Here is a 69070-nt window from a genome sequence, read left to right on the forward strand (position 1 = left end):
TTCTCCTTAGCCTCTTCCTACCTGCCCCACCTCATTCAGCTTATTATTTTTTATACAGATCATTAATTACAGCTGATAACCTTTACTCTAAGAAATAAACCTTTTAAGATCATGAATAGGGAACCTGGTGGGAGGAAATGGGACCAACTGCCTTTACAAATCAGCAATTTGAATAAGAGTCAAGAGTCAGAAAAATTGGTAGTAATTTTTATTAAAATATTAAGGTGATCACACCATGTAGGGGCAGAGCCTGAGAACTTGAAGAACACAAAGACAGGGCTAAAGAGTTTTCTTAGACAGGCCTGGACCCCTGGGCTATAATAAAAGTAATGAGTGATTTAGGTGTTCATAAGGACTTCAGGTAGGTCCTATATTTTTCTAGAAAAGGGGCAGACAGAGTAATCAGCTCTTGCCGAAATTCCTTTAGAGCTTTGTCCTGCTCTTGCTGCTCCCCAGTCAGATGCTTCTTGTAATAGTTAATATAAAAGTTCACCCAGTCATCTACTACAGTCACCATGGCTTCTTCAGGGATAGGAGGATCAGAAAATACCTAAAGGGAGATGAAGGGAAGGAAAGGTAATAGGCAATGTGATGCAAGAATAACTCACAACTTAACTCTTACTTAACTTGTATTATCTCAATTGTTTCAATTAAAGCCGCTTCTCAGTTCCTAACTATTCTCTCTTCTCTTCCCTCACCCACCTGCCAACACTTTGACTATACATTGAAGGAGTGCTAAGACTTACCTGCTGATCCAGCAGATTATTAAATTCTTTTACTCCTTTGGAAATGACTTCCTTGTTGTCCTGAAGAGTCATCTTCCTGGTGAGAGGAGATAGAATTAAGGTCTACTTTACCCTTATTCCTGAATAGTTCCTCTCAATTCTCCCTTACTCCCCTTACAGATCTACAATGTCCTATAGGGCATCTCGCCTCCAAAGCTTTCAAATTCTGCCTTCTCCGAAGGGCATATTTCTTCAAGATTGGCTTACCTTTAAATGTAACAGTGCTATGAATTTCTCACTCACAGTTTTCAGAGTATGTATGCCACTCTGTGCCAAGCTAGATATAAACAAGTAGTCAAGTGTCAGCTTAAGAGTAAAACACCCAGTCTTGGACTTGAAGGAGGATGATAGGTCAAAAAGGGGAGGGAAAGGAGGGTGAGGCTTCTCTGAAGTCAAAAGATAACAAGGGCTAAGAAAAACAGATAAACCATAAACCAGGAGGCTTAGAAAGCCAAACCAAGGATATATAATTATCCCCTGCCTGTCACAGAATCCTGGCTTCAAATCCTAACCAAACTTCCTTTAACTGGGCCTTTGTTATATAACAGATAAATCATCACAATCATGTATTGGCAAATATTTTCCTGGCTCATAGATAATGTTGTTGCAGTTAACTTTGAAGTGGAGATTGAAAAAGAAAACCTCATGAAAACACCACTCTACTCAACCCATCTTGTTCACCCAAGGAAATGCCTGGTGGGTTAATACACAGACTTTTCCAGAGTATAAAAGAGCAGAGACTTTGGGGAGGTTATATATAATTTCTCCATATTGTCTTGGCATAGGTTTCTCTGCATCCAGTTAACCTGGTTGTTGACAAAGGGAAAAAAAACCTAGACTCATTCTTATCCCAACCTTCTCAGTTTCTCTATCTCCAAAGCTCTCAGTATTTGTGTCTCAAGGGGATGTGGTGAATTTCTCAGGCCTTTGAGGTACTTTAAGGATAGGCAATTTCTTCATAGTTTTATTATTTCCCAAAATACTTACCAGCCTGACTGCAACAATTTTAATAATAGCTTATACTAAATTTATTGTTTCTATTAAGGACATTTTAAATATTAAGGGATTTATCCTTTTTAAAAATATTCTTAGGCAAGGGTTAATATAGCCATAGTTTGCAAGTGAGCCTGTCCTCCACAAGAATGAAAACTCATTTGTCTTGCTCTCTTCAATATTATTAGATCTTCAACAAAGCAGAAATGCTCTTTTCTTCTTTTAAAAGTATGTTCCTGTTTTCCATTTTTAGTATATATTTTAAATTTAAAAACCACTAACCTAAACAAGTGAAGCAATGCAAACATATACAAAAAAAGTTTATCAGTTTTGCTCCTTCCCTAAACAAAGTAGCCAGCATAAATGAAATTATCCTGTCATAACCTATCTCCATTCAAAACCCAACATTTGAAGCTGAAAAGATAGTACAATGGGCAAGGCACTGTGGGTTCTATCTTGGTCACCACATATGGCCAAGATTACTCCTACAATGATACTGCATTAAGAGCCAGGAGTAAGCCCTCAGCACCAATGGGTGTAGCCCAAAAACCTAACAAATAAATAAAGCGAAAAATAACAAGCAAACATTCATCTTACATTCATAGAGGTTTGATGATTTTACTTTTTGTTTATAGCATTATCTTAATAAACTTTTAGGGGTATACAATTTACAAATTTTAACACTTAGATTCACAGAATAATCTGGCTATAAAACATTTTCATCACCCAAAATATTCTTTAGCTCTAACCCTTTACAATCAGATCCTGCCAAACAATCTGCTTGCTACCGATATAGACCAGTATTTTTGAGAACCTGTCCTATAATAGAATAATCATATGGAACCTTTGAGACTGATTGCTCCCACTCAGAATTATGCATTTATGGTTCATTCAAGTTGTTATAAGTGTTTCATTTCATTTCATCTCATTTCTAAGGCACTATAGTTTCACCCACTGATGGACATTCAAATTTTAGTCTGTTCCAAGTATGACTAGAAATACTAGAAAATTCTTGTACATATATTTATACAGATATGTTTTCATTTATAGGGACTGGTGTTTAGAACTAAAAATATAATATTTGACCATCTCATCTCCACCCACTAAATGTATCACAATTCATAAAAAGATTTCATAGCTCAATAATAAGACACTATTTCTTTTTTCAATTTGCGAGACCATACCCAATGGTGCTCAGGGATTACTCCTAGCTCTGGCCTCAGGAATTACTCCTAGCAGTGTTCCAGACACCACCTAGGGTACCATTAAAGGAGTCCATGTCAGCCTTGTTCAAGGCAAGCACTCTATCTACTGTACTATCCCTCCAGCTCAACCCAAATTTTTAATGTTCAAAATATCATAACAGTATATCTTCACAAGATGAAAGGTAAAAAGATGATCAGGACTAGAGAGATAATTAAGTCAGGAAAGGGGCGTGTCTTAGCACCTGGCTGACCCAGGTTTGATCCCCAATATTCCATGTGGTCCCCAAGCACACTAGAAGTAATTCCTGAGTGCAGAGCAAGGAGTTACCCCTGAGCATCACTGGATGTGACCAAAAACTAATATGTACATATATATGTGTGTGTATTATTACTCATCAGGGAAATACAAATAAAAGCTATGATTCTACAAACATAATCATGACTAAAAGTTTAAAAGACTAAGCATGTGTAAGGATACAGGGCAACTAGAATGCTATATATATATTGTTAGCAGAAGTATGATATAGTAGAACCACTTTGGAAAATAATTTGTCAGTTTCTTATAAACAGATATACTTACCACATGTACTAGTGCTTCAATTTATAGATAGTATTCATTATAGATGAGCATATGGCATGTCAAGGAGTGATAATCCAATGGGTAGAGCACTTACCTTACATGTTGCTGACCGAGATGTAATCCCCACCACCAAACAAGGTCCCCTAAGCATCTCTAGAAGTGATCTGTAAATTCAGAGCCAGGATTAAGTCCTGATCTCTGGGTGTGAGCCAAAAACGTTTCCAGCAAGAATCAAATTCTGAAGGTTCATGAAAACCACCCTAAAGAAGCAGGGTATTTTATGTTCTAATGAGAGAAGAAAACTTATGGAAAATTTCTACTTTGGGGTCATGGGGGAAAGAGTGGGCAAAAATGGTGAGCTGGAATGGATGGACTGACTTCCCCAACCCGACCATGTTCTTACTTCTTCCTCTGTAGGCATACAAAAGTTCTTGCCTATTCTAAAGTTTCCTGTAGTAGTTCATTAATTTTTCTTATGCTGTAATTCTTAGGAATATCTCAGAAAGAATACTCTTTCAGTCTTGGAATAGAGAATTTCTAGTGCCCAAAAACAAAAAATAGAATGTAGGTCTCTAGGATCATCTGCTCCAATGTCATTTTATTCATTCAATATCCCTGTACTCTGTACAAGGGATTAAATACAAAAATTCAATCCCTGGCCCATGACAAAGCAGCCAAGATCCAGAGAGTGACACTGACTTGCCCAAGTTACAGCTAAAAATATTTTACAGCTAAAAATTCTGTGGCCACACAGGGTCTCAACACATTGATTCCCTAGGAATATCCTCTTTCTCCCCTAAAAGTTTGAGTGGCTCCTCCAGACTTAGTGAACTATTAGGATTACTGCTGTTAGTGAGCCATCGTGAGTCATTAGTGAGCCACTGCACTTCATGAGCCATGGGGGTCACCTGTATACATTCTAGGGCCACATTCTAGGGCCCATGGGTCCTCAAACATTTTAAACAGGGGCCAGATCACTGTCCTTCAGACCGTTGGAAGGCCGGACTATCACTTAAAAAAAATTGGGGCCAGAGAAATAACATGGAGGTAGGGCGTTGCCTTGCATGCAGAAGGACAGTGATTCGAATCCCAGCATCCCATATGATCCCCCAAACCTGCTGGGGCAGGGGTGGTTTCTGAGTAGCCCCTGAGCGCTGCCAGGTGTGACCCAAAAACCCCCAAAAACAATCTATGAACAATAGAGGTCCATGGGCCATAGTTTGTTTTGTTTTGGTTTTTTAATTAATAATTTTTTATTTGACCAAAGTGGATTACAAATTATTCACAGTAGTATTTTAGGTACATAGAGTGACATTGAATCAGGGGCATTTCCACAATGTTGTCCTCCCTCCACCCATGTTCCCAGCATGCATCCCATATCGTCCCTCCTTTGCACCCCAACCCAGGCTGCTAGTATAAGTGGTCCCTTCTGTGTCTAGCTTGTTGTAGATTAGGTATCGATTCTGTTGTAGTTGGCTTTGGATTTGGTGTTTAAGTCTGATCATTTTTTATTTCTACTCAATGTTTATATGACTGTTTGGTCTTGGTGCCCTCCATTATGTCCCCTTCAATTTGTGAGGCAGAACAAGATGGTTCAAGTTTGAAGATAAGAAAAAGAAAAAAGAAAGGGGGGAGGGCAAAAATTCAAACAAGCAAAAAAAATGGGGTTTGATTTTTTTTTTTTAATATTACTTTTATGTTTTCCTTCCTTTTTCCATGGGCCATAGTTTTGAGGACGCCTGGTAGGTCCAAGGCTGCAGTGCAAGCAGGAGGCCGCAGAAACTGGCGAGCCGTCTTCGGCAAGATTGTCCCTCTGAGCCGCCGTAGCCGAGACGGAAGTAAAGTTTTATTTGTAGGTTTCTAATTTTGGAGATCCGGGATGGCGGACGACTCGTGTCCAGAAGCCGAGCTGTGCTCGGAACAGTTCGGCTCAGGGGCATCTCGGGGTTGCCGCGCCGCCGCCGATGGGGGCCTGCAGTGGGAGGCCTGGCGGGGACGCTGGTGGGGGGCTTCCCGGGCCCGAGGCCCGCCTGGGTGCAGAAGCGGGGGGTCGGGGGGCGCCTGGGCCTTGCTCTCGGGACTGCTGGCAGTGTTCCTGCCGCAGGGCTTCCCTGACAGCGTCAGCCCGGACTACCTGCCCTACCAACTCTGGGATTCCGTGCAGGTGGGATGGAGGGGGCGGCTCTTAGCTAAGGGGGTTGGGACAGTGCTTCTCAAATAGTGGGGCGCGTTTGACCGGGGCAAACACTGTCATAACATAACAAGCTACGCCCCATGTTGATGTCTCTGTATGTCTCTGGAGCTGTGAGTCGCTGTGTCCTACTTCAAACCCCGCTTCGAAAAGCTATGCATTGGGCCGGAGAGATAGCATGGAGATAAGGCGTTTGCCTTACATGCAGAAGGACGGTGGTTCGAATCTGGCATCCCATATGGTCCCCTGAGCCTGCCAGGAGCGATTTCTGGGCATGGACCCAGGAGTAAACCCTGAACGCTGCCGGGTGTGACCCCACCCCCACCCCCCAAAAAAGAAAAGCTATGCATTGCAAAACGTGCTCATTGTAGCCATTCATCCAGACATAACCTCTGATTAAAAAATCAGCTCAAATTATTTTATATGTGTTTTTTTTTTGCAGGTTAAAGTTTTTTTTTTAATAAAGATACTATTTACAGTCACATGGGGAGGTGCGAAAAATGTTTTCTTATTCCTACGGGGGCATGACAGAAAATAATTGAGAAGCACTGGGTTAGGAGAACGGGAAGACACCTGGACCTGGTGTAGGAGGAGATGAGTCAGGAGAGCACCTGGGATCCCCTATCTGGGCGAGCTGGGATCTGTTTCTATCTCCCCCGCTCAAGGGGCCAATCTTCACTCTCGTTTTTTTCCCCAGGCTTTTGCTTCCAGCCTCTCGGGAACCCTGGCTACCCACGCGGTCCTGACTGGCATAGGGGTAGGAAACGCAAAAGCCTCGGTTTCTGCTGCCACCGCTACCTGGCTCATTAAAGGTGAGCGGGGTGGGCTCTTGGGGCCTCACTCTGGGGTCATCGCCGACCAGCCCTTTCCTATTTAGCCTCCTTCCTCTTTGCTGTAAAGCCTAAATAAACCCCCGTCTATGCCGGCTTCCCTACAACTCCCTTCTCCGCCCCCACCAGCCAGTGTTCTGGCCTTTGACTAGACCCTATGGTTTGTGATGCAGATATTGTAGATATGTGCCATCGCGGACCTGCTCCCCAAAGCTTAGAGTGGTGCCTTGTGTCTGTTAAAAGGGAAATTAAACTTGAGACAAGTTTAAGAAAATATGGTATAATTTTATATTCACTGATTCATAAATCTGACCCATTACTTGAGGCAGATGGAAGAGGGAGCTTTGAGAAACTATTCAAAATGAAAAGGTTTTCTGCGCAGAGGGAGCAATAATAAACACCTTTTACCAGACAGAAAAGTCCATTGGTTTGGTTATTTTCTTCAGTTGGTGGCCAAGGTCTATCGTGTAGATTACCTAATTAGCACTGATCAAGCAGTGATATTCCTGATTATTATTCCATTTCCGAAACAGTTAAAAAAAAAAAAAACTACGTTAGATCTCCATTTGATAGTGTAGGGCGCAGTACAAACAGTACCATTTGTGTCTGTTGTCCTTTCAGCAGTCCCAACTTTACCACCCCTGAAAAATATTTTCACCCTGACCACTAGCTTTGCAGCAGCACTTTTTTCTCCATACATAATGGCTAATTATACCTAGGGCATTTCCTATGTCAATTGTTCCCTGGGTTCCTATTCTCTTTTTTCTTTTTTGTTTGTTGCTGGACCACTACTGATATGAGCGCTCCGGGCTTGCTCTTGGCTCTGCACTCAGGGATCACTACCAACAAACATTGGGGACTATATGAGATGCCAGGGATCGAGCCCAGGTCATCCACATGCAGAGAAAAATGCCTTACTCAGCCCCTCTTTTTCTCTTATTCACTGGAGGACTTAAGAAAATACAGTTCTTGGGGCCTGAGCAATAGCACAGTGGTAAGGCATTTGCCTTGCATGCGGCTGACCCAGGGCGTATCTGGGTTCTATCCCTGGCATCCCATATGGTCTCCCAAGCCAGGAACGATTTCTGAGTTCAGAGCCAGAAGTAAACCCTGAGCATCACCGGGTGTGGCCCACAAACAAACAAACAAACAAACAAAAAGCCATACAATTATAGTTGTATTGGGGATATTGGTTCTAGAAAAAAAAATTGTTGTTGGTCCTGAGTAGAAGAAAGGGAGTTCTGGAGAAGATAAAAGACATCCTAAATCCCGTATGACACTAGATGATACTCTAAATCAGCATTTGAAGAACTACTAATTGCAACAGAAAAAGATATTAAAGCAAAGATGAGAAACTGGTTCTTTTCCCACACATCAGGATGACCCATGCTCTCCACTATTTCATAAAAGAATTATTCGTGTTTAAAATTTTAGTTTAGGGGGGCCGGAGAGATAGCATGGAGGTAAGGTGTTTCCCTTGCATGCAGAAGGTCATTAGTTTGAATCCTGACATCCCATATGGTCCCCTGAGCCTGTCAGGAGCAATTTCTGAACATAGAGCAAGGAGTAACCCCTGAGCACTGCCAGGTGTGACCCCCCCCCCAAAATTTTTTTTTGTTTTAGGGAGTTGGAGAGATATTATAGTGTATAGGGTCCCTGTCTTGCATGCAGCCGACCCTGCTTCAATCCCTGTCATTTTATATTGTCCCTGAGCACCACCAGGAGGAATTCTTGGGTACAGAGTCTAGAGAGTGTAACCACTGAGCATCATCCGGTGTGACCCACACACAAAAAAAATAGTTTAGCACCATGGTTTACAAACTTAATGGTAGGGCTTCTGGTCTTCACTGCCCTTTACACTATGATTCCCAGTAGGCTATAAATCAGACTGACACTCTTAAACACTGCATCTCAGATGAATGTTTCTGAATCTTTGGTCATTGAGAAACCTTCCCCTTCTACTTTTGCCTTGAAGATTGAGCAAACTGGCCAGATGGGATTCATCTGACAAGGAGTTCCTTCTCAGTTAGTGGAGATATGATAGTGATCTGTGGCATTTTGTTCTAGCTATCTCCTTTAAAAATAGTTCATACTGTCAGTACTTACTGTGTTCCAGTCTTGAAGAAATGTGACTCAATTCTCACTGTAGACCTGAAATAGATATTTTCATCCCATTTTAGAGATAAGGAAATTGAGGCACAAAAGAATTCATTGTGTTACAGTCAATAAATATTAGGGCTTGGGTTTGAACCCAGGAATTCAGTTCCAGTATACATATTCATAGCATCACACTGTGCTTAATTTGTATCTTTTCCATTTTACCCCATAGAAGTTAAATGTTTGGGATGTACTAAAAGTATTATAGTGAATAGTTTGTGTATCATTATCTCTTTTAGACCAGAATGGAGTTGGAGGACTCCCAGACAGTACTAAGGGACCCTATTGGTAATTTTCAGCCAGCTGGGCCATCAATTCTATGTAAGGACATGAAGATGCAATGTTACTCAAGCCTTATGGTATTGAAGATTCCCCAGGTCACCACAGATGGGGGGGGGGGGCTCTAGGGCTGCACCTGACAGTGATTAGAAGGCCATGTGATACCAAGAATTGAACTTAAGCATATGCTAAGCATGCACTCTAAGTACTGTACTATTACCATGCCTCTGTTTCTGTGTAATTTCTAAGCACTACTGTCTTACACAAGTTATTTACATCTCACCTCAGGCATATTTTTTTATTTTATTTTCTCATAGTGTCACCATGAAATTAAAGTTATTCCTGATTGGGTTTTTAGGCATACAATTTTTCAACACCAAGCTCTTCACCAGACCACTGTCTTCCACTAGTGACCTTAACCATCCCATTTGTCTCCCACTAGTGTGCTTCTACAAGAGGCCTTTTTTAAAAAAAAAAAAAAAGTAATTTTTTGTGCTTTGGTTCACAATACTGTTGCTAGTAAGTGGTTTATTGATACGTAACACTTTTCAGCACTACCTTTTTCTCCTGGTTGAATGCTTTTCTTTAAGGAAAATATAATACCAGTTTAAGATTTGAAAAGATTACTGAAAGAAGTCCTCTATCTTTTTTTTTATTTTTTTAAGGAGAGATAGCTGATTTATTCTGCTTCTACATAGTACAGGGTAAATAAATAGTTAGCATTTGTTAGGAGAATGAAGATCTAGCTAGAGGCCTCTTTGACTGTCCCTATCTTAGACTTTTTTTTTCTTCTGCCAAGTACCTCAGTGTAAATTACTGCCAGGTCTAAAAACTGGAACATCAATGATAATACACTGGGTTTTTAACACTATTTTGGCATGTGTGTGTACATATATGTATCTATATACAGAACTTTCACTAGTGTCTAATATGCCAGTGAATGAATATGACAGAATATGCATTCTCCTGTTCATAAACATTTGTATTCACTGTTTTGTTTTTATTTCTGGTATAAATTGTGCTGCAGAGAATATTTCTGTTTCAGGGGCTGGAGAAATAGCACAACAGCCAATGCACTTGCCTTATGGCCAGCCAGGGTTCAATTCCCAGTATCTCATGTGGTCTTCCAAACACTGCCACAAGTAATTCCTAAGCACAAAGCCAGAAGTAACCCCTGAGCATAACCTGGCATGGTCAAAAAATCAGACCTTCTCTGATTCTTATCTGTTATTCTTATCTCTTGGCTTGCCTGTGTACATATTTTTCTTGGGTATGTATTGAGTACGATATATCTAGTTACTTCTAAATAGGAAGCTTTTGTTTTTCCTAGCCAGCTGCTGCAGGCAGTTTTATTTTATCTGTCCCCATAAACTCTCAACATTTCTGCAGTTTTTGGACTTTTTGTGCCATTGGGGAAGTTTGAAGTTTTCCAAGGCCTTAAGTTCTGCTTCAAACCTTGAGCTCACAGGAGATTAAGATGCAAAGGGACAAGATCTGCACATGTGGTAGAACGGTGTGTGTGTGTGTGTGTGTGTGTGTGTGTGTGTGTGTGTGTGTGTGTGTGTGTGTGTGTGTGTGAAAAACTTAAAAGTTCTTAAAAAGATAGTCCTTATCAGCCTAATAGGAATATAGATATTAATATTATCTTAGCACACTTATAAGCTCTAAATTAACAGGAAATTTATAGGAATACTTTGATAAGTGATATGAAGGCCTAATTTTCCTGTTTTAAAAAGAATGAGACATTTAATCCTATACTACGTTCCTCTCCTCCTGAGGAGTTTCTCTTCTACTTTCCAATAAACCTTTCTATTTTTTTTTTAATTCTGAGTCTGAGTGTCTTTATTACTCAATATTTCCATTCCTGAAATATTGAAGAATCTGGGAACCGTGGAGGAACACAATTCTGCAGCCACCACATCTGCATCACTTTTTTTTAAGTATTCTGTTCTGGGGGCCAGAACAGCGATGGCACAGTGGTAGGGCGTTTGCCATGCACATGGCTGACGCAGGTTGGACCACGGTTCGATCCCTGGCATCCCATATAGTCCCTCAAGCCAAGAGACAGTTCTGAGCACATACCAGAATTAATCCCTGAGTATCAATGAGTGGCCTAAAAATTTAAAAAAAAAAATTCTGTTCCTAATTGCCTTGGATTTCTTGGTTATGTGGCAGACAGCTTAGGCAAGAATTTCAAAGTGGGCACATGTGTTCTCCTGGGCACAAGTGGCCACATATCCCCTCAAAAAAATAAAAATGTTTTGGGGGCTATACTTAGAAATACTCAGCGGTTACTCCTAGCAAGCTCAGGGAATCATATGAGATGCCGGGAATCAAGGCAAGCACCCTACCAGCTAAAATATACTCCAGCCCCTCTTGCATCGCTCTGACATTCATGCAGTTTTGTCTCTCTAAAGCTGTCTTCCTTGATTCAGCTCCAAAAGACAGTGACCCAAGATATATGAGCTATTTTAGTGCCAAGATCTATTATATATAAAAGATCTACTATATATATTTGCATATATATATACTCACCCCACCCTGTAGTCTCCACCATTCCCTTGTTCCTTACCAGTGCTTTTCTTTCCCCAGATGCAAGTGGCATGCTTGGCCGCATCATCTTTGCCTGGTGGAAGGGGTGAGTTTGCTTTGTGGTCAGCAGACTTCTGGCTACACTGCAGTGTTTATCTTTAATCTTTATGATTTTAGTCCTATTTCCTAACTAGTTTTCAGTAGAAAGAGGATTTACTAATCCTCACAGCATCAGAGCGAAGGAGTATTTAGTCACCTAACAATGAAGCCATGGCTGTTTCTTTTAGATGTTTCCAGAAACACTGATTTTTTTTTTTCACTCTGTAGGTTTTCTTTTTCCCTAAGTGAGCCATGGATTAGTAAGGGAACACCTGAATTAGGCTCATGCTGTCTGCAAAAGTGACTGCAAAGTGACAGTATTGGGACAGAGATGTGTAGATTTTCTTTTGTTTTTGTTTTGGGGCCACACTCAGTGATGCTCATGGGTTACTCCTGGCACAGTGTTTGAGCGACTATATGGAATGCTAAGGGTCGAACCCAGGTCAGCTGTGTGCAAGGCAAGTGCACTGCACTCACTCAGGCCTGAGATATAGATTTTCTCGATCCTTCATAGAATACTTAAGCTTCGCATAACAAATTCTCTCCGTAACCTAATTCCAGATACACTGAGTTTAGGAGTTTGGGGGAATAGTGATAGGGAGGTTTGTTTGTTTTTTATTTTGTTTGGGGCCACCCCCAGCAATGCTCAGGTTACTCCTGCTCTGTACTCAGGGATCACTCCTGGCAGACACACTACCATATGGTTGCCCAGGATGGCAACATGCACAGCAAGAGCCTTACTTAACTGTCACTCTAGCCCCCAGATGGACTGTTTTCTTCCTTTAATCACAGTTTTATATATATATATATATTTATATATAAATCTATAATTTATCATTTATAATCTATAATCTATATTTGTCTATAAAGCACCTCAGAGAAGACTGGTAAATGGGAGGCAGGAGAAGTGGTGGCATGGGTGGAGGGAAGTGGATTAGTATTGAAGGGATTGGTATTGAAGTACTGTAACTTTGTAATTTTGTAGTGACATAATTTACATGTTTTAGGCGCCATGATATAGAGTATTGATAATGGCAAGATTTTATGCAAATAAAATAAAAACATTCCAACACTCCACCCCTACACCATTGTCAGCTTCCCTCCATATCCCTTCTCATCCCATTTTCTTCCCTCACATACAACAATATCCTTCCTATTGATGAATTATCAGTTTCTGTTGCCTTTTGAGTAGTTGTTATTTCTTTACTGTTACTTTATAAATATTTTCAGAAATTAAAGTAACAAATCAATCTCTCTCAACAGGAGCAAACTGGACTGTAATGCCAAACAGTGGAGGTGAGAAGGGGCTGGGTCAGAAGAGGGTAGATCCTCTGTTATAGAGGCCTTTGGCCTCTTATCTCTGATTCTTCTCCCCAGGCTTTTTGCTGACATCCTCAATGATGCCGCCATGTTCCTTGAGATTATGGCTCCTATATATCCCATGTGTTTCACCTTGATTGTCTGCATCAGCAATCTGGCCAAGGTATACACTTTTGGACACAGGTATCTAAAAATGTCTGTCTTGTGCTATAGGGGGGATGAGAAGTGTAGGTACTACAGAGGATTGATTTGGCAGGGGTTCTGCCTGGTTGTCATGCAGGGAGGCCTCTTGTGTAGCCTGACTAAAGAATGAATTTAAACTAGGAAGAGAAAACAGTGTAAATTAGAGTCCAGTAGCAAGACAGCATAGACCCAACAGAAAATGGAGAAGCAAGTTTGAGTTCTTTTTTGTCAAGAAGACAGGCTGTTCATCCTCATATTGCTTCATGTGGCCTTATTAAGATGAAGATATTGAGATCTAGTAAGGTATAGTGGAAAGCTTACCTGTCTTCCTCCCAGGATTAAGTAGCTGATAGAGTAGACTTTGGAATTATATAAGAGCATCTCTATCCATCTGTCTGTTTCAGAATCACTTTAGGTATTTCTTCATGGCAAAACTGATATTTCAAATCTAAGTTCTTTGTGATAGAAGACATTTAACTTTCCTGGCTCCAGCACTAAATGCTGTGAGTACCCCTTTACTGTGCACTTATTGTAGGAATCCTCAGAGGATTCACTGCTACAACTGAACCAAGGGTTGTTACCTCATTTTGTCTGTTTCAAATTCTACACTAAATGTCACCTCTTGGATATCAAATAAAGGAATATAACAAACAGCTCACCACTCCCCAGAGTTTTACTCTGTAATCTCATCCATGCCTTCATTGTTCTCTCCACTTAATATTAACTAAACCTCTTCACAATCCTATTACTTTCCTTCTAGCATCCTTCTAATTGAGTCACTCCTCTTAACTCTTTGTCACCAGGAAAAAAAGCATAAGCACTTTCCCAGGGAGTCCCTGCTTCTATTCTTGTCCCTTTATAGTCCTCAGAGCAACTCAATAGTTCTTTAAAGTTTGGAAATCAATTCAGATCAGTTATCTGCCCCATTCATCATCTTTGAGTCTTGACAAAGTTTGCAAGGAGACTGGCAAGACAGTATAGCTGATAAGGTGCTTGCCTTATATATGCCAACTCGATTCAATCCCCAGAACCTTGTATGGTGTCCTTAGCAATGTTAGGTATGCACCCTGAGCACAAAGACAGAAGTTAAATTCTAGCACAGCTGGACAGACCTCCCACCCCCTAAAAAAGGAAAGTATTTGCAATGGTTTCATGTAATCAGTTCCTTGTTATTCACTCAGTCTTTTATATTTTTAATTATTTTAAACATAGTTGCAAAGTTGTTCATAATACAGTTGAGATATTTTGTTTTTGTTTTGTTTTTCACAATTGCATAATTGTTCATAATTGAGTTTCAGTCATACAATGTACTACAATAATCTTCACCAATGCACATTTCTCATCACCAATGTCCCCAGTTTCCCTTCCACCCACCCTCTCCTGTCTCTGGGGCAGGCATTTAACTTCTCTCTCTTTCTTTCTCTCTCTCTCTCTCCTCTCTCTCTTTCTCTCTCTTGTCTTCTCTCTCTTTCTCTCACTCTTTTCTCTCTCTCTCACACACACACACACACGCGCGCACACACACACACACACACACACACACACACACACACACACTTCCCTTTCTGTCTCACTCTTTCTCACACATACTTTGTAGTTTGTATTACTGATGATGAAGGGGTACCATGCCTATTACTTTATCTCCTTTTAGTGCCCAGTTCTTGTCAAAGTGATCATTTCCAACTATCATTGTTTTATTGGTCCCTTTGCTGCCCTAACTGCACTCCTCCACTATTTGTGGCAAGCTTCCTACCATGGACTGGTCCTCTTGGCCCTCATCTCTATTGTCTCTGGATATTAATGTGATACTTTTATTATTTTGTATCCTACAAATGAGTGCAATCATTCTATTTCTGTTCCTCTCCCTCATACTCATTTCACTCAAAATAATACTCTATATCCATGTATAAGCAGAATTTTATTTTTTCCTAACAGCTGCATAGTATTCCATTGTGTAGATATACCACAGTTTCTTTATCTATTCATCAATTGTTGGGTACTTAGGTTGTTTCCAGATTCTGGCTGCAATGAACATAGAAATGCAGAACGTTTTTCTGCATTGTATTTTTGGGCTTCTAGAGTATATTCCTAGGTATTTATAATGCTGAAACCTATGGAAGATCAATTTCTAGTTTTTTTGATGAATATCCATATTGTTTTCCAAAAAGACTAGACAGTAGACATTCCCACCAGCAGTGAATGACTACCTTTTCCCCTGCATACTCTCCAGTATTGATTATTCTTGTTCTTTGTGATGTATGCCAATCTCTGTGATGAGTGATACCTTGTTTTGATTTTTTATCTTCCTGATGATTAGTGATTTGGAGCATTTTTTCATGTGCCTTTTGGCCATCTGTATTTCTTCTTTGAGGAAATGTATGTTCATTTTTTCCTGCTATTTTTGGATAGGGTTAAATGTTCTTTTTTCTTGCTAAGCTTTCCCAGAACCTTTATATTATTAACCCCTTATCAGATGGGTATTAGGTAAGTAGTTTCTCCCATTCTGTGGGTTGCCTTTAGTATCACTATTTTCTTTGAGGTGAAAAACATTTTAATTTTATGTAGTGACCTCTGTTTATATTTGCTTCCACTCTTTGGTCAGTGTTATTTTATCCCTGAAGCTGTCTTTAGTTTCAGTGTTATGGAGTGTTTTGCTTACATTTTCCTCTATGTACCTTATGGTTTTATTTCTGATATTGAGGTCTTCAATCCATTTTGAGGGGCTATTTTGATTTAACTTTTTTGCACAGCATTAGAGAGGTTTGAGTTCACTTTTTTGCATGTAGCTGACCACTTTCCCCACTTGTTGAAGAGGCTTTTCATATTCTTTTTGTATTTCTTATCGCTTTATCAAAGATTAATTGCTTATATACATTAGGGTCAGTCTCAGAATATTCAAGTCTGTTCCACTAAGCTGAGGGTATGTCTTTATTTCATTATCATGCTGGTTTTTGGTTTTGTTTTGTTTTTTTTTTTGGTTTGTTTTTGGGGCCACACCCATTTGATGCTCAGGAGTTACTCCTGGCTACGCGCTCAGAAATTGTCCCTGGCTTGGGGGGACCAAATGGGACACCGAGGGATCGAACCACGGTCCTTCCTTAGCTAGCGCTTGCAAGGCAGACACCTTACCTCTAGCCCCACCTCACCAGCCCCTTGGTTTTGGTTTTTTTGTTTGTTTGTTTTGGGGCCACACCTGGTGATGCTCAGGGGTTACTCCTGAGTATGCCCTCAGAAATCACTCCTGGCTTGGGGGACCATCAGGGCCACCGGGGATCAAACCGAGGTCCGTCCTGGGTCAGCTGCATGCAGGGCAAACACCCTACCACTGTGCTATCACTCTGGCTCCCATTATCATGCTGTTTTAATAACTACTGCTTTGTAGTACCGTTTAAAGTTGCGAAAGAGATGCCTCCCTTCATTTTTCCCAAGAATTGCTTTAGTTGTTCATGGAGGTGTATTGTTCCATCACTCAGTTTTATTTTGAAGTATTTTTCTCTTTGAATGATTTCCTGTGCTTTAATGTACTGCTTTCTTTATTATTAATGAGTTTACAAGTTTCATGATGTACCTGGGTTGTATCACAGCCCCTAAAACTCTCTGACTTCTCAAAGATATAAACATGAGATGAATGAAGATGATTAGTGATATTCATCAATGAGCTTTACCATCCTACATCTCAGAGGGAGAAAACCAGTTCACATGGGAGGTCAGCAGAGGAAATTTGGAAAGGCTGGATAGGCCTTGACTGGGCCAATAAGACAGTAAAGATGGTCACAAGTAGCTAGAGTAGAGCCATATAATTGGGAACCAGCCTGAGCCTGGCATCTTAGCAAGGGGGATGGAGTAGCCAACATAAAAAAGGGAAGGTCCAAACTAAAAATGGCCTTTGAACTTCCATCTAAGAGAAGGAAATTGAGTGTCCTTAGGCCAGGCCCACAGAGTACATATTTTCTCTTGGAACAAGATAGGAGAGGTTGGCTTACAGGACATGTAGTGAGAACTAAATTCAGTTTTATGTATTAACCTAAGGCTTAAGAGTCTTTTCATGCTCAGTTCCCCTTGGATGTACCTATGTTGCCAGTGCATTTGACTATTCTAATCTTTACACTAATCTTTCCATTGCCGCCCAGTGCATTGTAGGTGTGGCTGGTGGGGCCACTCGAGCTGCCCTGACCATGCACCAGGCCCAGAGAAACAACATGGCTGATGTATCTGCCAAGGATGGCAGCCAGGTAAGCAGCCAACATTGGAGGGATCAGATAAGGGGGTACGTTCCTCAATAGTCATATCAGAGTAGAGTGGCTCTGGTTCTTGGGATAGGTAGTCAGATATAAGTTCACAAGCCTGGGCATATTATCTGAACTCATTATCTGAATTTATTGTCCATGTTTAGGAGAATGAGTGTTTGCTCTTGATTTCTTGGCTACATCCCCCTTTTGGAATATTGATATTTGAGTTGTATGAGACCTACTATTTTAAAACACCACTTGGCAAGTCATAAAGTTCTCAGTCTGTGATATAGTTGGGGTCACTGGCACAAGGTGTCCACTCAATAGGCTCTACTAGGCCAGCTCTTTAACCAAAGGACCAGGTACAGACTCTATATCTCAATCCTATAGACCCTATAGTTAATGTATCCCCCACCTTATCCTTCCTAAACCTTCATGCTGGCTGCTTGCATTGCATTACCTACTTTCTACCAGACCTATAAGATGGACACTTTATTTGTTTGGGGACTACACCTAGAAGAGATCAGACCTTGGGTTACATCCCTGGCTCTGTACTCAGGGATCACTCCTTGAAAGCTCAGGGGATTATATGGGGTACCAGGAATTGAACCTGTTTCATCCACATGCAAAATAAGGCCCAACCCACATAATATTTCTCTAGCACATAGACACTTACTGTCTCTGTTTTATGGATAAGGAGAATGAGGCTGAGAAAACTCAGAGTGAGACATGGTTTTCTTTGACACTGAAACAATTTTTTTTTTTTTTGGTTTTTCGGGCCACACCCATTTGATGCTCAGGGGTTACTCCTGGCTAAGCACTCAGAAATTGCCCTTGGTTTGGGGGGACCATAGGGGACGCCGGGGGATCGAACCACGGTCCTTCCTTGGCTAGCGCTTGCAAGGCAGACACCTTACCTCTAGCGCCACCTCGCCGGCCCCGATAGTGAAACAATTTAACATCTGTTTTATCCAATTCTACATTTTTTGTCTCCTATTTTTCATTAGTTTCACAATAGAACTTCATTTTTAAAATATGACTGACTAAAAAGAAAAAAATCAACTCACATGTCTCATATGGTATTTAAAGAAACAAATGGATTATTCCTAAATGGGCTTGGGGAATTATAAGTATTCCCAACCAGTTTGGCTCTCTGTGCCCTCTATGACACTAACTTTTCTTTCCACAGCCCACCCTCTTACCAGGTGCTCCTTTACCCAAGGCACCTACCTAGACCTGTTCTAGCTCCAGGCTCCATTTATGCTAAAATCTACCCTCCCTCGGTCTCAATCCAAATACTTATTTCATGATAAGTTGAGGATAAGCAGCAGGTCTTTCCCCCTAGATTGAGGCCAAGTCAATCCATTGATTCTTAAAGGAAGAGGTTTAAATTTTTGTCCTTTCTTCCTAGCTTATTCCTTGAGACTTTTACAGATGTAGCTACCAGTTATTATATACCAAGGGATTTGGGAAAATCAGCCTTTTTAAAACTGCCAAATAAAAAGTAGTCCCCTATGGACATTTATTTGCCTAAATATAGGACTGAAATGATTCATGTTTCAAGTGTATACTATCTACCTGGGTAGAGAAGTGACCGTTTTCTTAAATGACAGTTTGATAGTTCGCTCACTAACAGTGCTACAAACTTAACTCATTAGTGTAGGAAATCCTAGAGAGTCAAGAGGAAATACATGAAAGGCTCTCAAGAATATTTATTCTGGGATCTGAAGAGATAATACATGATATAAGGCACTTTCTTGCATGCAATTGACCTAAGGTCCATCCTTAGTACCACACTAGTCCTGAACCCTGCCAAGATAGATCCCTGAATACAGTATGTCCCAATAAAACAAACGAAAAAGAATGTTCAGACTTACTCTTCAAGTCCATGTTTTCCCTTGAACCTGCATCTTGCTTACTTGTCTCATATTTCTTTGCTTGCTTATTTCTACTCTGAAGAAGCCTGTGTTCTCTCTTGACTGTATACTTCTTTCTTCCCTCACATTCTTTCTAAATAAATTTTAATAAAACTACCTTGCTTCACAAAAATAAAAATATATAATATATACACATATATTTGTATATATACTTTTTAGTATTTATGGATCTATGGACATATTCAGTCTGGCTTCATTTTTCCAGGAGACACTCGTAAATCTGGCAGGACTCCTGGTCAGCCTCTTGATGCTTCCCCTGGTTTCTGATTCCCCAAGGTAAGCCAGGATGAAGGGTGAGGAGATATACAGCTGGGTCTCTGTCCCTATTAATTATCTTACCCTCTTTCCCAGCTTCAGCCTCGGATGTTTCTTCCTACTCACTGCCCTCCACATCTATGCCAACTATCGGGCAGTTCGAGCCCTTGTCATGGAGACCCTGAATGAAAGCCGACTCTGGCTAGTCTTGAATCATTTCCTTATGAAAGGAGAAGTACTTGACCCCACTTCAGCCAATCGGATGGAGCCCCTGTGGACAGGTGACCCAGCCTCTAGTCTCTCAAATCTTCCCCTGTGGTCCCCAGTATCTTACCCTATCTGGGCACCCTAACTTTAGCTTTCCACAGGTTTCTGGCCATCTCTGTCTCTATCCCTGGGTGTACCCCTCCACTGCTTAGTATCCAGGTGAGTGATCTATTAATGCTGACAGCCAGAATAATCTGGCTATGCATTTGCCTCTTCTAACTGACACTCCCCTGCCCTGTTCTGTTTCCACTGAAAAAACTATGGGATCTGAGAGCAGCAAGGTGTGTAATATAGAGTTAGATATAAGATGAAGGATGTATGGGAAAATGGGATGAAATTGTTTTTGTGTTTTAGGATTTTTATTTGTTGGTTTGTTTGAGATTTGTTTTTGCTTTTAGACCAAACAAGCAGTGCTTAGGGGTTACTCCTGGCTTCACACTCAGGAATTACTACTGGCAGTGATCCATGGACCATATGGGATGCCAGGGATTGAACCCACTCTAGCCACTAAACTAGCACCCTACCTTCTGTACTATCATCCAACCCCCAGCAGGATTACTCTGTAGGAAGAAAGATAGGAAAGATGTAGGGCATGGTTAGTGACTGAAGAATAGATGAGAAGAAGACAAGGATGCATGAACTGTGAGAAGTAATGGTTGAAAGTTCAGTGGAGGTATTATTCCTTTCCTTTATTTTTTGTATTGTTTTATTTTGAGGCCACACCCAGTGGTACTTGGGGGTTGTTCCTGACTCTGTGCTCAGGAATGACTCTTTGCAGGCTCAGGACCCATTGGAATGCCATGGATCAAAGCTGGGCTGACTACATGAAAGCAAGCACCATATTCACAGTTTTACCACTTCAGCCCACTCTATTCTTTTTTCTTCAGTGTATTTGAGCTGAAGCAGCTAGTTATGGGACACCAAGAATCCTACCTCCTTCATTGGAACCAGTCACAAAGTAAGTATACTACGTTCTTCCAGACTTCAGCTCCTCTCCTGAAGTCAGTCTTTTATTTCTCCAGCTCCAGGACCCCACAGCATTGACAAACCCTAGACATTTTGGAGGCTACCTGGTATCCTTAAGGAAGTTCTTGACTAAGACTTGATGCATTCAGACTTGTGTGTCCCCGAGAGATTCATTTTAATACTCAGTAAAGTGAAGTTAGCAATAGCTACTTTATTAAATGCAGTGTTTTTATGATGATTCCAAAGCATTTTTCTAGGAGAAATAAGAAAAAAATTGAATACATGGAGCTTGTTTGTGCACCCACTACTCCTATTGATTCAGAGAAAAGGTCTCTAGATTGGACATTATGGCCGAGTGATAGCACAGCAGTAGGGCATTTGCCTTGCACATGGCTGACCCAGGACGGGTCCAGGTTTGATCCCCAGCATCCTCTATGATGCCCCAAGCTTACCAGGAATGATTTCTGAGTCCAAAGCAAGCAACCCCTGAGGGCCTGCAGGATGTGACCCAAAAACAAAAACAAAAACAAAAAAATAGATTGAACACTAGATGTGTCCAATTCCCAACCAATTCATATACTTATCATTGTTATTAAATTATACACAGAAGTAAAACATTTTTATAAATATAATTCTTTATAGGTACTAGTGTACCAGTCAAAAAAAGTAAACATGGGTCAGGCAGATGGCTTAATGAGTTGAAGCAAATGTTTTGCATGTTGGAGTTCTGTACGGTCACCCAAACACTCTAGGTGTGACCAAAAAAAAAAAAAAATATATATATATATGTATATATTTGAGTATATATACTTGAGTATATGTGTATATATACTCATATGTATATTTATGTATATATATATATATTCATACTCAAGATTGTGACCTTTGGTTATCCCTGAGAACCACTTTTTCCCATATCTGGGGTTATTTCTTGAGGAAACAAATTATAGAAATTATAGGTGTGCTGGTCTGATTTTGTGTGTGTGTGTGTGTGTGTGTGTGTGTGTGTGTGTGTGTGTGTGTGTATGTGTGTGTGTGTGTGTGCGTGTGTGTGTTTGGGCCATACCTGGTGTTGCTCACTCCTGGCTCTGCTCTCAGAAATCGTTCCTAGCAGGCTCGGGGGACCATATAGGATGCCAGGGATTGAGCCCGGGTCTGTCTCGAGTCATCCGCATACAAGGCAAAAATGCCCTACCGCTGCACTATCACTCCAGCCCCAAGGATGTGCTGGTCTGATTTTAAAAGAAACTATATATGCAGGGGTTGGAACAATCAAAATCTCAAAGAACTGAACAAACACTTTGCATGAGGGATGCCCAGGTTTCATCCGCACCACTGTACAGTCCTCTGAATCCTACTATGAACCAGTAGTATTGGGCACAGTAGCCCCCAAAGCACTGCCAGGTATGGCCTCAAACCAACTATTTCTCCCACATACATGCATACTCCCAGCCCATAAAAAAAGATATGTATGCAAATTGAACATACCTCAGCAAGTTGAAATTGTTTTGGGGAGTTGGGCATTTCAGTTAAGTTAGAGCATTTGAAAGTAGCAGGAGCTGATTTTGAGAAGAAAGGGTAAAGATGGCCTTTGATGCCAAGACTATAGATATGAATGATATGGGGAAATAGTGTTGGTGGTATTTAGGGAAGTGACTCTTTCGTGGGTCTCTCCAGACCAGGTCCAGGTAGTTCTGAGCCACAATGCAGGCCCTGAGACTGTCCTAAAAGCTGCAACACATGGACTGGTGCTCAGAGCCCTGTGTGGACCTGGGCCCCTTCCAGAAGAGCTGGAGAAACTATGGAATCGAGAACAGTCAGGTAAGAACTTTACAGTCTGGTCTGCAGGTCTAGAGTCTTGAGGAATGGTACAGAAAAAGAAAGGACTCTATTGATCTTGAGAATCTAGAACTTTTTATTCTATGCCCCACTCCAGGTCCCAAGAAAGATGCCTTGGTCATCGTCAGGGAGACACACCATGTATTGGATCAGCTATTCCCAAAGTTTCTAAAAGGTACATCCTTCAGGCTTGTTTGCCTCTGAGACTATCTCAGAGGCCCTGCCTTCCCATTACCATCCTTGTACCTGGGGAGAAGGTAGGTAGAAGACCTGAGATCTCTGTCATCTAAAGTCTGAGCCTCAATCCCTTTGTAGGATGGATAAGTTAGGATTCTCTAAGGCTATGCCATTGTTGATATTGTAATCCTAGTTGACACTAAAGAATGGGGTAGGGAGAAAATCTTTTTTTTTTTTTTTTTTTTTTGGTTTTTGGTTTTTGGGCCACACCTGGCAGTGCTCAGGGGTTACTCCTGACTGTCTGCTCAGAAATAGCTCCTGGCAGGCACGGGGGACCATATGGGACACCGGGATTCGAACCAACCCCCTTTGGTCCTGGATCAGCTGCTTGCAAGGCAAACACCGCTGTGCTATCTCTCCGGGCCCGAGGATCTTTTTTTAGCACCTGTTGTATTCCAGCCTTTTTTCATAGATTATTGCAGTGAATTCTGACTGTATTCAGGTGAGAGATCATCTAGCAGAGCAAGAAGAGCCTAAGCAGCGCAAAGAATGTATACCAGGTCTGTGCTCCTCCTTGGTCAGACCCAAGGAATTTCCTCAATAATCCTGGTAACACCTTCATGACTTCTCCACAGGTCTGCAGGATGCAGGGTGGAAGACTGAGAAGCACCAGCTTGAGGTGGATGAGTGGAGAGCCACATGGCCCCTCTCTTCAGAAAAGAAGATCTTATGAGCAGCCTAACAGAGGCCTCTGTCAATACAGAATCCCAGAACAAGGACACTTGGACCACAACAGCACATGGGAAAGGCAGCTTTATTTTTGCTTAGAGAAACTGCTATGGCAGATTGACCAGGCCCCATGGAAAGTGACTGCCAGTCAAATAGACTGAGCCCTCAAGTGAGGACAAAGCGGAGAACAGAGGATCTTGGGCCTTCTCCACTTGTAGGCTCTCCACCCCACTCACTGTGAAGCTGAACTCTATCCTGTCTGTGGTTCATGGTGCCCAGAAAAGTTGACTTCAAGCATAAAATCCCCAGAGGAAGGTGGCCACAGCCATCATGAGCAAGGCATTGAGATTGACCACACGGGCCCACTTAGGGTTCTCACTGATGTCCTCCAGCTGCCTGGCTGCTTCAGCCACCTCCTCCTCTGTAGGGGGTGGGGGGCTGCCTGCCCCACCCCTGCTCATTCCACAGAACCAGAACAGGCACTGGCGGAACAAGCCTGGTGCTGGGGACTGGGGCTCTGAAAAATTGAGATCTTACAGTTAGTATGCAGAATCTTGTCTCCGCTCAGCTCCCTAGTCCTACTTTCTCGGGCTGCGTCTTACCCTCAATCTCTACTGCATGCTCTAGGCATCCATTTTGTACAGGGGGTGAGGTTGGACCTCTCAACTCATCAACATCCAGGTCTTCCCGTTCCTCCTTGCTGTGCCGGAGACTAAAAACCAGGCGGTGGAGCTGGAAAAAGGGGAGCAGAGATTAGGTGGGGACCCTGTTCTTTTATCCCAAACTTTATGGTCACCTATTTCCTCCCCGCCAACATCCATCCCATACTCTGACATTTCTTCATCCAGCCTGCACACCTGTTCCAATTTAAGTTTACTCAAACCCCTTTAACCACTGCTGCTATGTATCTTCTGTCCAAGTCAACCCTCCTCAGCTAGATTTTGAAAACTTTTGTCCCTGCTTAAGAGCCTTGCTTTAACACTCTGGGTGACCTGTTTAAAGTCAAAATTTTACTTTAGACTTTACTGCTATGGTTCTTCATGTGAGTATTTCTGCTCATGAATTTCTCCCACTGCCTTTCCCCCAACCCCTTCTCCATATCTAGAGTCTGTTTATCCTTCCAAACCCAGCCCTTTTGTCTTTACCTTTAACCCTACCCTGCTGCAGCATCAGATCCAAACCTTTCATGGCCTTTCAAGATACTGATACTTTCCTTTTGGTTACCAATCTTATTCCATATTTTAAATCTTAGGACCATGCCAAAGACTGGGCACCACCCCCAATCTTATTTTAACCACCTCAAATAAATGACATTTAAATTAAAACATGCTTGCTTTGCAAATGTACCTCCTTGAAGGCAGACTAAATTTGCCAGAGGCATGCACTGCCTACTTGGTACATATCTGAGCGTGGCACTTACATGCTTTTGGGGAATGGGTTCTGTGCACAGTGAGATTAGGAGGATGAGGATGCCGGAACACAGGAACAGCACGATGGCAAAATAGAGATAATGTACCCCACAGATAAGTGTTGGGCAGGACGAAGGGTGCACGCAGCTACCAGAGCCAAAGGAGAACTCAGGAATAAGGCGAGCCAGACCCATCAGCAGGCCACCAATCAGTCCCCAAAAGGCACCCTGGGGAGATGGGATAATGAGAGGGTCAGCCACCAAGGCCTATTCACATTCATGTTGCAGAACAGATACACCGTACATACCTTCTCATTGACTCTGGGCACAAAGAGTGCGAGCACGAAAACAGCTGACACAGGAGGCGCCAGGTAGCTGGAGATAGCTTGGATATAATCAAAGAGCTGGCCCCCCTGCGCCGCCTGCACTACGGGGAGCCAGGCCACAGACACAGCCACAATGAACACCACCCAGAGCCTATGGGAGCCACCATCAAGACATTTGACTCAAGACCCTCATCCCCCCCCAACCCTCCACTTGCCCTTAGTCCCCACCCAAAGATGGAGGTCACAGGAGGGGAGAAAACTGAGGTCGAACCGTCCTACTAGCAGGAGCTCCCTATCGCCGGCACGGGGTCTTAGACGGGTGTAGATGTCCATGGTGAAAAGTGTGCTGCTGCTGTTAAAGATGGAGGCCAATGAGGACATGAGTGCAGCCAGCATGACAGCCAGCATGAGTCCGCGCAGACCTGTGGGCACATAGAGTTGTGAGACCCAGGCCACCAGGGAGTCCTTGGGAATGTGCAGGCTTAGGAGTGACTCCCCAAGGCAGCCTGCCCAGTACCAGTCCTCACCATTGGGCATGAGCTTCACCACCAACCGCGGGTAAGCAATGTTGGAGCAGCCCACCTCGGTGCCACACACGCGCTTACACACCTCAGGAACCACACATGCCACCTCATCTGTAGAAAAAGAGGTCTAGGAAAAATCACCCTGCTTGTACTCAGTGGGTGCAAACAGTGGGTGTGGGTGACTGATTCCTTCGTAAGACTAAGGAGCTGCTGGTAACCCAAAAAAAGAAACAGACAAAAGACTCCTTGTATAAGGCAAGAATGCAGACATTACCCGGGTAAAGAATGCGACTGATCATGCCTGGCATGACCATGAGGAACATGGGCATGAGCTTCAAGTAGCCACAGAGGATGCAGCCCGCTTTGATGTGAGTCAGGTTCTTCCCGGCCAGACAGCGCTGCACTATGACCTGCGATGAGAAGTATTTGATGGCTTATATTGGGGCTCTCTAAGCAGTTATATTCAGGCTTTGATAAGTGCCTCTTCACAGCCCCCAAACACAGACCCAGCCCCTGAGAAAATGCTCCCCGTCTTGACCCAGCCTCTGCCCACCACTTCTCTGGCTCCAGCATCTCAGCAGCTCTATCTACCCTATGCAGTATCTCCACAGTGGGTGCCGCACCTGATCGCTGCACCAATACCAGCCTGAAACGATGGTGAGCCCCACAAGCAGTGCAGGCCAGGGCAGGTCTCCAGTCACAGGATCCCGCAGCAGATGGTAAGAGTCCGGCCGGGGACTGTAACAGGTGCTGGAAATGTTACCCACAGCTGGATCCTCAGACACTGTCAACGACGTCATTGCCCCCAGGTATTTGTCAAACAGTCCTGAGTAGCCGCCCACCTCATGGAAAGCTGTAAGGCAGTCAGAGGAACCAGCGTTCCGGCCAAGGTGCTTTCTAGAATACATGTGCTAGAAATGTCCCAGTTTGCAGATTTTGGGTTTGACAGACCCAAGACCTCCATACCCCTTGCCCATTGGCTGAGCCCCTTACCATAACCCATGAGGATGAAGGCACCCCCAAGTATGACAAAGGTCTGCACAGTATCCGTGTACATCAATGCTGCCAACCCTCCTGCAACATGACCAGTATAATGTAAATAACTTAGTGTCCAGTGTCCCTTCCTGAATAAGCAAATTTCAAAATGATAGTCCAAACACCATGTGCAGGTAGCAGGGCTCAGCGCAGCCTGACATTCTCTGCACCTCATGCGGGGTGTGATGTTAACCTCTGCTGATGCCTGTTGGACCACTACAGGCTCCATTCCCCATCCTATCCCATTGTTGAGGTCCCTTTGCCACCCCTGGCACTGGGCCTGCCTTTTTTGGTCCTACACTGAGATCGTGGAAACTGCGCTTGATGCTAAAGATTGGCTATGTCCCTTCCTCACCTCCCTGCTCAAGAAAGGAGCTGCTAAACCTGCCCTTTGCCAGGTACAGTATTGGCTGGGTGACTTGGCTTTCTCCTTTAAATCCAAGTGGGACAGTAGGGGGGGCATGCATTAACCAATAATTTAGGTCTTTTTTCTTCTGAAGGAGGGAGTAGAGCAATACCCCATGATATAGTCAGAGATTTCTCCTGGCAATTACACTCAGGAATTATTCCTGATGGTGGGTACATAGAGAACCATATGGGGTGCTGAGGATCAACCCAGATCAGCTGTGACTACCTACTTCCTGTACCCGGCCCCAAGGTCTTTTTCCTTCCTGGACACATCACTTCAGGAATTCTTCACTCCCACCTTTTCTTTCTTGACCCTTCCACCCCCAAACTCCAGAACATCTCCTGAACAAGATTTTTCCTAACCCATGCCACTGTCACCTGTCACTGTGTAGATCATGGTGATGGCCAAGAGTGCAATGACAGAGGCATAGATGTTCCAGCCTAGAGCCTGTTGAATGAAGACTGCCCCGGAAAACATGTCCACCTTTGGGAAGTGAGCAAGAGGGCAGATCAGGACCCAGGAGCCCAGACTGGGACTCAGAGCCATCTCCAGCTCAGACCTGCCCCATGTGGTCACCACTCTAAAGTTCCCTCATCTGTCCATTCCTCCATAATGTCAGGGCCCCAGAAATCTATTCCTTCCAGGACCTGTATCCCTGAAGAGATGCTACTTAGAATAATTTCTCTTTAGTCCTGTCCCTTCAAGGCCCTTCTAAAGACCTTCACCCAGAACACCCACCCTTCCAGGATTCCACCATACTATGCCCTCACACCGAAATCTTGGTGAAGATGTATAGAAACAGCGAGAGCACAGACAAGTAGAGACGTATGCGATGGCCACCGAAGCGCTTGCGCAGATACTGTGGCATGGTAATGACACCCGCTGTCAGGTACACAGGTGCAAAGAGCCAGCCAAGGAGCAGCACCACAAACAGCGCCTAAGAGTACAGCAGGACAGCTCAGGGTGAGTGATTGAGATCCTTACAGCAAAGTGCTCCCTGAAGTCACCCAGAGTATGCAATGGTGAATGATGACCTTAGGCAGTAAGGGATAAGCTCTTGGACTTGCCCTTAATTTATCCTTCTGCCCTCAGACCCTGACCAAGGTTGTTCCCCACTCCATACCCTGAGTCAAATTTAAGATCCCTCCACTTTGACTAGGCAGGACTGCCTTCCCTCCCCTCTCCTCACATACCACTTTCTGTCTCCAGGCTTGGCTCATAGCCATCCTCTACCAGAAAGTCCTAAGCTCAAAACTTGGATTTTCCCAGTTCTCTATATGGGAATCAATTCTAGAGCTTTGTTTTCTTCCTGCTTTGCAAGGACTTTAATTGATCCAGTGATCCTCAGAGCACAGCTTCAGAAAACATGGTCAGTGCTAACTTGGAGGATGTTCATCCTCACAATTTCATGGAGACTAGGGCTGTCACCCAGCCTTCTGTAGGAATGCCAGGGGCAGAACCTATTTCTGTTCAGAAAGTGGCCCTCTCTTTTATGCCCCTACCATCAAACTGGACACGAAACTGGTAACCCAGCCCCTACCAAGTGAGAACTTCTACACATCCTGCCTGCAGCCTCCCCAGAAATGACCCTTTTAGGATTCCTATGGAGGGAGAAAGTTTTGGGCCAAAAAAGGAACCTCACATTCCACTCAAATCCAGCCACAGCCAAGCCACTTGCAGCTCCAGTCCCTGCTAGGCCCACAAAGTGGCCACTGCCGATGTTGCTGGCAAAGAGAGAAGCACCCACCTGGGGGTTGGGGGTGGAGATCAGTCAGAGTGAGGATGAGTCACACTGCTTCTCACAGCCCCCTCCCACACTGCAGGTCAAACCTCACTCACCGGCCACCATACCATGCTTCGTCCTGCCAAGAAGTAGCCACCAACAGTGCCTCTGTTGGTTCTGCACATGGACTGGAGGACATAAGGGGAGACCTTGATTAGGGGCACATCTTAGGACATCATTAGGTTCCTAAACACATTCCAGAGCCTTGTTTCAGGCTAAAGATTAACCATTGCTCAGCTCTCCTGAGGGTTCACACACTCCTCCACCTCCAACCTCCTCTTCCAGAAACCCAGAGCAAGCCAAGCCCTAACCTTGTATCCAGCTACCCAAAGCTTGAGTACGGCTGGCTTCAGCCTGATTTTTTTAGTTGCCTTGGATATGAGTTTCTGGATAATGTAGACAGAAAAACAGAAGCCTCATTTAGAAAGCTATCCCTGGGGCCGGAGAGATAGCATGGAGGTAAGGCCTTTGCCTTGCATGCAGAAGGATGGTGGTTCGAATCCCGGCATCCCATATGGTCCCCCGAGCCTGCCAGAAGCGATTTCTGAGCGTAGGGCCAGGAGGAACCCCTGAGAAAAAAAAATAAAGCTATCCCTGATGAAAATCTGTCAGCACAATCAACAAGCCCAAGAAATGAGTATTTATTGGCTGAGCTTCCCTGAAGCTGCTTAAAGACTAGCTCACTCTTCCATTCAGGTTTCTCCCTTAGAATACAGAAGCCCTGTCCTTATTGGCTATGGGAAGAATCTTCCCAAGATTATTCCTCCCCAAGCCCCAGAGTATGACCCCCAATAGTCTTCCCTTGATGTCTCACCCATAATCCAACACCAATGACAAGTAGAAAATAAGCAGCAATGACGAGAATGTCAGCAGGGTTGTCAATAAGCACACTTTGGTCTTGCACCCCAGATGCTGAGCCTGCATCTGTCTGTTCCTCCATTCTGTTCAGAATCTGCTCCTCAAAGGACTAGCCTCTAGATTTCCCCAGTAAAGTGATTAATGGTTACCTCAGAGGCAGTGAGCTGGCAAGTCCCCCAAGGTTTTGTCCCCCACACCGCTATGTTTAGCTGAATCAGGTCAAATCAAGACCAAAGGATGATTCTGGGAGCTGAACCCTTTTGGTTTCAGGAGAACTATTTCTTGTGCCTTAGATCCCATCCCTTCCCAGAGCCTCAGGCTTAAAATAATTTCTATCAAGCTCCAGAAGGATCATTTTCAAATCCTGTTTTAACAATCATTTTCATGCACAGGATCCTCTCATAGGTACTAATCATCAGGAGGAATTAAAGATCCTTGACCTAATGTTGAGGGCCTGCCAAGACCCTACATACCCTTCCCTTTACTCTCTTACCAAACCAGCCCCCAAATTGCATGAAATGTAATATGCTTCTGTCCTTAGTAACCAACCCATGTTACCATTCTCTTATGAAGAATGGCTTTCCTGGTAGAGTTAGGAGCTCTTTGTGTAGTCTTGATGAGACCTGGTTTCCCTCAACCAACTTAAAGATTCCACAAGATCAAGCATTACCTGATTTATCCGTAAAGTTCCATTGCTCGGCACAGGACTAGATTCAAAAAGTGGAGGAGATTGATGACTATCTGTATATCTCATTGTAAAGGCAGAAAAAGTGCCTTGGCTTGGCTTCTTAGAATTGACCTGACTTGGGTGTCTGATAATGGCAGTTAGCTTCATGCGAGAGATGGTTAACAGGAAACTGTATTTTCAGGTAATACCTTATTTTGGGTCCTTTTAAAAGCAGACTCTAAGAGAAGAATTTGGGTACAAGAATTTTACAAGATATAAACCCAATAAGGATTGTGAAGAGTGAAGAAATAAAAAAAAAGGTTGGCAGGATCTAATAAAGGGTGTATTGTTAGATGGGTTACCCTTGTGAAGTGAAGGAAGACACTTTGAGCACTGTGGAGAATATCCCTCAGAACTGACCCCAAGGGGCCAGGATGCTATGAAGTTTCTTACCTATTGGGGTTTAACTGGTTGGGGACAACTTCACCCACTTCAGGTCTGCCAGATACAGGACTACACTCCTTTATCCAGAGGCTACCCTCAGAAAGGTACTTAGGAAGCAGGCAGGGAGATGATATCTGAGAACTAGCTGCATGTAACTTCCATGCTTATGGGCCAAGTGAATATGAGAGAGCACCTATGATGTCTGTTTGAGGGGCTGGAGAATTTGAAGTACCAGAGACAAATTCAGAGTAAAGCATCAGAGGACATACTGGAGTTACTTGTCCTTAAAATCTATTATCTACCTTGATAATATGAGATTAATACCCAAAGGTAATAGAAATAATGTGAGGTGAGTGCAGTTAAGAGAGAAAATGGACCCATATGACAATGCTAGTTGGAAATGATCACACTGGACAAGAACTGGGTGTTGACAGGAAGTGATATGATTGATACCCCTTCAATAACAGTATTGCAAACTATTGTACCTAAAAAAAAAAGGTGTATAAAAGAGATAGAGAAATGGAGAGAGAAAAGTCTGCCATACTTAGAGGCAACCTGGGATTGAAGGTGGGGAGAATGGGAGGCTGCATAAATTGCAAATTGGTGGTGGGAAATGAACACTAGTGAAAGGATGAGTGTTGGAGCATTGTATGAGTGAAACTCGATTATCAACAACTTTAGCTATCTCGTGGTGATTTAATTCAAATAAATAAATAAAATTACTTCAAAACAGTCTAACCTTTTCACTATGGCCTACAAATAACCTTCATGATGGGTATCTGCTTTCTCTTTCACCTCCTTTGTAACACTCCCCCTGCTGGTTCAAATCCAGTAAAACTGGGCTTCATTTTTTTTTTTTTTAAATGCCAGGCTCTTTCCTACCTTCTGGCCTTTGCACCTGCTAATTTCTGTCTGGAATGTTCTCAGTCTCTTTGCTGACTAGCTCTTTCTCAATCTTCAAACCTCAACTAGGACATTACATTTTCAGAGGCTCGCTTTCTTTCTTCTCTTTCTTTTCTTCTTTCCCTTTCTTTTTCTTTCTTTCCTCTTTCTTTTCTTCCTTCCTGTTGGTTTTGTTTTGTTTTGTTTTGTTTTGGCCATATCCAGCAGTGCTCAGAGGTTACTCCTGGATCTGCACTCAGAAATTACCCCTGGTAGGATGTGGGTACCATATGGGATGCCATGGACCAAACCCAAGTCAGCCGCATACAAGGCAAACACCCTCAGAGACTTTTCTATCTTATTAAAATAAAATACTTTCCTCAAATTCTTGATCTTAGTTCTCTATTTTTTTTCTTTCTCACCTTCTCTCCTTCTTCCCTGCTTCCTTCACTAACAAACATTTGTTGAGTTAGACTCCATTCTAGATACCAAATAGATAATGGTCAGCAAATCACATATGTTCATCTAATAAAGAAGCTCTCATTACAATAGTAGACATAAAGGAGCAATGAACACTTATTAAAATCATGCTAAGAAGAGAGTAGGGAAGTACTGTGGATGGAAATGAGGGTAACAGCCAATTTAAGTAGTCATGGAAGTTCTTATTATTCATTACACTGATCATGATCATGTTTGGCTACTAGACTTCACCTATATTGAAGGCAAGGAACAGCCTGCGTGGTTCTGTGCACCATCCCAAAGGTGGCATGTACCCAATTCACATATAATGAATGAATGAATGAACAAATGGCTAAGTGGACCATCTTCAAGATAGGGAGATTGTTACAAACCAGGAGGAAGACAGCATTGCCCAGGAAGCATACATAGAATGGTGGGAAACAGGAAGCTGAAGAAATAGTATAGTCATTGCACAGCTTTGCATGCAGCCAACTCTGGTTCACTCCTTGGTACCACGTATAGCTCCTAAACACAATGAGGAGTGGTCTTTGAGTACAGAGCGAGGAATAAGCCGAGGACTGTTGGATATCACCCCAAAATAAAACAAAATAAACAAGAAAACAGCATATGAGAGATCTTTCCCAATCAAGGTCAGAGAACACCTGCTTTTGTCATACCCATACAGGCTAATCCCAGCCACTTAATCTCTCCTGGAGCTATGAGAACCTATCAGAATTCATCATTTCCAGCTTCAAAGGACCCTGTAATTTGGACCCACAAGTCTAAGTCAAAGGTCTTGGAAAATGCTGGGGCTAAATTGAGGCTCAAATAGGCCTCTGCAGCTTGGAGAAAAAAATTTAAATTTTTCTATATCTAAGATCTCTGCTGGGACTTAGCTGGGATTTAGCTCCCAACTTCTTTGGGAGACTTCCTTGCCCACCCCCAATGTGAGTTCATTCTGACTTCTGCAGCCCCAGTATACCCCCATTGTCACTGACCTGACGACACTCCTTTTGGATATTCTGTCTAGGATGTTATGTCAAATAGTAGTATGTTGGTGCCCAAATTAAAAGCATAAAAGACATGTCAGAATGAAGCCCCTCTGAGGACCCTTTTTGAGGAGGGGTCAAGAGTCTGGAAAACAGACCAAATGGTTTGGTAGGGGATATATGGGATACAAGGAGAGGTAGAATCCACTTTAGCTCTGGTTCTGGCTCTGTCATTATCTATATCATCCCAGACCTGTCCTTGTCATTGATCTCCACCCTTAACAGCTGTAGGTTCGTATGATATGTGAGACAGACTACAAGGATGGAGGTTGCAAACCAATTAGAACCAGTCTGGAATGAAATCAGCACAAGACAAGAAGGTCCTGCCCAAAGACACCATACCAGGAGTGACTAGAAGTGTGTTTTTATATAGTAGAAAAAAAAGTGCACATAGTAGTGAGGGAACTGGAGCTAGAAGGCCCCTGGCAGTCTCTGATGAGCTGGCAGCCTCAGAGAATGGGAAAATGATGTGAAGGGCCCCAGGGACCCTCAGAATTACACTTCCTGCTTTGGTGGGTGAGGCCTTGCCTCGCCCCTTGGGGGGGCCTTTTCTGAAATTGACCATGGGAGAACGGACAGTACCTTAGGGTGGGGTCTCTCCAGTAGATAGGGCACCACAGAGTTGGGGAGTGAAAGGGTAGGGATTGGCAAGGGCCACAATTGATAGAGCAAGAAGATCTAGTTGGTCTGGAGAACCCAAACTCTGAGAAGGACTTGACTTTGCCATCCTCCAGGAGGGACCAATCAGAAGAGCCATGGTCAACCAAAGAGCTTGAGGAAGCAGGGCTGGCAGTAGGGCTTGCCGGCTCGCTCCTGAAAAGAGCCCTTGGTGAGCGGGCGCAGGCAGAAGGTACAGGTGAAGTGGTCAGGGTGGAAACGGCGGCCCAGTGCTGACACGCAGCGACCCGTCACTGGGAGGCCGCATGTGGCGCAGAGAGAGCCACGCCGCGCGTGGAAGTGGCTCTCGCACAGTGGGCGGCCTTCGTGCTCGAAAAAGCTGCCTCCTGAGAAGGGCGCGAAGCATTCCTGTGGAAGGACACGGGGAGAAGGGTCACCCCCCACCAGATACTGCCCCAGCGTCTCCAGTCCAGCCTCCAGTAGCTCTTCCTGAACATCAAACATCCCCCCAACTAACCCACCACACCCCTGGTTGGGGACCCACCCCTCCCAGATGCTGCCCCCCCATAGCAGCTCACTCTGCAGACAAAGCAGTCAGGATGCCAGAGTGCCCCGAGCGCAGAGATGTAGTTATCCAGAATGGGGCCTTGGCAGCCCTGGCAACGCGGGGCGAACAGCTGCAGAAAGTCCCGGCGGCAGTAGGGGCGGCCCTCGCGCTCGTGGAAACCTGGGACAGGAACCGTGGGGATCGAAAGGAGCCAATGTGCACCCACTCTGGTGTCCTTCACCATCTCAGACCAGAGACCAGAGGGTGGGCAGGCAGAGGGTGATGGTGCACAACCAAGAGGGGACTGGAGGGGACGGCCCTGTGGGGATGAGCAGGTGGGGAGGAGGGCAGAAGGGTCCTGGGAAGTTCCCCAAGAGGAGCTGTCTGGGACAAAGGGCCAGACTTGGAATCTTCAAAGTCCATGGGCTTCTGATGCAGAAACCGAGCTCTTACCTTCATCTCCAAAAGGTTCCCCACAACTGACGCAGCAGAAGTGCTCCGGGTGCCAGTGGGTGCCCAAGGCAGTGACCATCTTCTGTAGGGGAAGAAAGGGTGACACAAGGGTGTCCTACATCCTCTCCCGCCCAGTTTATTTCAGTGATTGGGTTGAAAAGAAATCTGAGAGTGGAACACTAACAAGAAGCCTGAAAGTCAGAGAGAGGGAGAACTGCAAGAGGGTCTAGGAGGAGGCTGGGAGCAGGGCTGAGGTGGGGCTTAGGTCTGGGAAGAACTATGGCCTGGGTGAGACTTGAGGCGGGCAAGTGGGTTGCTCAAGGCTCACGTGTCTGATGGGTTGATTGCAGAGACCACAGCGTGGGGAGAAGCGCTCAAAGTAGCACTCGGGGCAGAATGGGGATCCTTCCTTCTCGAAGAAACTGCTGCCTCCCAAGGTTGTAGAACAGCCACCGCAAAGGAAGTGTTCAGGGTGCCAAGCGCGTCCCAGAGCTGTTACGACCTGCAAGTTTGCAGGGAAAGAGGGATGCAGCTGGAGTGCCAGGATTTAAGACTGAAACTATTTTCAAGTCCTGTCTTGGAGATCTGGAAGATACTTAGTCTTTAAGTGATGGGGGTCACCCCAGGACTTTCATCACAATGCTTAAAACTATTAAGAAACCACAATGTGTAATGCAATTTACATGAAAGGAGATATTTAATATATAACATTTCATCTGTACCCCCAACACATTCACAAAATATAATTTTAAAAGTTTATATATCTTGGGGCTGGAATAATAGCACAGTGGGTAGGTAGGGTATTTGTCTTGCACGCGTGACCAACCCATGTTCTATCCCCAGCTTCCCATATGGTCCCTGAGCCTGCCACCAGGTGTAGCCCCAAAACAAAAACAAAACAAAGAAATTTAAAAATAAAAAGCATATATATCTTAATGGAGGAATATTAATATAATAATATATATTAATATACTATATAATATTAATGTTATTAATTAATCATTAATATTCCCATTAAGACACAAGTGCATAGGTATCCTGAAAATCATAATGCCCTCTGCAAGCACTTTATTATAATTTTTAATGATCACACACCCAGTGGTGCTGGAGGATCTGAATCCAGTCCTGGAAATGCTCACATAGCCTGGTAGTCCAAAACTCACTACAGCAGTGAAACTTGGTTTTCCTCCCTTTTCTCTTTTTCACAGTGCCAAGCCTGGACAAGGGATAGGACATTCTATCTAGCAGGAGAATCTAGGACAGCACTGTACACAGGTGCTCTTATACCAGCTATGTCACTAAGCCAAGTACTAGAGTTCCCAGACCAGACTCCCTTGGAAAAGAAACAGCATTTGTGGTACCTAAGAGATGGTAGGTGGTACCTGAGGATTTTGTAAAGATTAAATGAACTAACGGTTTGTAAAGGAGTTAACAATGCCTGCCAGTAACTGAAGCTGCAAGAGATGGCTCTAAAATTCTTATCATGCCACTCACTGTGCGATTCAGACTTTTGGTTTCTTTATTCACAAAAATTGGATAACAATAATACCCATGTCCCTGAGTTATTAATTAGAAGTCTGGTTTCCAGTCAAGATGAGTAAGGGAGACCCACTTACTTGTCCAGCAATGGGTTTATTGCAGGAGCTGCAGAGGCCCTTGGCCTGGGTGGGAACTCCTTGGCGGCTGAGGTCCGACTGCAGCAATCCCAGCATAGTATCTAGGCTTCCTTTATTGTTTGCAGGGCCTGGTGTAGACAAGGAACCCTCATTCGCAGAACCTGGCGCTGGTGGCTGGCTTGGCGCAGAGGTCGGAAGCTGCAATAGAGAAGACATGAGAGTTGGTTGAGTCATTAAGACACCATATATAGAAGGGTCTAGAGTGATTTAGGGAGTCACAGTGAACACTGTCCACAACTCTCCAGCCTCCCCATCCCCTACCTGACTCACATGGTTCTGAACACGGAAGTCAGAGAGTGAAGCCATCAGTCTATCCAGCTCCAGGGTGGCTGAGGTGGCTGAAGGCTTTGACAGAACAGGGTTTGGACTGGGAGTGCTGTGAAGATCATAATATGTGTCAGCTCTTTGATTCCCAGAGATATGGCCCCTCCAGTAACTCAAACATCTCTGCCAAATAGTCAACTTTACAGGTTGGATCTTTTTTCATCTTCAGATTGATCCTCTTTCTTTTCCTCTGAAGTTTCCTTGCTAGATGGGAACTGAGACATTATTTCATCTGCAAGAGGGAGAGAAGGTTACCAGGTCATGCTCTACCCACCCTCTCAGTTAAATTGTGTGTCTATTTAAGTTCATACCCTTTGGTTACCCTCCCATGCCCTCTCAGTAACCCTGGTACCTGTGATGTTGAACTGAGTGGCATTAAGTTCTTGAAGCAACCGGTCTAGCTCACAGAGCCCCGAACCCAAGACTCCACTGGAAGAGGAGAATGGAGGAGCTCCAGAGGCCATAGACTTTGGGGACCGAGGTTTGCAGACAGTACTGGGAAACAGGATAAGGAGCCTGGATTCAGGGGTAAGGAATCCAAGCCTCTTTACATAAATCTTAATTTCTGTTTCCACTCCTTATAAACCAGTTCAAATTGCTTCTCACCTGTATAGGTGGTCCTTATCTCCAGAGGTTCCTGAAGAGTCCCCAGACCCCATCTACAAAGAAGATTCATGTGTAGGATGATGTAGGCCTGTATACCCATTCAGGTCCATATTCTCCTAACCCAGCATCTGATCTTACCTGTGGCTGATGGCCATAGGATAGGGGAGATGTGAGAGGTTCTGGGGATTGTTCTTTTGAAGCCCCTGATCTTGGCATGTGTGAAGTGGTGGTCTCCAGATCGGAGAGTAGAGCATCTGCAGGAAGAGGCCATTGGGGTTAAACATTGATAACTCAATTAGGAAAGAGAAAAAGTTTTAGATTAAAGGATCCAGGTTTCAAGTGGGTAGTGAGGACAGAAGCTTGAGTTACGAGAAAACATTAAGGATCAAGAGGCTGGCCCGGAGAGATAGCACAGCGGCGTCTGCCTTGCAAGCAGCCGATCCAGGACCAAAGGTGGTTGGTTCGAATCCCGGTGTCCCATATGGTCCCCCGTGCCTGCCAGGAGCTATTTCTGAGCAGACAGCCAGGAGTAACCCCTGAGCACCGCCGGGTGTGACCGAAAAACCAAAAAAAAAAAAAAAAAAAAAAAAGAATCAAGTGGCCAGAGAGATAGCATGAAGGTACGGCATTTGCCTTGCATGCAGAAAGGTGGTGATTCAAATCCCAGCATCCCATATGGTTCTCCAAACCTGCCAGGAGCAATTTCTGAGTGTAGAGCCAGGAGTAACCCCTGAGTGCTGTCGGGTGTGACCCTCCCCCCCAAAAAATAAGAATCAAAAGAATAGACAAAGTATCAGATATTAAACTGATAAGAACAGATACTACACTTGATCTTAGCCAAAAGACTGAGAGACTCTAGAAACAACCATGATGCCCTTCAACAGATAAATGGCTAAAGAAATTGTGGCACATATACACAATGGAATATTATGCAGCTATCAGGAGAAATGAAGTCATGAAATTTTTCTATATATGGATGCACATGGAATCTATTATGCTGAATGAAATAAATCAGAGGAAAAGAGAGGAACACAGAATAGTCTCACTCATGTATGGGTTTTAAGAAAAATAAAAGATATTGAAATAATTCCCAGAGATGAGGGCCGGAAGGATCGGATTAAGATATGAAGCTCACCACAAAGAGTGGTGAGTGCAGTTAGAGAAATAACTATGCTGAGAACTATCATAACAATGTCAGTGAGTGAGGGATATAGAAAGCTTGTCTGGAATACAGGCAGGCAGTGGGGGAAGGAAGAGATAGAGGCATTGGTGATGAGAAGGTTGCAATTGTGAAGGGAGGTATTCTTTTTATGACTGAAATCCAACTACGATCATGTTTGTAATCATGGAGAAATAAAGATATTATTATTTTAAAAAAAGAATAAAAAGGAGGGAGTTGGGGAATGGATGGGGAAGGGAGAGAAAAAATAATCAGAAAGAGGTTGAGGGAGATAATGGGTTAATGTGCTTACTTGCCTTGCATGGGGTTGGATCCTAGCACTTTTTTTGTTTTGTTTTGTTTTTTTGGGCCACACCCGGTGACACTCAGGGGTTACTCCTGGCATTGTGCTCAGAAATTGCTCTGGGGCCCGGCGAGATAGCATGGAGGTAGGACTTTGCCTTGCATGCAGAAGGACGGTGGTTCAAATTCTGGCATCCCATATGGTCCCTCGAGCCTGCCAGGAGTGATTTTGGAGCTCAGAGTCAGGAGTAACCCCTGAGTGCTGTCAGTGTGACCCAAAAACAATCAAACAGAAACAAGAAATTGCTCTGGCTTGGGGGACCATATGGGACACCAGAGAATCAAACCGCGATCCATCTTAGGTTAGCCGCATGCAAGGCAAATGCCCTACTGCAGCGCCACCGCTCCAGTCTCTGATCCTAGCACTTTTTTGTTTTGTTGTTGGTTTTTTTTTTTTTGGGGGGGGGTCACACCGGCAGTGCTCAGGGGTTACTCCTGGCTTTATGCTCAGAAATCGCTCCTGGCAGGCTCAGGGGACTATATGGGATGCCAGATTCGAACCACCGTCCTTCTACATGCAAAGCAAATACCTTACTCCATGCTATCTCTCCAGTCCCGATCCTAGCACTTTTTATGTTACCCAGGGCACTGCCAGGAACCACTCCCTGAACAGGAAAGGGTGTGGTCAACTTTTCCCGCACTTCCACCTCACCCCTTTCCTCCAAGAAAGAATCAGAAGAAAGCATAGGGACCCAAATCTAGAAGTAGAAAGACAGCAAGGAATATTTATGTTCAGACAGCCCAAATGGCAAGCACGGTAGTTCACACAAGCACAGTCTCCTGGTTGCTTTCTTTACTCACATCCTCCCTGATGCAGCCAAAATAGGCTCCATCCCAAATTGTTCCTTGAGCTGTTTGCCTGGCACCCCGCTTTCTGATTGGATGTCCTTTTGCCACACCCACTAATTTCTCGCCAAATACACTCCTAACTAGGCTCCAGCCAGCAGCAGTGGCCTAAGTCCATGTCAGTGCCTTGTTACCCCGACTGAGCAGCGCCCCTTTCTGCAGGGTGATGGAACTTTTCCCACGGAGGGCACAACCTTCCAACCCCAGTCTCCAGACAGAGTGGCACAACCCACTACTACTATTCCATCTCCCCATGTGGCTCCTTTGAACCCTTTTCCTTTGAATTCTTTTCCTTTTCCTTGTCCTCTTCTGGACATTTCTAACTCTATTATCTCTGAACACCTTCCTTGACCTCTTTTTGGCATCTTCACCTTCTTGGTCTACTTTCCCGGTGGACCCCAAAGAACAGATCCCAACCCTAGAGAGAGCCCCTTAACTCTTTCCTAGCTGGAACTTGCCATCACATTCTCCCAGCGGGTCGGCTTTTCCCAGACCCGCCTTTCCCGACTCCCTCTCCCCGCTCAGATCACACCCCTTTCCCCCCACCCAACCCACCCCGCCCAGGTGCCTGCGGGCGTCCGGCCACTTTTCCGACTCTCCGTTGGTGCCGGATCTGCAGGAGCGAAGCGAGGGACAGAGAGGACCGCCCGGCCCAGACAGGAAGGGAGAGGCAGGAAGGGGGACGTGGAGTCGGAAAGAAGGCGCGAGCGGTAGCGGCGATCAGAAGAGACGCGAGGCAGGGATGGGGACTGGAGGTGAATGCTCGGGGCCTTCAGGATGGAGAAGCTTGCAGGCCAGGCCGCGGCGAGGGTCTGGGGACAAGGGGACCCCACTCACCCAGGTCCTCCATGGCGGGGCGCGAGCGGACAGAGCTAGCGGGGCAGCGAGTGGCAGGGCGGGGGCCGTGTCCGGTGGGGGCGGGGGGCTGCGGGGGGTGGGGGAGAACGTCCGGGAGCTGGATCCCCGGCTGTGACCATGTAAGGAAGCCAGGACCCGCTGGGATGGGGCTGGGGGGGGGGGCATGTACGGGGAACTCGGGGTAGGGGCGTGTAAGGGAGGGAGGGCCGTGGCCACCCAGGCCCACCCCGTCTGCCTGCAGAGGAGCTGGCCACACCCCTGCCTTGGCTTGGGCTGCCAGAAGCCCTGGCTGGCAGCAGAGCTAGATCAGAAAAGTGGCTTTTCCAGGATCTGGCCTGGGATTCAGCATCCATTGAGTCTCCTGACAGGCAGAACCCTTCCAAAGACAGGCAGAACCCTTCCAAAGATCCTATCCTGGACCCTAAGCAGAGTCCCACAGTCACCCAAATCCCCCAGAGAGACATAGGCCACACAAAATCTTTGAGTTGGGGCCAGTCTTGTTCTGATAAAGATCAGCCAGTTTCAGAGACAGAACCAATGAACCTTCCACCGGAGCCAAAACCTGGGCAGAGTCCAAGACTTGGAAAATATGAGACTTACACGCAGGCCTCAGGCCTCCTTCTCCCCAAACGCCAGGCGAGGCCAAAGGGCCCACAGCACCCAGGATGATCCAAACCTGTTCCCAGAAAAGCCTCTCCACTGGCAAATACTGAGAAGCAGCACACAGGCTCCAGTCTTGAGGCCCTGAACTGAGCCTCATTTTGAGGTGAAAGGACATTCTCTGAGACAGAAAGGGACACAATATAGCTGCTTGCTGCTAGGTAGGGGTATGCTAAGAGCACTGATCTGTGTGTTCAAGCTCACAGCAAATCAACAATTTGGGGAGCTTTAAAAATTACTGATCCTCATAGCATCCTCCCTTCAGTCCAATTTGATCAGAATTTTTTCTGGCGGGGGGGCCACACGTAGTGACACTCAGGGGCTATTCCTGGCTATACACTCAGAAATCACCCCTGGCTTGGGGGACCATATGGGACGGTGGGGGATGGAACTGCAGCCCGTCCTAGGCTAGCTCACACAAGGCAAACACCTTACCTCTTGAGCCACCGCTCCAGTGATCAGAATTTTTATTTGGGTTTGGGGCCATACCTGGTGATACTTAGGGACCACTCCTAATGGGCTTGGGGACCATATAGAATGCCAGGGATTGAGCTTGGGTCAGCTGTGGGTAGGCAACCTATCCACTATACTAGCATTGCTTTGACCCTGATCAGAATTTTACTTGTTTGGTTTTGTTTTATGAACCACATCCAGCAGTGCTCAGGAGTTACTCCAGACTCAGCGCTCAGGAATTATTCCTAGTGGTACCTGGGTTGGCCACATGCAAGATAAGTGCCCCTACCTGCTCCAGCCACCCTATTCAAAGAGGTTTTGTTTTTGTTTTTGAGATTTCTGGATATTGAAGCTGGAGAGACGGCACAGCAGTAAGGCGATTGCCTTGCATGTGGCCGACCCAGGATGGATCTGGGTTCAATTCCTAGCATCCCATAAGGTCCCCCGAGCCTGCCAGAAGCGATTTCTGAGTGCCAAGTCAGGAGAAACCCTGACCGCCACCAGGTGTGGACCAAAAACAAAACAAAAAAATTCTGGATGTTTGTAGTAGATGGCCTGTAAACAGAGACCTGTACTCAGCTATAGAGCTAGTAAATGTCAACCTTAGCTCCCCAGAATCTAACCAGCCATTATCCTCAAAGTCAGGCTGCTGCCTAATGCTAAGGGAATCTGGAGGCCAGGCCATAGAGACCTTACCTGGGAAACTAAAGCAAATCATCCAGGGCTTTGATTTTCTCTGGGCATGACTAAGACAAGGTCTCAGAGATTCCATGAATAAAATAAGTCTTCCCTTAGAGAAGTATTTGACCCAAGAATTAAAACAGACCCGACATCAAGACCCCAAATGAAAAGCACAGACATATACCCCTTTCAGCCCTTCTGCCCCACACTCCCAGCCCTAGCCTCATTATGTCCAGCTGAGTAATGGTCAAACAAACAGAAAGCAAATGGGCCCCAAACTAGAGGTCAAGGAGCTCCATTCTACCTCTGGGAACCAGGAGCCTCTGTGGCCAGAGTAAGAATTAAATAAACACCTACATGCCAAGGGTGACCTATATTGAGACAGACCATGGGCTGGCTTCTTGGTTGATGGATGAGGGAGTATATGTGTGAGGTAGGTGGGCTCCCAATAGAAAGTATTTATGCGTTAAGTGAGGGTATCCAATTCCAAAATTTATTGTCATTTCAAGAGGTCCGACACTATGCCAGACCAGATATGTGGGTGTAAAAGGCAGAAAAGCAATCTTGTGGGCCCCAACACTGGCCTTGGCTTCTTATTCTTGGACATCTCAAGCAACCACCATCCTAACACTAGGAGTCCATCCAGTTATTTACTCATTGATCCAGTATCTCATCCATCCAGTTCTCATTGTAGTAGTTGTGACTCTAGTAGTCATTCATTCTGATCAGCCTTCCTTGCCACAGTGGGGAAAGCTTCCTTGAAAGCCAATTCATCCTTGGATCCCAGAGGACATCAACAGTCTAGACCAGGACCCTTGCCATCCAAGTCAACCCCCATTATAACAGCCAGTAAAGCTTCTGTCAGGGGTTCTGTCTCTTTGCCTGAAGCTTCCACAAGCCCCATGAGGGCTAGGGCCCGCTTACGTGGGCATTGCCCAGACCACAAGGTCCAACGGACACAGAGAGTAGTCAGTCGGGGACGGCCCAAGCGAAACACTTCACCCACAGACTGTGGGCCACCTTGGGGTCCCAAGTGGATACAGCTCACGGCCTCTTCCAACTCCTCCTCTAGCCCAGGTAGCAGGAAACGCCCTGCAGCTTCTAGTGCCTCCTCAGCCTCTGAGCCCAGGAGGGGCTGGCCTAGTGGAGGGATAGGGCCCAGGGCAGCCCCACAGCCCCGGCAGCCATGTAAGTGATGCAGGATAGGCCGAGCTGCACTTGGTGACAGGCTTCGAAGGGGCACCAGGTCCATCTGGGCTTCTGCAAAGCTTCCAGCCAGCAGGGCCCGAAAGAAAGGGGAGGCAGTAGCTGAAGCAGCTCTCTGAGCAGGGAGCTGTAGGCCAGAGTCCAGTAGGAAATGCAGGTCAGGGGCTGGGCTGGGAGCTGGGCCCAGCAGAGATTCGTAGAGACAGGGGGAAAGTGGGTCTTGGTCCATGGCGACTGCAGTTGGGAAGACTGGGTTCACAGTGGGAGACAAAAGACTTTGAAGGCAGGAAAGGGAGTCTGCAGCAAAAAAGAAGAACAGCGGATGTGGAGCTGGTCGAGTCAGTGCTGCCAGGAGGACACGGAGGCCACCTTGGTCCAAAAGTAGCCGTCGCCAAAGAGAGGGCTTCCTTTAAGAAGAGAGAGAATCTTTCAGAAGGTAGAAATGATGGGACTCGGGAATAGCCAACTTGCCTCCCAATTCTGTGCAAGGCACCTCTAGTCCCCTCACCGACAGATGAAGGGCAGTGTGAGTGCACAGGCCACTCGGTCCTCAGAGCTTCCAGAGAGCAGCAGGTGAGTGAGGGCACCTGTTCCATAAGGGGATTCAGCCTGCACAGTCAGGTTCTGAAGCAGCATCTCACCTGTGGGATGAGGAGATCTGGTAAGGTTGACAGCGAGTGTCTGAGACAAGTGGAATGGGTAAGGCTAAGGCTGGTTTTCAGGTCATGAAGGGAACGAAGAGTAAAACACTGGAGTGAAATCAAGGCACAAAAGTGGGGATGACTACAGGCCCTAAAGAGATGGATACTAGGAACTAGAGGTCAAGGACAAGAACAGAATGTAGATAGATGATCAGGAAAATGAGCCCAGCTCCTCAAGATATCAAATAGTCTATGGTCAGGGCACAAAGGAAGGACAGCCACTGATACTGCTAGAACTTTTCTGCCATGATTTGGGACATGACTTCAAAGCCTGGGCACACAGTATAAGGAAGTGTAAAGCACACAGTAAGGGAAGTCACCATAACTAACGGAACAAAGAAAAGGTACAGAATAGGTAAATACTGGCAGAAATGATTCCAAATTGTTAGCTCAAAGATTGAGATCAGGCTTTTTGGAACCCAGGCTCAGGCATTGAATAGGACAGGATTTTGCTTACTAGCTAGTAGAACATAAACGTGTCCCTTCTGATCCTCAATCCAAATTAATATCTGGGTGACAGATCATACAGAGAAGAGACAGAGAGCTGTGAGTAGTACAGCTAAGTTCTGGCTCACAGAAGGCTTAAGAGAAGCCTGGAGTATAGGAGAGACTGGCAGACACACACCCAGTTCCCGGTGCTGGCTTTGATGAGTGAGCCGGGCCCGTGTTGCTGGCCAGTCATCTGGGGAGACCCCAAGCACAAGCCAGGCACGCAGCAATGCTGCACCATAGCTACGCACGAAGGCCTCAAGGCAGGCAGGGTTGCAAGTGAGGCGAGTTAGGATGCGCAAGGCACGTGGGCTCGGTGGGCCTGGTGCACCTGTCACATAGGCCAGCAGGCCACACAAGGCCGGGCCTGTCACCAAGGCCCCACTAGGATCAGGAGCCTGGGAGAAGCGTGATAGTAACAAAAGTGCTGGCCCTTCATGTCCCCAGGGCTCCTCAAAGGTGGCAGGGCTGCGGTCTGGCGTGCGCAGTGTGCGAGGCATCCTCAGTGTGGCTAGGCCTGGCATAGGGCTGGTTGGCTCAGTTGGTTCAGGCAGTGGACAGTGTTCAGGGGACCGGTCGGGAGAAATGTCTCCTGGGCCTGCAGCATAGCCCTCAGAAATCAGCCATGACCTGTGGAGAGGGGAGAAAGAGCACTGAAATCAGAAGGCATGAGGGTAGGGTTAAAGAATAGGATGAGGCCAGGGAGAAGAGGAGGCCTGAAGAGTGATAGGGGAAAAGAAAGTATAGAGGAAATCCCATGTATTCAACAATTACTGATGTCTGCTCTGTTTTAGATATAGGGGAGAAGTAATGAACTAAACAAAAGTTGTCCTTCTAAAATTTATATCCTAGCAAAGAGAGATAGTAAAAAGGATTCTGTAAGGTTTAATCTGATGTGAAGTGAGACCTATTTTACTATGATGTGAAGAAAGAAGAGACGAGCCTGAGGAGGACAGAGTTGACTTTTCCTAAGATGGTGATGGTGGCCTTCATCAAAAGGAAGGCTGCATGCAGTCAAGGCCTACAGAAGAGGAGAAATGTAGGCAGAGGAAGAGCAATGAAAGAAGCCCTGCAATATTCCTTCCCAGCCATGTCCAAAATGAGCTGGGAGACCACAGTGCAAGAGCACCACAGGCACTGGAGGAGCAGAGATGAGTCCAAGTTCAGAAAGAGACTGATGTTGACGGAACTTTACTTTGTGCCAACTAAGTGCCAAATAATATTTATAGTATCACTTAATGTTTATAGTAACTCTAGGGGGGATATCTGCATTAGTCTCCAACTACAGACCTAAAGACCTAGAGATTTAGCGAAATTATAGTCTGTGATGTCTCAACTAGTATGTAGGAGTACCAGAATAAGAACCTAGTCTCCAGAACCTACACCCTTAGCTAGTCTACACACTGACTTTCCATGAAAGTTCCCTAGATTTTTACCAGGCCCCAAACTAACTGAACCTCAAAGTTCAGAGTTGCAGATATGAAGCCAAGGTCAAAAGTAGGCACAGGGAAGAGGTATTTTTGGTTTTGTTTTTGTTTTTTGTGTCATGCCCGGCAGTGCTCAGGATTACTCCTGGACCTGCATTCAGAAATTATTCCTGGCAGATGCAGGGGACCATATGGTATGCCGGAGATCAAACCCAGGGTCAACTACACGCAAAGCATATGCCCTACCTACTGTGCTATCACTGTAGCCCAAAGTGAAGAGGTGTTTAATGAGGACTTTAAATTGCCACTTAGGATTCAGGAATCAGACCTGAGAACAGTCTTACAGAGATGGAACAATGGTAGGTGAGTAGAGTCAAGAGGGTTGGAGCAGAGTGGACATAGTTTCTCAAAGTGTAGTATCAGGTGAGGGGAACTCACCTGAGGCTTCTTAAGCTTCCAGCCTCTGGCCGTTCAGGGGTCCGCTCCTCAGGAAAATCCCAGGAAGCAGCTTCTCTCCCCTCTTCTTCCTCATCGCCAGCCTCACCACACAGCTGCCCAGCCAAAAGAGGTACAAGTCCCAGAGCCTGAAGCCGAGTCAGGGATGCAGTATCATAGAGGAAGCCCACAAGGGCAGCCACAACACGAGGGTGCCAGGAGCTAGCCCGAGCATCCCGCAGCAGGCCCATTAGCAGCTCTAAACCACCGGCTTCCCGAAGTCGGGCCCGGTTAATAGCTTCTCGGCACAACAGGCACACAGCCCGCACCAAGGGTTGCTGAGAGGCTATAGTAGTCCCATTGGGGCCCCGGCGCCGTCGAAGTTCATCTAGTAGCACTTCCACACCACCAGCATTGCCCAGTGCAGGCCGAACCAGGCCCTGGGAACAAAGGTTGGCAAGGACCAAGATGGCAGTCTCACGGACTGTCCTTTTAGGATCAGAGGCTAGACTGACTAATGGGCCTAGCCCCCCACCTAGACTTAGCTGCTCAGCACAAGCCCGGGAGCAGTTTCGACTCAACTCCAAAAGAGCACGAACTAGAGCCACGGTCAGAGCAGGATTTGGGGCCGTGGCCAGAAGTTCAGCTAGTGGGCGCACAGCTCCCTGTTGTGCTAGAGCCAGGCGGTGCTGGGGAGAATCTGCCAAGTTTCGGAGGGCGCGAACCACACTTTGCAGGCAATCTGAGTCCTGACAGGCTGTTAGGCTTTCAACAAGCAGAGGAACAGCACCTGGAAAATTAAGGGAAGAGCAGACAAAGAATCAGGAGAGGCACTTATGTCATTCTCCCACTACAAGTTCAAGATAACTCCACCCTCATCGTCCTCTCACCTGCAGAATGGATGATCCCACAGCTTTCAGGTTCCTTGGCTAAGTTTCCCAGAGCACGGGCTGTTCTGTTCTGGATGCTGTCTGTCTTCATACATTGAAGAACAGTCACTGCAAGAAAGTTTTCCTCTCCTTAGACATTTCAAGAATGTGGTCTTCCAGAACTGAGGAGCTAGCACAGTGAGCAGGGACACTTGCCTTGCACACAGCCAACCCGGGATCAATCCCTAACACCCTAGACACCACCAGGAATGATCTCTGAGCACAAATCCAGGAATGAGTCCTGAGGCAGAAGATAACTCAAAGGTCTGAAACACATGCTTTGCATGCAGGAATTCCAGGCTCAATTCTCCTGCACCTGGTACCTGAGCATTGCAGAAGTGACTCTTGAGCATGAAAATAGAAGTAGTTCCTAAGCAACATAAAATGAGTCCAAAATTCAAAAGAAGAAAAGAAGAAAAATATGCCCTCGGAGAATCAGGGAGGTGTCCAAAAAACGTTAACACTTTCTATGGACTACTGGGAAGGTGTTGCAGGACACTTCAAATTTGGAAGCAGGCTTTACGGAAACCCACAGCCAGAAGTGAGACCCAGTGTCAGTGCTATGATTTCACAAAGGGCTTAGGACACCAGGCCAAGGCATCTAGACTTGAACGAGGGCATTGGGAGTCAGACAGGTTTCGGAAGATTTTAGAATGGAAGTGACATGATACAATCTGATAGCCATAGGGAGACAAGATAATGGGAGAAGAATGCACATGGAGGTGATAAGCCATGTGAAAATGGCAATAGATTGAACCATTAGCCATTGAACCAAGGCTAAGTTATAGGCATCAATCTCAAGGAACATGATGGAAGAAGTAATAGTTTAAGAGGTAGGGTGCTTGCCTTGCATGCACCTGACCAGGGTTTGATCCCCAGCACCCTGAGTTCTTCCAAGAGTGACCTCCTGAGCATAGACCCAGGAGTAAGTATCTTACACCACCAGGTGTAACCCAAAAAATAAGACAAATAAATAAAAGAATACAATTGTGACTCAATGGTGGAAGTTATACACTAATAACAAAACCCAACTTTACCAAAGACTTATTAGTGGGAACAATCTTTCTTCAAACACACTATGATCCCGATGCTTTGTGTAAAATAAAAATATAATTTCATTTTATCAAAAATGAATATTTCGTCAAAATTGCCAGAGTTCAATAGTTGGCAGGCAGCTGTGTGAACTAGCTTCAAAATGTTGCCAGCAGGGGGCGCCAATTTAGTTGCTAAGCAGGAAAGTGGTTTGCGATCTTGCTAAAACAGGAATTTTTTTTACTGTACTAGTTCTTTTGGCTTTTTCGGTCATTTGTTTTTGGTTTGGGGATCAACTGTGCTCTGAGCTTCTGAGGGTAATTCCTGGCAGGTGAGGAGGGGATAATATGCGTAACTAAGGTCCAATCTAGGTAGTCTTGTGCAACCTTAACTACTGTTCTCTCCAATTCCTGTGCTAGCTCTTAAATACCATTCCGTATTTCATTTACTCCCTACTCAATATTATGAAGTAGCATGGAATTCTAGACCCCAGAGGGAGTCTGTTAACTGTGAAAACTTTGTTTTTCAATTTGTGAAACTTTGTTTTTCAACTTGTGGGTAGAGTTAAGTCACACCAAGCAGTACTCAAGGCTGCTACTGAAAGTATCACGTACGGTGCCCAGGTATTGTACCTTGCACCAACCTTGCATGCAAGCCAAGAGTTTCACCCACTCTGACATACACCTCTTCATATAGGGTCTTGTAGTGGCCCTGAGTGTCTGCTAAGAATATCAGTGGACTGTAAAAAAAGTTTGCTTCCACCAGAAGAGATGTGGGGGGGGGGGGGTATGTGTATGTGTGTGTGTGTGTGTGTGTGCCAACAACCAAATCAGTGGACTGTGTGTGTGTGCGCGCCAACAACCGAATCAGTGGACTGTAAAAACTTTGCTTCCACCAGAAGAGATGTGGGGGGGTGGAGGTGGGGGTGGGGGTGGGGGTGGTGGTGGTGGTGTGTACGAACTACCAATGCCCAGGTCTGTGTGTGTGTGTGTGTGTACGAACTATCAATGCCCAGGTGTGTGTGTGTTGTGCACGTGTGTGTGTGTGTACGAACTACCAATGCCCAGGTGTGTGTGTATGTGTGTGTGTGTGTGTGTGTGTGTGTGTGTGTGTGTGTGTGTGTGTGTGTGTGTAATTATTACCTGGTCTGGTAGGGCTATGGATAAGTCAGGGAGCATGACAGCGTGAGTACTGTGTCTTCACAAAGTGTGTCTTCACAAAGCAAGTTTTCCAGGCTATTACAAAACCAACTCAAAACTCCGCCTACCCTAGGCCAACACAGAATGGTGGTGGAATCGTTCTAGGAAAAAACGGGAGGAGCTCTAACTTACCCAGAGAGAGAATACCTCCGAGTCTGCGCACTTCAGTCCTGCACGCCCCTTCCGTACAGCAGTTGGCTAGGATGCTAAGCGCCGAGTCCAGCGTCTTGCGCAGGCGCGATGGAGACGAAGACGCGGCGGACGGGGCGGGGCCGGACGAGGAGGCGGGGCCGCCGGGAGGAGCCTCGACTTCGAGCGAGGGGGCGGAGCCGGAACTCGCTGGGAATGGGGCGGGCGCCGCTTCCGCCGCTCGCCGTAGCAGCGCGAGAAGGGGGCGGAGCCCGCCGCGCGCCCGGAAGCGTTCGATTCCCCCCTTGGCCTTGACGTGGCGCTTGCGGAGGGCTAGGAGCGCACGGCCCAAGGGCGTCTCGTTGGTGGTTGTGTCCTTTCCCGCAACGAGACACTCCCCGGCGGCCGCCGTGAGCTGCGCGAGGCAAAAGGAAAGCGAGTCCGTGGGGACTGGCTTCGCCGCCGCCATCTTGGTCCGGGCTTCAGGCTCCGCCCCGCGCTCCTGTGGCCGCTTTTCCAAGCGAGCGGAACTGGGCGAGGGAGGGAGGGAGGGAGGGAAGGGCGGGGTCCGCCTTTCTTCTCTGACGCTTTTTCCACAGCGCCGCCAACACAGTTAGGAAGCAAGTCGGAAGTTGTAGTTCGGAATCCCGTTAGTCTGACTTTGGGTTTTTTTGCACACTCGCAGGATGCACATGGATGCTACTGGTCAGGAGAATGGCTGGAGAAACCAACCCCAGAGGGCGTGTGATGCATTCTGGGGAAAAGCAGGCCAGGCCTTGCCTCATTTAACACGCCCCGTTTAGAACGAATGGGAATCTCTCTCCCTGGACGATCAGGGGGAGCCCCTCTCCCTCTAGAGAGAACCCCAACAGCCGAGCGTCCTCTGGCTTCGGGTGATTTGGCTACTTACTATTTGACCAGCGACCCCCGTCTTGAACTTCACTTGGTCGTCTCGGTGCCAAAGTGCCAGTCACGGACCTAGAATCTCGAGCCAGACCGAACGTGTGCTCAATCGCTGTCGGGGCGGCGATCGCTTCTGGGGAGTTCGAGCTCCGTCCGAGAGAATGAGGGTTCATCCTAGAGCGGAACGAGCTGAAAAGACCTACCCATTTCCGGCGCTGGGCCCCGGCTGCTAAGTGCCTCCCTCTTGACTGTGTCTGGGAGCTGAGTAGCTGGTGTCTAGGAGACCGGGTGTCCTTCATCGGGTTGCATGCAGCCGGCCCCGCCTGAAGCGGCAAGGGAGAACTCTGGAGGGACTGTGCATCTGGAGAATCAGTTTTCTTAGAGAACCCCAAAGTCGACTCTGGATTGCAGCAGCCCTTGTTTGTTTGACCTGGGCAGCCTGCCGCCAGGGAAATGCGCTGGACCTACAATAGCCCATTGGAGGTTTGGCGCTGGTCCTTGAGAGGAAGAAGCCCCCTACCAGGACCAGCTGTTTCTCAATCTTAAGGGTGTATACATACCCCAAGTGCAGCTCACTGACCAAAGTTGCTTAGCGAATAATAAGACACCTGCTGTTTTGCTGAGGACAGCAAAGCTTCTGATGTGGCTTGGTTCTCTACTTAAGCATTTAGGCAGGAGACTATACTTAATTCTGGTGTGGCTGCTGTTTCAGTCTCCAGCCTTATTCAATCCCCATTGTTTCACTCACAACTCATCTGCATAAGTGCCAGGACTGTGAGGAGACTTTGGGTTGGCTTTGGATTTGTAGTTTAGGCCTGATTAAATGCTAATGGTATGCAGAAGTGAGACGCCCTACATCTTTCCCAATGGGTGGCTGTGGGTGCAGCTCTTAGTGGTCAAGCTATACCATTCACTTAGGAAACAGCGTGAACAGTTGAAACTGTCTTCAACAGCAGTAGATACACAATGGTACTCTAAATGTGTGATCATAACTTTAGTGAGAAAAGCCAGATCATTTAAGCACCAGCACAAATTTTGGGTGAATAATATTGTGTCCAGCATGTGGCAAAACCTTGTATCACACTCAACTGGTAAGTGTCCAGTTGCTTCAAGTTTCATAGACAGTTTAAATCTGTTACAGCACCAAGGTTTACACAGTTTAGATCTCTGGCATTTGGCAGGGCCTATGCTGGCAGCTTCATCCAGCAGATTCACCAGAGTGCTAGCCCCTACCAGTATTCCTGGCTCTATTTCAGAACAAATTTCAGCTGTGATTTTGGTCCCGTCCTGACAGCCTGAAAGAACTAGCATCTTTAAGTAAAACTTCTTTCTGGAGTTTGAGGCAACAGCACAGTGGGTAGGACATTGCATGCGGCCAACCTGGGTACAATCCCTGGCATCCCATATGATCTCCTGAGCCTGCCAGGTGTAACTATTTAGCACAAGGCCAGGAGTGACCCCAGAATCCCTCCAAGTATGGCCCCAAAACAAAAACTTTCTGGTTTATGTGATAATTCATATGCTTGCGATGGCATTTGGGATGGCTTTTACACCTTTTCCTATATGGGCTAGATCAGAAAATGCCAGATGTAGGAATCAGTAGAGCTGGAATCACTGCCTTCTGATATTTTTCCCAGAAAATAAGCAGCAACTCCAGAGACAGACTTTTCTGAAGGAAAAGTTTTGGGGTGGCAATAGCTGACTCAGTCTAACCCAGATACTTCCAGATATAAGACATTTGACAACTGGATCATATCCGATCTTTTTAGTCCTACATGGAGATGGACTTAATAAGGCCAAGAGTGATACGAGTGGTTTTAACCCCCACTGGTGGCTCAATTCTAAAAAAGTGGTATGTTTTCGTTTTAGGGCCACACTCTGTGTCTTCAGGGTTTATTCCTTGCCAGGGATCACTCCTGGCAGGCACAGGGACCATATGGGATGCCAGGGATCAAATCTGGGTTTGTTAGGGTCCAGAGTCAAAGAACAAGACCACACAATTGCAGAAAGCTAAATAAAACTTTTATCTACCAACAGTTCCAACCTCTCTCTAAGACTAATCCCACCCAAGGTCATAAGGCAGTTTATATAGGAAGGTTCTAGCTTCTTAGGATCTTTAAAACAATTGGCTGTTGTCTAGGGTACCTTCCTATCATTCCCTTTGTGTCTTTTACAGATAGACTACCTGGTATGGCCAAGTAACTTGGGGCAGTGTTAATGGAAACAGGCTTGAGAAAGCCTAACAAAGTGGTTTACAACATATGTTCCTTTCAAAATGGCATCTCTCCTTGTTCAGAACTCAGGGCCCCACTGGTTGTCCACGTGCAAGCCAAGTGCCCCGCCTACTGTTATTTCTCTGGCCCCAGAAAAGTGATATTTTGATCACCCTGCTAGTGAAGTCTTTCAGTGAGGTTTTCATCTGCCTACCAAATTTTCATTTCTGTTGTTTCTGTTTAAAGTTTTCTCATTTCTACACTTAAATCATATTAAGTCTTATTGGCTATCTGTTTCGTCATTTCTTTGAGCTCATTGAACATCCTCAACATTTCCTTATACCGGTTGGGTCTTCAGAAATACCGTCCGTGCTCAATAATCATGATAGGATTCTGTACTGCTTTCCCATTGTGACTTTTGCTGTATTAAGTGTTGTAATATGGCCATTGACTGTAAGAAATGTGCAACTGCAGAATTAAGTGGTCTTTGCTCTTCTTGGGGCACACTGATCTGGGTGTAAAAATAGTGCTTCTAAGTCCCAAAGAGGATACCTCTGCTGCTCAGTTTCTTGGGGTTGTGTGTCTGGGCAGAGCCCAGCTTGGGTAATTGGAAGACCCCTCCCGTGTCTTGGTGTTTCTTTTTCCTTCAGAACACAGTGGCTCTTCTGAGTCACAAAAATGGCCCCATTGCCACTCTGTCTCGATTTCATTGGTTTCACGTTGTATATGAAGACATACAAGAAATAAAAAAGGTTAGCTAGAGAGCTGATAGTCAAGGGGAAGTGCAGATAAAGATCTGAAGGCTTTTTTTTTGTTTTGTTTTGTTTTGGTTTGGTTTTTGGTTTTTGGGCCATAACCGGTGGTGCTCAGGGGTTACTCCTGGCTGTCTGCTCAGAAATAGCTCCTGGCAGGCACTGGGGACCATATAGGACACCGGAATTCGAACCAACCACCTTTGGTCCTGGATCGGCTTGGCTGTTTGCAAGGCAAACACAGCTGTACTATCTCTCCAGGCCCAGATCTGAAGGCTTTTAATGTAAATTACCTGAACACAGTCTTTTATCTGTTACCACTCCCAGAGGAAGACAATCATCAGAGATTTCATCTTAGCTTCCTCTTTCCTCACATCCCCTTAGAAATGTAGGCTTATTTAGCATTAGTTAGGAATTGGTTTGTTATCCACCTCTCTTCAGATGATTCATTATTCCTGAACAATAAATGTCCTACATGGAGGACAGTTGAGGCTCTCAGTCCACGAGGCAGTGAGCCCCCTGACCATACTTCTTTCCCTATGTCTATCTTGTTTTCTTAATTCTCTGGATGCCCCTGCTTCAGGCCCATTCACCAGAGGCTGGACTCTGGCAGTATCATGCTAAATGTTTTAAATTCTTCCAAAAGCTTTTAAAGGTATATAGGTATTGTTATTTTTTGTCTGATTTTCCAAGTTTATTATCTGAGAGTAACTAAAAACCAAAATGAACACAGGTCCGTTGCCTTGCAAGCAACTGTATCTCTCTGACCTCTTTTAAAACATGTTTTATGACCTGAACATGCCCAAAATTTGTAAATATCTGTATGAACTTAAAATAAATCGATTCAGCTAGCAATCATGGGAGAAGAGGGCGGGCCAAGTCCCCAACCTGCCAAGACACACCTGCTACAGCCATCACCCAGTATCATCACTTAGCCAATGGCCCTGCTTCACCAGGGCTCTACGACTCTCTGCAGAGACAATAATCTAACCAAAACTCCACATATGCCAGTATTTGTGATGATAATACCAGAACTTTTGGGTGAGTGCAGGCACCCTCCTCCAATCTTCTCATGCTTTCAGTGCAGCCAGAAACACGCCCCACAAAGGCTACAGTATCAGCAACAGTGCTTGGAATTTCTGGACCACACAACCACAAATGCAGCCGTGCCAATTCTATTTTTGTTTTATATTGTCATTACCATAGGAAAACACCAATTTAGATGCCAATATGAAGCCACCTTACCTTCAGAAACAAAGTAACAGAACAGTCAACTAGCAACAAGAGCTTACTAAACCTTTGACAATGATTTAATAACCTCATTGCAAGAAACAATAATTTTCAAAAATTTTCTTGTTGCTATATGCTTTTTTTTTTATTCTTTTCCTTTCTTTTCTTTTTTAACAATTTTTAATGATTTGCTCCCACTTACCTGGAAACAAATGTATTATGATCAACTATGTCAACTGTGATACATGTTCTTTATTTCTTTTTAATTTATTAAAAGAAAATGTATTACATAGTTGACATAATTGATCATAATACATTTGTTTCAGGATGACAGAAAGTGAAGTTTTAAAAATAGAAAGAAAATAGAGAAATTTAAAAAAGGATGAAAAAAGAAGAGGAGAGAGTTCATTAGCAGTTATATTTGTGGAAATTATTGTATGACCAATAAAGTCGTTAAAATAGGCAAAGTTTTAATACGTTCTTCCTCCTTTTTTTTTTTCTTTACAGATGGGAGATAACAAGAAAAAAGAAAAAGATATGTGGGTGAGGGAGACAGATGTCATTTGCACAAGCACAGTAAAATATGGAAGGAATTGGGAATAAAGACCTTTGTCCTAAAACACAGGAAATCTTAGCCCCGAAGTGCTTTGGCATAAAATCAACTCCAGGCTCCAGGCATACTAGGCTGTCCAACCCCATAGTCATTCTCGGTGGTCAGCTCTTCACCATCACAGTTGTTGCTGTCAGGTAACTATAGTTATAGATCCTGGTCTCTGTCCTATGACGAAGTCCTGGTGGTGTATAGTGCTTCTGGTTCCATCTCACCATCAGATAGCAGCAGTGCAGAGAATTCTGCCCTAAAAGCAGACTGTTGCTGTTGCCCAGTTGTCAGGGTGGCATAAGAACTGTCTTTGGGGGGCCGGAGAGATAGCATGGAGGTAAGGCGTTTGCCTTTCATGCAGGAGGTCATTGGTTCGAATCCCGGCGCCCCATATGGTCCCCCGTGCCTGCCAGGAGCAATTTCTGAGCCTGGAGCCAGGAATAACCCCTGAGCACTGCCGGGTGTGACCCAAAAACCAAAAAAAAAAAAAAAAAGAACTGTCTTTGGAGTAAATCAGTGGGGCCTTCCTTGGTAGAATTTATATTCCTGGTGCTGATATAGGAAACCATGTTGATACATGCTCTTTAATAAAGTAAAGGGGCTAGAGAGATAGCATGGAGATAGGACATTTGCCTTGCATGTAGAAGGATGGTGGTTCGAATCCCGGCATCCCATATGGTCCCCTGAGCCTTCCAAGCGTGATTTCTGAGTGTAGAGCCAGGAGTAACCCCTGAGCACTAACGGGTGTGACCCCAAAATCAAATAAATAAATAAAGTAAATTTTAAAAATCATTGGGCTTACTTATAAGTCTGGGAACACTTGTAAAATTATAATGATAAAAATCTCCAACAAAGAACATTTTAGGAAGTACACCTAGCAGCCTCAGCTGGGTTGGTCCCTGCTCTAGTTTTGCTGTTGACTTGGAAACTGAGAAATAATTGACACTAAAAACATAGATTATAGGAGGTGTTAAAACTGAAGCAGGATGTTCATTTAGCTCAAACTGTGAGGACCTGTTAACCAGAACGTTAGTGAGGACTGATGATCAATTAAAGAAGCTTTCCTGGGCCGGAGAGATAGCACAGCAGTAAAATGTTTGCCTTGCAAGGATCCGACCCAGGACTGATGGTGGCTCGAATCCCGACCTCCCATATGTTCCCCCGTACCTGCCAGGAGAGATTTCTAAGCACAGAACCAGGAGGAACTCCTGGGCACCGCTGGGTGTGGCCAAAGAAGAAGAAGCTTTCCTGCCAATCTCCCATATTAGAGGTGATCAACCAGTCAAGGTGTGAAAGAGACAGTGACATACAGATAACCTGAAAAAGTGGTCATTATAATTTATTGTCAGGAAAATGCAAATCGAAGATACCATATCACACTAGTGAGAATAATGCATATAAAAATACTGAAAATAACCATTAAAGGAACGTGGTGAAAAGAAAAATCTGCTGATGTTCTTTGCTGCTCATCTTCATTTGCTGGTGTTTATTCACTGCTGGTGGAATATCATCTGGTTTAACCTCTGTAAAGCAGCATGGAGATTCCTCACAAAAATAAGAGTAGAGGGCTAGCACAATAGGTAACAAGTAGGGAGTCCCTGCAGCAGAGCCAGATTAAATCGTTGGCATCCCATATAATTCCTGAAGTCCTGCCAGGAGAAATTCTTGAGTGCAGAGCCAGGAATTAGTCAGCAAGCATCACCAGTTGTGGCTCAAAACCAAAACAAACTAAAAATGACTAGAACTCCCATACAACACAGAAATTCTAATGACAAACTTCTTTTGTTGTTGTTGTTGTTTGTTTTTTTTTTTTTGCTTGCTTGTTTTTGGTCCACATCTAGCAATGCTCAGGTTTAAAAGCCAATATATGTATATGTACATACAATATATACATAAAAATACATATATATACATAAAAGTACATATAGATATAGATATAGATATAGATATAGATATAGATATACTGGTACTTTAGTAAGAAGTTTGCCATCCCAAAGAAGGGGATATAGGTTAGAGATGGGATCACTATGACAGTGATAAAGAGAAGTGCTCACTCTGGACACTGACCTGGTGCTGAAAGGAGATAAAGTGATATGAATGGTACCCTCTATGTAATAAATAGTATTGTGAACCACGGTGTGTAAAAGCAAGAAGAGGAGAAGGAAAATAAAAAGAGAAAAAAGTGGGGCCAAAGCAATAGCACAGTGGGTAGGACACTTGCCTTGTACGTAACTGATCCAGGTTCCATCACAGACATCCCATATGGTCTCCCAATCCTGCCAGGAGTGATTCATGAGTGCAGTCAGGAGCACAATCCTGAGCACAGCCAAGTGTGCCTCCCCCCCAAAAAATAAGACAAAAAAGTGTTTGTCATAAGCTTCCTCTCAAGCCCATTTTCTCCCTTGAAAACTATTTCTCTCTCCTCACATTCTTTTATTTATTATTTTAATTTTAATATTTTATAGTTTTTTTTTATTTTATCTAAGCACCATGTTTACAAAATTTTTTTGTTGTTGGATTTCAGTCATACCATCCTTCACCAGTGCTCCCTTCCCTTCACTGTTATCTCCAATTTCCCTTCCAGTCCCAAACCCCCACCTTGCTGTAGGGCAGGCAAATTGCTTCTCTCTATCATTCTCTCTCTCTCTCTCTCTCTCTCTCTCTCTCTCTCTCTCTCTCTCTCTCTCTCTCTCTCTCACCCTCTCTCTTTCCTTTTTGACTCTGTGTTTTTCACTATTGTTAACCTTACCTGTTAGTTTATCCCTTTTCAGCATCCAGTTCTTGTTCAGAGCAATCAGTTCCAACTATCATTATCCTAGTAGACCCTTCTCTACTCTAGCTATACTCACCACTCTTTGTGGTGAGCTTTCTACCCTGGGCTGGCCACCTCCTGACCTTTATCTCTATTGTCTCTGGGTATTTTCACTATACTATCTCATTTTTCTTGTACTCCTTAAATGAGTGAGATAATTCTGTGTCTATTCCTTGCCCTCTGGTTCATTTCACTCATTATAATAATCTTCATGTCCATTCATGTATAAGCAAATTTTATCACTTCATTTTTCCTAACAGCTGCATAGTATTTTATTGTGTAGATGCAGCAGTTCCTTTAGCCACTTACCTGTTGTTGGGCACCTGGATTGTTTCCAGATTCTTGCTATTGTAGATAGTGCTGCACTAAACATAAGGCATTTTTGTATTGTGTTTTTGTACTCCTGAGGAGTGGTATTGCTGGGTCAGATGGAAGTCAATTTCTAGTTTCTTAAGGAATGACCATATTGTGACAATGGGAAATAATTCAGACATCACATATTTTTAAATAAGATTTAGTAAAAAACGATCTTGCAACATCAAAAAAATTGAATAATAAAAAATAAGGGGGCTGAAGAGATAGCATGGAAGTTAGGCATTTGCCTTACATGCAGAAGGATGGTGGTTTGAATTCTGGCATCCCATATGGTTTCCCAAGTGATTTTTGGGCATAGAGCCAGGAGTAACCCTGAGTGCTGCCAGGTGTGACCCAAAAACAAAAACAAAAAAAAAATTAAATAATAAAAATTATAAAATAAGGGACCTCCCATAGAAGCAGACTGGGGCCAGGAAGGAAACTGGGGACATTAGTGGAAGGAAGTAGATGTTGGTGAAGGTTTTGGTGTTGGAATATTGTGCACCTAAAATTCAGTCTGAATAATTTTATAATTCACAGTGATTCAGTAAAATAAATATACTGGCACATTCCTGTTATTTTATTTTTGGTGTTTTGGGGCCACACCTGGCATAGCTCAGGGGTTACTCCTGGCTCTGTTCAGAAACTGCTCCTGGCAGGCACGGGGGACCATATGGGATGCCAGGATTCAAACCACCATTGGTCCTGGGTTGGCAGTTTGCAAGGCAAGCGCCCTAACGCTATTCTCTCTCTCTCTCTCTCTCTCTCTCTCTCTCTCTCTCTCTCTCTCTCTCTCTCTCTCTCTCTCTCTCTCCTCTCTCCTCTCTCCTCTCTCTCCTCTCTCCTCTCTCTCCTCTCTCTCTCCTCTTTCTCTCCTCTCTCTCTCCTTTCTCTCTCCTCTCTCTCTCCTCTCTCTCTCCTCTCTCCTCTCTCTCTCTCTCTCTCTCTCTCTCTCTTTCTCGCCCCCACACTCCTGTTATTTTTAAACTCCATAAACACCATTCCAGGCAGAGTTGCTTGGCTCTTTTCCCCACAGTAGCCTCCTTCCAGTCTTGTTTTCTTCCAGTGGCTTCTCCCCTAACTGCCTTGTGGCCCCATTTTCATGATTTTTTTTTCACCTGTAACCTTTCTGGAATATCCTGAAGTCCCATAGAAGGTTCCCAGTTGTGAATTGCTGATTTAAGGAACAAATTTTTATGCATTTGGTATCATAAAACTTATACATTTGGAATAAAAATGAGATTTCATTTTATTCCAGTTGGTTCATCCTACAAATATTTATTGAAGGTCTATCATGTGCCAAACACTGGGACTAGAGCATTGAACAAAATAGTTCCCTGCAAGTGTAGAAAGAATAGTGTATCCTGTTTTAGATGTCCTTACAAAGTAAGAGACACAATGCTGCAGCTGTCTGGAGAGGACTTCACACCAGTCAGGAGTCATTTTAAATATAGAACCCCCTAAAATAGATATCCCTCTACAGACTCAAAAGGTGATTGGTCCAAAGAGAGGCGAGAGGACGCCAGGCCACTGAAAGGAGCTAGCAAGGACAGTGCCAGGGTGCCAGCTTGCTGCAATGGCGCTGCCTCTGAGGTTCTTGAATCGTGGCTTTGCGAGTGCAGCCAAGGGAGAACACGGAGGAGCAGGAGGTGAGTGGAGTGTCAATTGACTTTGTGGCTTTTCTGGACTCTGGGGCCTGTCAGCAACACTCCCAACCTCTAGTCCCCCAAACAGTCCTTGACCTTGGGGCTTCCCTCTCTGCCTTTCCCTACATGTAGCCGGCACTTGGCGTCTGTTGACCTTCGTGCTGGCGCTTCCCAGCGTGGCCCTCTGCACCCTCAACTCCTGGCTCCATGCAGGCCACCAACAGCGTCCCGAGTTCATCCCCTACCATCACCTCCGCATCCGCACCAAGGTAGGAGACTGGGCGCTGCGTGTAGTGGACGGAGGGCAGACCAGATGGGCCTGGGATCAAGGCTGAAGTTCACTGACAACTCTCTCCTCTCTTGCTTGGTCTCTCTCCCTTTCTCCGCAGCGCTTTTCGTGGGGGGACGGCAACCACACCTTGTTCCACAATCCTCATGTCAACCCTCTGCCCACTGGCTATGAGTACCACTGAGACCCAGGCGCAATAAAGGCTGGAAACCCTTTGTCCCCTGCGTCATCTGCATCGCTGTATCCTACAGGGTGGACAGAGGAGGTGGGGGAAGGAAGGAGATGGGGGGGGGGAAGGTGGACTGAGAGGGCGGGGGTGGGTGGGACGGGGAAGGGAGGTCAGCTATCCACAGCTCCTGAGATTTCAGAGGTGTTCCAGGGACCATCTTTAAGAAACAAACTAGAGATCTCCACTTCTTTCCCTCCTATTACTAGTCAAGGCTCTCTAGGTGGTAAGTGCTTTTCACATACACTGAGGTCTCACATTAAGGCTCAGAGTACAATATCACTTTGGTTCCCCTTCTCCACCCGAGGAATTAGTGGCACTCAGCTATTATTATATCACTTAAATTTTTCCTGTTGCTTGAAGGGCCCGTGGGAACTCAGGACTTCATATATCGAAATACTACTTTTTCACCTGCATATTAAAGTCACCTGTGTGACTAAAGGCAACACAAATTTCATAGTGAAAATCAGCAACCCTATGTGTGAGACTTTCAAGGTGTAATTGTGTGTTTGGGATATTTATTCATTTTCTGTCACCATTTACAATTGCCTTCTGTATTCAATTGGGAAATGAGAATTTTCTGGAAGCCTGTTTCTCCCTTAGCTTCCATAAACTCTGTTCAAGATGGACACAGGCTCAAACAAGCTCTAGAGCATTTTTAGTCAGTTTTTATTCAGTTGCAAAGACGTGAACTTGTCATAACCAGAGATCCTGAAACCAGTGCTGAAATATATAAGTTGCATACACATAGAGTTCATTAGCTTCCTTCCCTTCCAGGGGTCCTCAAACTTTTTAAACAGGGGGCCAGTTCACTGTCCCTCAGACCATTGAAGGGTCTGACTATAGTAAAAACAAAACTTACGAATGAATTCTTATGCACACTGCATATATCTTATTTTGCAATGAAGAAACAAAACAGATACAAGTACAATATGTGGCCCTCGGGCCATAGTTTGAGGACCACTGCTACACTATCATGTTACCATTTCAAAAATCTATGCCTCTTTCTAAATAAGTGAGAGAATATTTTCTAGCAACAAGTAGTTTCCCCCCAATTCTTCCTAAAATAACACACTTGGGTTCCTGAATTAGATCTTGATTAGATTTCCTCAAGGAAAATGTGTTATGATTATCTTCATTTAATATTATCATTCTTAAACATATTCATCTACCTTTAGACAGGAAGAAGTCTGAGAAACATATAAAACTACAAAATTCAATGCATTGAGAAGGTGATTCAGTACCTGAGAAGCTCCTCAAGTCATCTCATATCTATGTAAAAGTTATTTCCATAGAAATAGATTTGTAAGCATTAGAGAGGCCAACTGATGGTAGAGATCAAAGGAATAAGGAAATATACTTTGAACTTAAAGTTCAAAGAGGAAGTAAACCAGAAAAGCTGGGTGAAGGTAGGAAAGAGAGATTGGAGTCGGGAAAAGCTGAGAGAAAAGAAGGGAACTAAGATGATTTGTATTTATATGTTACAACATTTTTGTGACAATAATTAATATTTAATAGCTGCTATGTTTCAAATACAGTAACTATACATAGAATCTATAACAAAAAAGCATGGATTCTTTAATCAGGCAGGTTTGCACACATACTTTGGCTTCATTTCTTTAGCAGTTCAGCTATTCTGTGATGTTAAGTATTATAATTAATTTAAAATTGAAAAAAATAGATACAGAGAAGATAAGCAACTCTCCTGATGTTAAGCCATAGACAGAGTCAAAATATGTGCCAGATGGACCTGATCCCATAATCTGAGTTCTTGGTACATATACTATGCTGATTGAGTGGATACCGGGGGTCACATCAAGACTGAGGTGTGAGCATTTCTGGAAAACAATATGGACATTCCTCAAAAAACTAGATATTGAGCTTCCATAGGATCCACTCCTAGGGATATATCCTAGGAATCCAAAATCATCATGTAGAAAAGCCTTCTGCATTCTTATATTTGTTATAGCACTTTTTACAATGGTCAGAATCTAGAAACAATCCAGGTGCCCAACCACCAGATGAGTGTCTAAAGAAGCTATGGTATACCTACACAATTATACTGTGCAGCTATTAGGGAACATGAAGTTATGGAATTTGCTTATACATGGATGAATATGGAGATTATTATACTGAGTGATATGAGTCAGAGGGGGAAGGATAGACATAGAATAATCTCACTCATTTGTGGAATGTAAGAAAAATAAAAGATAGTATGATATTATTCAGAGAAAATAGAAATGAGGACCAGTCCACAGTAGGAAGCTTGCCACAAAAAGTAGTGAATGCAGTTAGGGTAGAGAAGGGACTACTATGACAATGATAGTTGGAATTGATGGCTTGGGACAAGAACAGGGTGCTGATAAGGAGATAAAGTTCATTAGCAAAAGTGTAAATCACAGTGTCAAAAAAGAAGAGAGAGAAAAAGAGAGAGAGAGAGAATTAAATGCCTGCCCCAAGGCAGGCAGGGAGGGAAGGTGGGAGAGGGTGGGAAAGAAAATGGGGACATTGGTGGTGGAAAATGTACACTGGTGAAGGTTGCTGTTCATTCTATGACTGAAACTCAAGAATAAACAATTTTATAATCATGGGACCTAAATCAAGTAATAATAAAAAAGAGTTGTGTGTGAGTGATGAAAACACTCACCTTGTACAATATAGCTGTTATGAGAGCTAGCAGCAACAATCCTCCCACAGAGCTGACCACAATAAGGGTTGGGTTGTGAACCTCATACTGTTCCAGCACCTCTCCACCCACTGTACTGAATGCCACACTACAAGCCTTCTTACAAAATCTCATGCTGGAAGTAGCTACTTTTTTCTACTGGGTTCCTCTAAGAAACAGGTCACTTACAGAGTCATGAGACTGAAGACTCAGAACGGGGGGGTGGAGGGGAGGGAGGGGATGTAGTGTGGTATTTGGGGTTATAGAGAATAATTTTGGGTAAGCTGTGAAATAGAGTATTTTCCCACAGATAAGACGTTTTAAAACTGCTTAAAAGTTGGGGGTCGTCTTATACGCTGATATACGGCATGCTGAAACTTACTCCACCTTTAGGGAGGAGTGATCCGCCCCCCTCTTATCACCACATCCCATCCAGCTGCTAGGCCATCACTCAGTCCTCTGCTTGTCCTGATTCATCTTTCAGGGCACACAGAGGAGCTGAGTTACAGAGTGCTGCATCTCATCCAGCTGCAGGGTATGCAGCTTTGCAGGGTGTGCTCAGTCCTCTCTTCAGCTTTTATGGGACACAGAGGAGGTGTCCTGTCTCCCTATAGCTGTCCTATTAATCACTGCACCTCAGCCAGCTGCTCTTGAGGAGCCCCCTCTCCCTGCTCTCAATGTAGATCACAATTAAAAAATCACAGTCACTCACTACAAATCACAAATGTAAAATGATTGTTGGCACTCCAAAGTATAGCTTTATTAAACATATACTGCTGGGGCCGGGCGGTGGCGCTCGAGGTAAGGTGCCTGCCTTACCTGAGCTAGCCTAGGAGACGGACCGCGGTTCGATCCCCCGGCGTCCCATATGGTCCCCCAAGCCAGGAGCGACTTCTGAGCGCATAGCCAGGAGTAACCCCTGAGCGTCACCGGGTGTGGCCCAAAAACCAAAAAAAAAAAAAAAAAAAAAAACATATACTGCTAACCTTTGAGGGTTCTACTCTTTTTCTCTTACAGTTTCATTTTCATTTGGTGAGCATTAAAAGAGGTAGTCTTATATGGAGAATATAGTCTAAACCCTATATTTTAACAGGAAAAGTAGGGGGTTGTCTTATGCGCCCAGTTGTCTTATACGCTGGAAAATACGGTAGGTACATTGAGTTGACAGCTCTTCCATTTTAAGGCCCAAAATTGTTACCCTTTCACCCAATGTTCTATGTTAATATCACCTGCATGGTCAGACCCACCCACACCTGGGAGGGGTCTGAGGTTTAGAATAAGGGTGTTGCCTGCGGGGGGAAGGGAGCAGAGAAAAAAGGAGCTAGGAACCTTGGAGATCGGTAGGAAGGAAGACAGAGAGAGAGAGATCCTAAGAGAAAGAGATCAGTTAGACAGACATGGTGCAAAGTCTGCACATGGAGGATAGGGCCATGGAATAAACCGAGCTGACTCCGTTGAAACTTTAACTGACTGCTTGTGATTATTTCTACGCCATTACTCTGCGCCTTCAGATCCACAGGCGGAAGGGGCTACAAGCATCAAGCAGAGCTGAGGGAGGCCTCACCCCCAACACTAGGACTTTATATTTTATATTAATACAGCACAAACTGACTCCACATTTAGCTTCAAAAACAAAGATATCCTGGAGCTGCTTCTGGATTTAACCAAGTGCTGCAAAGTTGTCCACATGGTCCTTCAGGGGCACTGAGTCAATAGCGTTCAGCTCTTCTGAACACAGAGGCTTCTGTGGAAGAGGAGCATCCTGCCAGCCCGTCTACCTGGGTACAAAGAGAGTGAGTCTGGGGAAAACCATTAGGTAGAGAAAAGTGGATGATGCCAACTTTCTCTGCCTCCAGGATGAGGCAGAGAATTTTTATATTCCAAGTTAAGCCTCTTCAATAAGTGGTGCTGGGATAACTGGTCAACGACATGCAAAAAAGCTCAGACTTATAACACCATGCATAAAGGTCAAATCAAAATGTATTAAAGACCTTGCTATCAGACCTGAAGCCATATATACATAGAGGAAAAAATAGGCAAAACACTCCATACATTGAAACTAAAGGCATCTTCAAGGAGAAAACACCACTGTCCGTACAAATAGAAGCAAAGATAAGCAAATGGGGTTACATTAAACTGAGAAGCTTAATGACTTCAAAGGAAGCAGTGACTAGGATACAAAGGCTACCCACAGAATGGGAGAAACTATTCATTCAATACCCATCTGATAAGGGGTTGCTATCTTAGGTATGCAAGTTACTGACAGAACTTAACAAGAAAACTACATCTAACTCATCCAAAAATGGAGGAAACAAATGAATTTTAGAAATATATTTCCTAAAAGAAGAAATACAGATGGCCACAAGACACATGGAAATGCTCCATAATCAGAAAGATGTAAGTCAAAACAACAATGAAGTATCATCTCATGCCACAGAGATTGGCACACATCACAAAGAGCAAGAACAACCAGTGCTGGATGGGTGCAGTGAGAAAGGGACTCTCATTCACTGCTGGTGGGAATGCTGTCTAGTCCAACCATTTTGGAAAATATATGGTTATTCTACAAAATATTGGAAATTGAGCTTCCATGTGATCCAGCGATAACATCCTAGAGATATACCCTAGGAACACAAAGACACTATAAAAAATGTCCTCTGCACTCCTATGCTCATTGTAGCACTATTTACAATAGCCAGAATATGGAAACAACCCAAATATCTGACAACAAATGAATAACTAAAGAAACTGTGATACATGCTATTTAGAAAAATGAAGTTTTCTTATACATGCTGGACATGGAGATTATCATAATGAGTGAAATGAGTCAGAGAGAGGGATAGATAAAGAATATTTTCACTCATTTGTGAAGTATAAGAAAAACAAGAAATAGTATGGTAATAATACCTAGAGACAATAGAGACAAAGGTCAGGAGATCTAGCCTAGGGTAGAAAGCTCACCACAAAGAGAAGTGAGTTTAGGGTCTACTAGGACAATGATAGTTGGAACTGATTTCTCTGGACAAAAACTGGGTGCTAAAAGGAGATAAAGTGAAATGCATGGCACCCCTTCATTAACAAGAATGTAAACTAATGTCAAAAAAGGAGAGAGAGAGAGAGAGAGAGAGAGAGAGAGAGAGAGAGAGAGAGAGAGAGAGAGAGAGAGAAGTTAAATGACCCAGAGGTACGCAGGGGAGAGTGGGTAGGAGGGAAACTGGAGACATTGGTAGCAGGAAATGTGCACTGTACAGTTTTGCAAATCAAAGTGTCTAAAAGGGAAAAAAGAGGAATAGAGAGAGAGAAAGAAATAGAGAAGAAAAGAAGAGAAAAATGTATGTTCCAGAGACAGGAAGGGGAGAGGGCATCAGGGAGGGTGAGAGGAAAACTGGGACATTGGTAGTGGGAAATGAGCACTGATGAAAGTTGTTGTACATTGCATGCATAACTATAGCTCAGTCATACAACTTGATCTGTGAAGTAAAAAACAGCTGTGTTATGAACCTTGTAACCACAATGTTTAAATTAAAAAAAGTTTGATTATTAAAGTATGGCTCTCATAATTTTAGCATTTTTGTTGAGGTGTTTTAGTTCTGTCCTTCCTTAACACCACCAATGTATCTCAATCTTCTTAACCCCTATCTCCTGGTCTCTTCCTCTCCACTCTATTTGTTTCCTTCTCCTCACTATATTCTGGGACCAAGTGTTCTAGCAACCCATATTTATATACCATTGGATTTTTTCCTTTTATTTAAACACCATGATTACAAAGTTGTTCATAATTAAGTTTGTATTACAATGTATACCACCTTTCACTCATCAATTTTCCACTATCAGTTTCCCCAGTTTCCCTCCTACCCTCCCACTGTACTCTCTCTCCCTCTCTTCTCTCCTCTCTCACATGTACACTCTCTCTTTCCTTTTTTCCTTTTTAGACACTGTTGTTTGTTTTTGTTTTTTTTTACTTCTCCTGGTGAGGGTGGGGACTGCCTGATTTTTCTTTTACCCAGCAAGTCTTACATTCCAAGAATTTTTTAGTTATATAAAAAGTTATATAAAAATGACTTTATAGTCATGTCTGGCTTGGGGACTTCACAGGCAGTCAGAAGTAGGAAGCTAACATTAGGTTAAAGGTGGTTTTGAAAAATCTCTGAATGAACCTGAGTAGATGGGAAAAGGAAAGAAAGAATTATAATCTCTGTCAGGAGACCTAAAAGGGGAAGTAGCTATGATCAAAACCCATTCAGTAAGTTCTAGTCTTCTCTTTTTTAGATCTAGTTAACCAACAGGCCAAGATATTAAAAATGTGGGAGGTTTAAATTATAAGGCAAACTGGAGTTGGAAGAGCCGTATCCTGTAGGGTCAGGCAGACACATTGAGAAGGAACTGGTGTGTGTGTGTGTGTGTGTGTGTGTGTGTGTGTGTGTGTGTGTGTGTGTGTGTGTGTGTGATAACACATTATACACTACGAACTCCCATTGCCCCTCAGGTTGCCCTGCTAACAGGAATGATGAGACAAGACAAAGCCAATGAGAGGCTCCCTAGGCATCCCACAAACAGGATCAGAAGAGATGGAAAAAGACTAGGTCATAGAACCTTTTCAGTCTGAGGCCACTCATGAGGGTTCACAGCTACCAATTCAACTGCCAGGAATAGAGAGGCAAGAAAGGGAAGAATAATAGTTAGTACCAAGTCATAGTCAAATATCTGAGGAATTGCAAGTGAACTTCAAATGGGTGGCATGTAGAAGTCACTGAATACTTATAGGTCTAAAGGTCTAGAGAGTTAGAATCTACTGGTGGTTAGAGCTCTTTTCATCTGGGAAAAATGCTGAGAGTCTCCCAGGACTAGGTTCTTCACTCCTGATGGAATTTGGGGGGCCATATGGAATGCCAGAGATTGAACTTGGATCAATTGCATACAAGGCAAGCACATTACAAAGTGTACTATTTTTTTTTTGGTCCTGAAGTTTTCATTAAAATAAATTTACCTTAAAAGGTCAAAACCAGGGACAGAGACTGTATAACCTGATATTTTTACCCCCAAATGCTCCAACAATATAATATGGCATTCTTCCTTTTTTGCACAGGCACACTAACATGGGGAAATCTGGGGGGAGGTTGTTTTTTTTTCTTTGTTTGTTTTGGGGTCACATCTGGCACTGCTCAGAGGTTACTCCTAGTTCTGTACTCAA

The 69070-nt window shown here is 44.6% G+C and overlaps 6 protein-coding genes and 1 non-coding gene across 7 annotated transcripts; 2 read left to right on the top strand and 5 right to left on the bottom strand.

Annotated features, from left to right (window-relative positions):
- Positions 1-346: 346 nt before the first annotated feature.
- On the bottom strand, positions 347-818 carry AHSP (alpha hemoglobin stabilizing protein). Its single transcript, XM_049789254.1, has 2 exons — positions 747-818; positions 347-550 (listed from the first exon to the last, which is right to left on the bottom strand). Exons 1-2 carry the CDS (start codon positions 816-818, stop codon positions 347-349), a joined length of 276 nt encoding a protein of 91 aa, XP_049645211.1.
- A 4624-nt stretch (positions 819-5442) lies between these two features.
- RUSF1 (RUS family member 1) lies at positions 5443-24219 on the top strand. The gene is made up of 13 exons (XM_049789170.1): positions 5443-5727; positions 6452-6566; positions 11613-11658; positions 12915-12947; positions 13029-13134; positions 17285-17386; positions 19526-19596; positions 19672-19856; positions 19944-20001; positions 20730-20800; positions 22486-22629; positions 22745-22822; positions 23460-24219. The coding sequence occupies exons 1-13, from the start codon at positions 5443-5445 to the stop codon at positions 23555-23557; spliced, it is 1392 nt and encodes a 463-aa protein (XP_049645127.1). The 3' UTR covers positions 23558-24219.
- SLC5A2 (solute carrier family 5 member 2) lies at positions 23844-29978 on the bottom strand. The gene is made up of 14 exons (XM_049789145.1): positions 29853-29978; positions 29095-29166; positions 28898-29002; positions 28028-28192; positions 27633-27738; positions 26805-26885; positions 26435-26664; positions 26086-26221; positions 25815-25922; positions 25559-25709; positions 25270-25438; positions 24974-25189; positions 24156-24285; positions 23844-24070 (listed from the first exon to the last, which is right to left on the bottom strand). Exons 1-14 carry the CDS (start codon positions 29976-29978, stop codon positions 23844-23846), a joined length of 2022 nt encoding a protein of 673 aa, XP_049645102.1.
- A 3767-nt stretch (positions 29979-33745) lies between these two features.
- On the bottom strand, positions 33746-40851 carry TGFB1I1 (transforming growth factor beta 1 induced transcript 1). Its single transcript, XM_049789269.1, has 11 exons — positions 40827-40851; positions 37760-37875; positions 37622-37674; positions 37368-37510; positions 37160-37247; positions 36962-37067; positions 36632-36829; positions 35344-35517; positions 35016-35097; positions 34594-34742; positions 33746-34423 (listed from the first exon to the last, which is right to left on the bottom strand). The coding sequence occupies exons 1-11, from the start codon at positions 40837-40839 to the stop codon at positions 34157-34159; spliced, it is 1389 nt and encodes a 462-aa protein (XP_049645226.1). The 5' UTR covers positions 40840-40851; the 3' UTR covers positions 33746-34156.
- On the bottom strand, positions 38295-38478 carry LOC126031490 (U2 spliceosomal RNA). Its single transcript, XR_007503349.1, has one exon. It is a non-coding gene; the product is annotated as a U2 spliceosomal RNA (small nuclear RNA).
- A 2261-nt stretch (positions 40852-43112) lies between the features above and the next one.
- On the bottom strand, positions 43113-50844 carry ARMC5 (armadillo repeat containing 5). The gene is made up of 6 exons (XM_049789101.1): positions 50192-50844; positions 47790-47897; positions 46903-47689; positions 45174-45667; positions 44356-44488; positions 43113-44254 (listed from the first exon to the last, which is right to left on the bottom strand). Exons 1-6 carry the CDS (start codon positions 50655-50657, stop codon positions 43435-43437), a joined length of 2808 nt encoding a protein of 935 aa, XP_049645058.1. The 5' UTR covers positions 50658-50844; the 3' UTR covers positions 43113-43434.
- A 9736-nt stretch (positions 50845-60580) lies between these two features.
- On the top strand, positions 60581-61203 carry LOC126030981 (cytochrome c oxidase subunit 6A2, mitochondrial). Its single transcript, XM_049789253.1, has 3 exons — positions 60581-60702; positions 60832-60968; positions 61089-61203. Exons 1-3 carry the CDS (start codon positions 60630-60632, stop codon positions 61170-61172), a joined length of 294 nt encoding a protein of 97 aa, XP_049645210.1. The 5' UTR covers positions 60581-60629; the 3' UTR covers positions 61173-61203.
- Positions 61204-69070: the final 7867 nt, after the last annotated feature.

Source organism: Suncus etruscus, chromosome 15 (genome assembly GCF_024139225.1).
Source record: "Suncus etruscus isolate mSunEtr1 chromosome 15, mSunEtr1.pri.cur, whole genome shotgun sequence".
Lineage (NCBI taxonomy): Eukaryota > Metazoa > Chordata > Mammalia > Eulipotyphla > Soricidae > Suncus > Suncus etruscus.

Excerpts from the sequence above, each read along its gene's own strand:
- ARMC5 (XM_049789101.1), bottom strand. The coding sequence starts at position 50,657 with ATGGCGGCGGCGAAGCCAGTCCCCACGGACTCGCTTTCCTTTTGCCTC. Across the intron at positions 47,690-47,789 it reads TGGGATCATCCATTCTGCAG|GTGCTGTTCCTCTGCTTGTT; the intron begins GTGAGAGGACGA and ends TTAATTTTCCAG. Across the intron at positions 44,489-45,173 it reads AAGCCAGCACCGGGAACTGG|GTGAGATGCTGCTTCAGAAC; the intron begins GTGTGTGTCTGC and ends CTCATCCCACAG.
- LOC126030981 (XM_049789253.1), top strand. The coding sequence starts at position 60,630 with ATGGCGCTGCCTCTGAGGTTCTTGAATCGTGGCTTTGCGAGTGCAGCC. Across the intron at positions 60,703-60,831 it reads AGAACACGGAGGAGCAGGAG|CCGGCACTTGGCGTCTGTTG; the intron begins GTGAGTGGAGTG and ends CCCTACATGTAG. Across the intron at positions 60,969-61,088 it reads ACCTCCGCATCCGCACCAAG|CGCTTTTCGTGGGGGGACGG; the intron begins GTAGGAGACTGG and ends CTTTCTCCGCAG.
- AHSP (XM_049789254.1), bottom strand. The coding sequence starts at position 818 with ATGACTCTTCAGGACAACAAGGAAGTCATTTCCAAAGGAGTAAAAGAA. Across the intron at positions 551-746 it reads ATAATCTGCTGGATCAGCAG|GTATTTTCTGATCCTCCTAT; the intron begins GTAAGTCTTAGC and ends ATCTCCCTTTAG.
- TGFB1I1 (XM_049789269.1), bottom strand. Across the intron at positions 37,068-37,159 it reads GATGAAAAAAGATCCAACCT|CACTCCCAGTCCAAACCCTG; the intron begins GTAAAGTTGACT and ends TGATCTTCACAG. Across the intron at positions 36,830-36,961 it reads ACTTCCGTGTTCAGAACCAT|CTTCCGACCTCTGCGCCAAG; the intron begins GTGAGTCAGGTA and ends TCTCTATTGCAG.
- SLC5A2 (XM_049789145.1), bottom strand. The coding sequence starts at position 29,978 with ATGGAGGAACAGACAGATGCAGGCTCAGCATCTGGGGTGCAAGACCAA. Across the intron at positions 28,193-28,897 it reads TGGCTGGATTTGAGTGGAAT|GCGCTGTTTGTGGTGCTGCT; the intron begins GTGAGGTTCCTT and ends CTGTACTCTTAG. Across the intron at positions 26,222-26,434 it reads GGTATTGGTGCAGCGATCAG|GTCATAGTGCAGCGCTGTCT; the intron begins GTGCGGCACCCA and ends TTCTCATCGCAG.
- RUSF1 (XM_049789170.1), top strand. The coding sequence starts at position 5,443 with ATGGCGGACGACTCGTGTCCAGAAGCCGAGCTGTGCTCGGAACAGTTC. Across the intron at positions 12,948-13,028 it reads TGTAATGCCAAACAGTGGAG|GCTTTTTGCTGACATCCTCA; the intron begins GTGAGAAGGGGC and ends TCTTCTCCCCAG. Across the intron at positions 22,630-22,744 it reads ATGGAATCGAGAACAGTCAG|GTCCCAAGAAAGATGCCTTG; the intron begins GTAAGAACTTTA and ends GCCCCACTCCAG.